Source organism: Lepus europaeus, chromosome 2 (genome assembly GCF_033115175.1).
Source record: "Lepus europaeus isolate LE1 chromosome 2, mLepTim1.pri, whole genome shotgun sequence".
Classification (NCBI taxonomy): Eukaryota; Metazoa; Chordata; class Mammalia; order Lagomorpha; family Leporidae; genus Lepus; species Lepus europaeus.
The window spans coordinates 45,178,629-45,250,717 of NC_084828.1; the positions used below are offsets into that span (position 1 = coordinate 45,178,629).

General features: G+C 38.2%; 2 protein-coding genes across 3 annotated transcripts; one reads left to right on the forward strand and one right to left on the reverse strand.

The window, feature by feature from the left end:
• Window positions 1-1,034: 1,034 nt before the first annotated feature.
• Window positions 1,035-34,519, forward strand: CHMP2B (charged multivesicular body protein 2B). The gene is made up of 6 exons (XM_062206690.1): window positions 1,035-1,282; window positions 19,043-19,134; window positions 23,381-23,575; window positions 27,781-27,883; window positions 32,566-32,672; window positions 32,862-34,519. Exons 1-6 carry the CDS (start codon window positions 1,249-1,251, stop codon window positions 32,970-32,972), a joined length of 642 nt encoding a protein of 213 aa, XP_062062674.1. The 5' UTR covers window positions 1,035-1,248; the 3' UTR covers window positions 32,973-34,519.
• Window positions 34,520-38,026: 3,507 nt separating this feature from the next.
• Window positions 38,027-59,663, reverse strand: POU1F1 (POU class 1 homeobox 1). Of its 2 annotated transcripts, none has more exons than XM_062175973.1 (6): window positions 59,522-59,663; window positions 56,262-56,333; window positions 43,384-43,608; window positions 40,846-41,010; window positions 40,081-40,141; window positions 38,027-38,237 (listed from the first exon to the last, which is right to left on the reverse strand). In XM_062175973.1, exons 1-6 carry the CDS (start codon window positions 59,661-59,663, stop codon window positions 38,027-38,029), a joined length of 876 nt encoding a protein of 291 aa, XP_062031957.1. The 2 variants fall into 2 exon arrangements, with proteins under 2 accessions (XP_062031957.1, XP_062031950.1); XM_062175966.1 differs by having other exon boundaries at window positions 56,262-56,411.
• Window positions 59,664-72,089: the final 12,426 nt, after the last annotated feature.

Genomic DNA, 72,089 nt, shown 5'->3' on the forward strand with positions numbered 1-72,089 from the left:
CAGAAAGCAGTGGTGCTTAAAGTAGCAGATTCTGAGGAAAGCAAAGTCAAGATTCTCAACAGTGAAATAATAAACATATCTGTGTGTATAAATGTACATATTTTGCAATTTACATAACTATATTTTATGTAATATACACCATATATCAACGTTATATAAATATATAATATGTACAATATATTTATATACAAATATCAATATTTTCCATATTTATACTTATACAAGCAAGGACTAACATTATGCTTTACCTTATCCTTATGTGGAGGCTTTTTTGTACATCAAAGACCATGATGCATCTGCACGGGTTCATATAGGTTCACAAGGCAGCCATGAATAGAGTTAAGGAGCACTGACACTGGTATACAAACACGTACCGATACATATTTTTTCATGTTTCCCAGCATTAAACAAAAAATGCTGCGTTAAGACACCTGCTCCCATTTCCTTCCCTCCCGCATAGACCCAGACCCTGAGCTCCACACCCCGGAGCCTCACAGCTGGTCGTCGGAGCCCGCGAGCCCAGTCCCGCAGGTGAACGCCGCGGGTCCCGCAGTCTGCGCCAAGTGGGCGCCAGAAACCTCCCTGAACCGGTCGGTGCCCCAAAGGGCATTCCCACCCAACTCTGCTCTTATTCGCGCGGGATGGACAGCAACGGGGTCGCCATCAGTCAACACAGAGAGGATCCAGGCTTGCTAGGGACGACTCACACCTGTCCCAGGGTGCTCGGATGGCCATTTAAGCTTCTCCCCTCTCTTCTGCCCGGGGGCAGGACACTAAGCGAGGCGCATCCCGGGCCACAATCACTACGGAACCCGCACCCTGTAGTCCCCCGGCCGTCTCCAGCGCAGTCCTACCCCCGTAAGCCCCGGTCGCACCAGGAAGCCTCGCGGTTAGCTGCAGGATCCCGCAGCCGCTGAAGTGAGGGCAGCGGCGCGGCTTCAGCGCCGCACTGCGCAGGCGCAGGCCGCAGGGCGCGCAGGCACCGCCTAGAAGTGACTTCTCCAAAAAGTGTCTTAGTTCCCGGTCACCTGAGCTCCGGGCGACGCGGCTGTGGGAGCTACGGGGATACACGCCCTCCGCCGGTCCTGCTTGGCGACCCTGCGCTCTTCCGCCTGTCTGTCCGCTCCGCCACCAGGACCCTCCAAGGGTCTCTCTGGTCCCTCCTGTCCTTTTCTCAGCAGCAGGCCGGACCGGGCCGAGCCGGGCCGAGCCGGGCCGAGCCGGGCCGCCGGGGCGCGGTCCCTGACCATGGCGTCCCTCTTCAAGAAGAAAACCGTGGATGGTGAGTTCTGGGCCGGGCTCTGCGTCTCCTCGGCCCCGTGTCCTTTCGGGGGCTCCCGGAGGCGATTCTGGTTGCAGTTCCCCGGGGGGGGCGGGGCTGGATCCAGTAGCCCCACAGGTGACCGCCCTCGCTGCGTCACTTCTCTGTTCCCCAGCTCTGGCGACCCTGCCCACTGCAGCCGCACCTGGGCAGCCTGGTTTCCTGCCCACACTCCTCCAGCCCTCGCGTTTTCCTTAGTAGTATCCCGAGTGCTTCCTGGAGCCGGCGGATGTCGCTGGCGCACGAGTGTGTTACACTTGGCGATTTAGTGGGTTTCTTGTGGGCACCGTCTGCTCGATTTGCTTCACCTTCAGTTTGGAGATGCACTACCTTAAGGCTTCCACGCCGGAAACCTGTGCGGCTGGTGGGGGTGGGGATGGAGGTAGGAAGATGGATTCCAGGTACCAGAGGAACTTGGGGCTGCACCCCTTGGCCCAGTTAGAAACGCCTCCCTCAGTAGAGCTGTGACTTACCGGCTGCCTGATCCACTCCTGTAGAAAAGTAAAAGGAAACCCCCAGGGAAGTGCCTGGAGTTAATTTTCATAATGGATTTCTTTTGCTTCTGATTATCTTTTGCTAACTAAAAAGTGAAAGATGTCATATCTGTTGTCGGCATAGAAGTTTAAATGTTAGTGATACCTGCATGTTTTCAGACATTCAGCTCAATGTCGTGTTAGAGGGAAAAAGCAAATGCGCAGGAATTGAGTTTTGTGGTGTTCACATGCAGTGCTTTTAGTGTTTATTTACATAACACTGACTTGATATTTTCCTTCTCTGGTACCAGAAAGATAAATTGATTCAAGTTATTTAAAAAATCGTGTTACTCTAGGTTCTAGGTTGTTGCTGGTTCTGGAAAAGAATCGCTTCTTTGTAAGAGTCTGTCTCAGCCGCAAAAGGAGCTAGTGGTAGCTAGACCGTGATTGGTACAGGCAGGGTGTTCAGTTCAGACCCCGGGGTAACTCCTTCATTCCTTTGTGTGGACTCTTCCAATGCTAGGAGAATTATTTTGGGGAGGATAACAAAGACATGGTGTTTGCCCAGCCACTTTACCTTTCACTTCGGCACATGCCTTTTCACCCTAATGTATCACACAGTCTAGTGCAGTTTTGCATAGTCTGTTTGCAAACAAAATTTTTTTTTGGTTTCCTGACTTTTTATTAATTGAGGTGCCATTTACAATACCGAGACTAGCTGCCAACTTAGTATAGGATGTGATGCAATTCCGTGAAATGGGTTTTGTGAGTGTTTTTCCTGAGAATGCTGTTTAAGCTTTGACACTTTGTTTTTTCAGTACCAATGTTGTGATCCGCAGTTAATTTATAGTACTTACAAGGTACTATAAAATTCTTTCTCCTTTAATTTTACATAGTGAGATTTTTTTCCTTGAGTTTTATCTGTGAGAATTTACTGAACAGGGGAAAAATGATTTCATCTCCTTTACTGTGTTATTATAAACTCAATTTAATCTTTTTTAACATTGAATTGAACATCCCAGTGTTCATTGCTTAGTATCTGATCACTGTTTCCAAAGACATAAATATTAGTTCTGTGCTTACTGGTGCTTTTGGTAATCTAGTGACTGTTATACATATTGAAGTATAAAGAACCAGCAAAAGAGACAAGAGGATGTGCAGTGAGGATGTTCAACTGTATACTCATTTGCAGTTGAGTTAATCCCCCCAAGAAATACTGGTTTTGCTTAATACACTAATCAGTGAGGAAAAAGTCCTGGGAATGTTTGCTAGGATCTATGCCACTGAATTGAAGATCTGAGTGTGATGTTTCTGAATGTAAATTTGGCTAGCATGTACATTACAACAACTAACCAACCTGCCTGCTTGCTGTTTTCTTAAATTACATTGTCAATTCCAATCATAACCACCTCGTAATTATATATCTGTGTTTTCATTATTTTGATGTAGAGCTTCACTGATGCTTTTACTCCTTGTTTATTAAAAGGGAGGATTTTTGTTTTGTTTAAAAAGTGACAGCATTCTTCTTAGCAGTAATGAGGCCATATATTATGAAATTTAATGTATTTTTATGCATTTCTCTCAGATCCTTGGACGTGTTGACTATTGATCATAAGATCTTTTACTGTATGCTGATTTTTTTATCTGTTCCAGCTATAATGAAATTCTGATATATGAGTACACCAGAAATATGTAACTGCTTGTAGATCTGGGGAATAATAGAATCTTTTTGTCTCTTTGGATTGGCTGGAAGAATTATATACTATATCATTAAAGACTACTGTACATGTAAATTAAAAAGGGAGACAACATTACAGCACTTATTACTATTCACAGTTATGTTTAATTCAGTTTTGACACAAAGATGAACAAGTCTCTACAGTATATACTTTATTTCAGAAATTAATGAGAGGTGTATCTCAATACCAGTGAACAGACTCTTGGATTTGAGATTACAATTGAGTACTGGTTTTCCTCTTACTGACTTTTAGACTACATACATACATACAGTGTAATGTGTTAATCTACAGTTTCTCCACTCCCACCCCTCACCCCTCACCCACAAACAATGTGGAGTAATAGTGGCACATTTATTGAAGCTAAGTATGAACCTGAAAATCAGGATGCCACGAGGACTTGTCATCGATGCATAACTAAACCGGTCTCTTAAAAAGTGAACTGCTTTGGGGCTGGCGCTGGGGTGTAGGAAGTTAAGCCTCTGTCTGCATTTTGGCCCATCCCATATGAGCGCTGGTTGGGTTTGAGTCCTGGCTGCCACCACTTCTGATCCAGTTCCCTGCTAGTGTGCGTAGGAAAGCAGCGGAGGATGGCCCAACTACTTGGGCCCCTGCAGTCACCTGCGAGACCCAGAAGATGCTCCTGGATCTTGGCTTTGGATTGGTCCAGCCCTAGCCGTTGAGGCCATTAGGGGAGTGAGTCAGCAGATGAACGATCTCTTTCTCTTTCTCTCCTTCTTTCTGTGTATCTCTGGCTTTCAAATAAATCTTAAAAAATAGTGAAGTTCTTTAAAACACTAATTTTTGTCTTTTGTAAGCGAAGACAAATTTGAGGCCCTAGCACTCTGTTAGGCATTTTGCATACAGTGTGTTATTTTATTCCCATCGCCTATGAGATAACTACTATTATTATTATCCCCATTTTATAGATGAGGAAATTAAGAGACAAAGGACTAAGTAGCTTGCTCAAGACTGTACAGCTCTTAAGTATTTGATACTACTGTTTGAGTGTTATGATTGTTAGTGACTAATCCTAGTGCACAGTTTGGTTTTCTTGTTCTTGTTAAGTGCATGGAATTCTCAACTTTTGATGTATATCTTGAAACGGTTACCTTTGATTTTTTTTTTTTTTTTGACAGGCAGAGTTAGACAATGAGAGAATCATACTCCTCTCAGAATTAGGATTCAAACCCCAATTTCTAATGCTGTAAGAACTGGAAATAAATCTCCTGTTCCTGACTGCCCCTGAGGCCCAATTTTTTTTAAAGACATTTATTTATTTATTTGAAAGGCATTGTTACAGAGAGAGAGCAAAAGAGACAGAGAGAGAGAGAAAAAGAGAGATCTTCCATCTTCTGATTCACTCCTCGAATGGCTGCAATGATCAGGCCTGGCCAGGCTGAAGCCAGGAGCCAGGAGCTTCTCTGGATCTCTCACATGGGTGCAGGGGTCCAAGGACCTGCCATTCTCTGTTGCTTTCCCAGGTGAATTAACAAGGAACTGGATGGGATGTGGAATAGCCAGGACTTAAACTGGCACCCATATGGGGTGCTAGCACTGCAGGCCATGGCTTAGCCTGCTGTGCTACAGCCCCAGCAGCAGCCCCAGCATTTTTTAGGAAGCATGGTCCGATCTCTTTTTGTTCTAATTCTGAAACCTCTTGAAAAAGTAGCGATGTGTCCTATCTCTGTTTCTTTGCTTCTTAAATGCCCTCCACTCTGTAGTAGGGTGCATTCCATCTGGTGTGAGATCTTGCTTAGATCAAAAGTGACTTTTAGGGGCAAGCATTTAGCCTAGCATTTATAATATTGGTTAAGATGCCCATGTGCCATACTGGATTGCCTAGGTTTGATGCTCAGCTTTGGCTCCTGATTCAAGCTTCCCACAGTTGCAGACCCTGGGAGGCAGCAATATTGAAACTCTGATACCAACAGAGTCAAGTGGAAACTTGTTAATAATAGATGTATGACTGTCTTTGATCTGGCCCTTGCCAGGATGTACTTTTTCTTACCTGGAATATTTTTTACTTATGATGCCCTAGTGCCTAGAATTCTGTTTTTCTTTATTCTTTTTTTTTTTTTCCTTTTCTCTTGCTAACTTGAATTATCTCAGTTTATTTTCCTGCTCCAGGGAATCTTCTCTGATGGGACTGCAAAATTTGTTAAGTATCTCAACTCCTTGTGTCCCAATTTTTAGCATGTGTACTTGTCTTACCTAGAATCAATCTGTTTTCTCACTTGTCTTACCTGGAATCAAAATAGAACTTTCCCCCACACTTCCCAAGTTGAATTATGCTTATACTAAGTCTTTTCTACATAGTATGTTTGCAAAGTTTCAGAGTCTTTGGTGGGGTATTAGAGGGATATTAATATCCCTCTTGTCACGAGCATCACTTGTCACGCCTCTTGACAAGGCTAATGCGACGTGTTGGAGCACGGGGAAGAATCACACCGAATCGTGATAGTCTTTTCAATATAATTTATTATTCAATACATATATTCAGTTCAGTACCATTCAATATATCAATATGTCCACAGGTCATAACATACATCTAGGAGTAAGACAATCTCTAAAAATATCCAGCAATAGTAATAAGTATAAAGCATAAAAAGCATAATCAATCTAAACACTCATGGCTGAGGGTGTAATATGAATGCTGTGTTCTCAAGGTTCGTATCATGGTCACAAAACAGTCAAAGTTCAAAATCTAGAGTCCAAAGTCTCCGTTACCACACTGGAGAGACGAATCTCAGAGCAGTCGCTTACGGACATTAGTCATGGGATATCTGGCGCTCTGGGCAGTAGGCTCGATGGTGAAGGGTTGGAGAAGTCACCCATGAGAAGTCTGGTCCAGCTCCAGTGTCAGCTGCAGCAGCGGCTGGGATGTGCAGGCGAGGTTGGATCCAGTGGAGTGGCGAGCAGAGTTTTGGCCAGCGAAGACTCAGGCAGAGTTTCAGCAAGACACGGTGGATCCACACGACCATCACTTGCACTGAGCCATGTCCCTGAGGGGATGAAGAGCAGCTGTGAGGCTTGCCTTCTGATTCCCCTCTGGAGTAGGTGGGTGGTATCTAAGAGTAGCCAGATCTTTTCTAGGATGCTATAGATCCGCTTAGTGCTCAGTTTTCTGAATGTTTTAAAACTCACATTTTTTGTTTCTTTTTGACTCCTACATTGTTGGCGCACCAAAGAAAACTAATGGAATGTGGGATTCAGGATAACAGTACTGTTTTTCGGAACAGATATTTCTTGAGGAACATTTTTTCCCTCTGTACTTCTACAACCCTGGCATGACACCAAGGCAGGTCTATGGTACTTTTCTTTTCTTTCTTTATTTTTTCTTAAAGATTTATTTTATTTATTTGAAAGACAGTTACTCAGAGAGGTAGAGACAGAGAGAGAGGTCTTGATCCGCTGGTTCACTCCCCAGATGGCCGCAATGGCTGGAGCTGCACCAATCTGAAGCCAGGAGCCAGGAGCTTCTTCCATGTCTCCCATGTAGGTTCAGGGACCCAAGGAGTTGGGCCATCTTCCACTGCTTTCCCAGGCCATAGCAGAGAGCTGGATCAGAAGAGGAACAGCTGGGACTAGAACCGGCGCTTCAGGCCAGGGCTTTAACCCGCTGTGCCATAGCACTGGCCCCAAGTCTATGATACTTTTCTTCTAGGGGATCTTTTCTTCTCATTTCCTCATTTCTTTAAGGTAAAAATGCCCTTTGACTGTTTTCTGAATTGAAGCTGTGATTGATCATGTTGCCAAAGCCTTTGTCTTTGAAGATCAAAGATCTGCTGCCACATTTCATCTCAGAACCTTCCTTGAACTCTTGAAAGCACGTATACTTTAATAATAATACATTTGAATGAACTCCCCTGGGTTTGAGTGACTATTGTGACTGACTGGTAGGAGAAAAAACATCAAAGTGTGTCTTTGCTATTGCTTATGCTGCCATGGGTTTGACTCTATTTTCTTGTAGTATTCTGCCTGTTCCTTCCAGAGAAGTCCTGCTGAGTTTTCTGATTTTAACTTCATTTTTATTTTATTTTATTTTACTTATTTATTTTTTAATGCAGAGTTGGAGAAAGAGAGAAAGTGTGAGAGAAGGGGTCTTCCTTTCGTTAGTTCACTCCCCAGATGGCCACAATGACCAGGGCTAGGCCAGGCCAAAGCCAGGAGCCAGGAGCTTCTTCCAGGTTTCCCATAGGAGTGCAGTGGCCCACACACTTGGGCCATCTTTTTCCGCCTTTCCAGGTGCATTATCAGGAAGCTGGATCAGAAATGGAGCATCAGGGACTTGAACTGGCTCCCATATGGGATGCCAGCATTGCAGGTGGTAGCTTTACTTAGTATGCCGCAACGCTGGCCCCAACCTCTTTCTTAAATTGAGGGACGCGCTTGGCTGTGTGTAAAGCTGTTGATATGATCTGTTGTCCTTTCTGCTTCCCATAGCTATATATATATATATATATATATATGTATATTTCTTTACCATGTATTAAAACTGGTTAATTAAGATGATAATATTTTTCTCTGTGTTTCTGATACACCATTTTCAAAACCTGAGAAATAAATTTTTTTTAAAGATTTTTATTTATTTGAGAGGTAGAGTTACAGACAGTGAGAGGGAGAGACAGAGAAAGGTGTTCCTTCTGTTGGTTCACTCCCCAAAAGGCTGCAACGGCCAGAGCTGTGCTGATCTGAAGCCAGGAACCAGGCGCTTCTTCCTGGTCTCCCATGTGGGTGCAGGGGCCCAAGGATTTGGGCCATCTTCTACCGCTTTCCCAGACCACAGCAGAGAGCTGGATTGGAAGAGGAGTAGCCAGGACTAGAACCCAGTGCCCATATGGGATGCTGGTGCTGCAGGCAGAGGATTAACCTACTGCGCCATGGTGCCAGCCCTGAGAAATAAATATTATTTGCATATCAAATTCTGATTCTTCTTACCCACTGTCATTTTCATTCCTTCCCTCAAGTAAATCTGGTTCCTAGAACTGGTGATGTCTGGGTACTGAGCTTTTAGTGTTTTTTTCTTACACTGTACCTTTGAATTTGCAGCATTTTTGAACAAATTTTTCTCTCATCAGTGTAAGATGGTACTGACCATATAGCCACACTCACTGTCTACACATAACAGAGTATGTACATGATACATTGGATGCTGTGTATTGGTCTGGCTTGAATCATACTGGGTGATATGAACTATGCCAGTAATCAGCAGTGAACCTGCACAGCTCTGCAAACTTGAGACAGGCCCTGTGCTTTCCCCACAAAAAAGACACTTAGTGCTCCTCAAAGATTAACAAATTTCCATATTTATGGTTAATAATTACTTTTTGCTTTTTTCCCTGGAAGTTGCAAGGTGTATGTTAATGAACTAAATGCAGAGAGGACAATCATAATTCAAGTTGGGGCTTGGTTTCAAACTCCAGTAGAAAAATGTAGTGAGCTATGTTTAACCATATGGGGTACTGTGTTGTCAGCTTTTCATTACTATAACAAAATAACTGAGAAAAGCTAGCTGTAAAAGAAAGAAAAGTTTATGCAACTCAAAGTTTTGGAAGCTGGAAGGGCAAAGGAAATGATGCAGGCTCTGGTGAAGGCCCTGGGATGGTGGTGGAGCATGTACAGAGGATGCCATGGTGAGATGAGAAGCAGAGAGTGGGTTGGGCTACACTCAGAATTTTTTGACAACCCTGTTGTGAAAACTCAAGAAGTCACACAAGATCTACCACAAGAACTACCCACACAAGAACTACCTTTCAAGGTCATGCTAACAATGATCTGTGGACCTCCCATTGAACCCCATCTCCTGAAGCTTCTACTACCTCCCAGTGGTGCCACCTGAGGTCCAGATATTTAACATATGGGCCTCTGGGGCACATTTAACATCCAGACTATTACAGAGACCTTTTTTTGTTTCATTTTTATTTTTTTGACTTTTTTCCTTTTTTAAAAGAATTGTATTTATTTATTTGAACGTCAGCATTACAAAGAGGAAGAGACAGAGAGAGAGAGAGGTCTTATATCTGCTGGTTCACTCACCAGATGGCCAAAATAGCTGGGGCTGGGGCAGGCCAACGCCAGGAGCCAGAAGCTTCTTCCGCATCTCCCATGGGAGTGTAGGATCCCAAATATTCGGGCCATCTTCTGCTGCTTTTCCCAGGCTATTAGCAGGGAACTGGGTTGGAAGTGGAGCAGTCAGGATACGAAAAGGTTGCCACTTTTAATGAAGTGCTTCACAGCAGACCCACAAGTTAGGTGAAGTGCCAGAATATGAAAAATTCAGGACGTGCTATTTTCTTCTACAGAAAGAAGTAGAGAATTAAGAAGGAAGCAGAGGATAGGCAGGGGCCACATGCTGTGTTTCTTCTAGATGTCAGCAGTACCCCATATGCATTTATCATTGTCTTGACTCAGATTGAAAATAAGAGAGCAAAAAATGTTAAGGAAAATAGCTAGTGCTATATGTTTCCATTTGTAGAAAATATCCGTTTTATTGATGTTCACATTTTACTATTGTTAAATTAGCAACCATCTTTATTGATAAGCAATAGATTTTATTATACATTTAAGGAATATCTAAAAGATGCCTATAAGACAAATCCTTTTGCATTTCTCTCTATGTGTATATGTAATTCGTAGGTTACTACTAGGTAGGATATGTTGGGATAGCATTTATCACTGAAATAAGGTGAGAAGACAAGCAGGCAAATAAATAAATATATGTAGTCTGTACTCTTAAGGAGTTTATGATCTTGGGACAGAATCAGTCCTACTAAAAAAAAAATCTGATGAAAAATAAACTTGGTTGAAAAAACATTAAAAGTGTTTCAGAACCATTCTCATGTTATTCTTTTTGACTTATCTGGAAGATTAACTCATGAAATTTGATTTAAAGATAGGAATTCTTAAAGACAAATTATAGAGTCTTTTTTATTTTATGGGATATTCCTATTTGTCTTATATGAAAAGATCTTTTACTATCTTTTTCTACTTACGATAATATGTTTTAAAGTGTTATGATTATGTTTTAGTGCATAAGATTAGCTGCTCCAAGTTTATAGCTTAGAACTGTTTAAATATTAATAGGTCTATTAACAACTATGAGGCTGTGGAATATGCAGCAGTTAATTTTCTTTATTTTTCCTTTTATGATATACAATGACAGGCTACACATAGTGACATAAAAATTTAAAAAGTGAAACCAAGCTAATTTTGTTAAGTTACATGTTTTTGTTTTAAGCCATATGTCATAATTTTTGTTTTGCAACAAAGATGGCTGTATGCTGTCTCAACTCAGATTCTTGGACACCAATTGGCTATCTGAGAATTCAGTTTAATTCTAACACTAATTTTCTGGGGTTAGAGCAGATGGTACAGGTGAAGAATTGAGTCCCATAGGACTGTCCCCATTTCAGATGCCACTCCCAAGTGCCAGATTGCCACTTGTACTTCTGACTCACCGGGTGTTCCTGCAACTCTTTCTTCAGAGTTAATAATTTTCTGGAACAACTCTCAGAACTCAGGAAAGTACTTTATATACTATTACTGGTTCCTTTTAAAACATGTGGTTCAGGAACAGCCAAATGGAAAAGATGCATAGAGCAGTGGGAGTGCTGTGGGAGGGGAACAGCATTCCCACACTGTTTCTGACTGTGCTACCTCCTCAGTGCATCAGTCTGTTCACCCATTAGGAAACTCTCAGTATCTCTTTGCTAAGAAGCTTGTAACCCAGTGTTCAGCACCCATATTCCTGTGAGGTCTGGAGATAGAGTATGGCATGAAGTCCCACCTTCTAACGAGGTATTTGGTTCTTTTGTTGGCTAGCTTCATCCTGAAGCTTTCAACACTCCCCCCTTCCCCAATTCACCTTATTCACATATAACTTGTTTTTTTTTTTTTTTAAAGATTTATTTATTCATTTGCAAGTCAGAGTTACACAGAGAGAGGAGAGGCAGAGCGAGAGAGACAGAGGTGTCTTTCATCCGCTGGTTCACCCCCCAGATGGCCGCAAAGGCCGGAGCTCCGCCAATCCGAAGCCATCTTCCAGGTCTCCCACACAGGTGCAGGGGCCCAAAGACTTGGGCCATCTTCTACTGCTCTCCCAGGCCATAGCGGAGAGCTGGATTGGAAGTGAAGCAGCCGGGTCTCGAACCGGTTCCTAGAGGGGATGCTGGCACTTTAGGCCAGGGCATTAACCTGTTGCGCCACAGCGCCGGCCCCATAACTTGTTGTAAATAACAAAACACATTCCTATTATTCAGGAAATTGGAAACCTTTTAGTCCCTTTGTGCCAGGAATCCAGGGCAAAGACCAAATTTATATTTTTACTTATACTACCCTAGTTATGGAAAAATATGTGTAATAATAGAATTTGGGTTATTACCAATTGCTTTGCATTTCTTTTAATTATCTGGAAAAATTTAACTTATTGCTATGTATATGTATTCACAGGGTTTTTTTTTTTCTTATAAAATGCATGTTGAAATTTGATCATTTTTGTGTTTGGAAGATGGGACCTTTAAGAGCTGATTAGATCTTTAAAAGGGATTGATGCCTTTATCTCATAAATGAATTCAAGGAGTAAGTTCTTATTTCCGAGGAAAAGAGAGCAAGTGGGTTTAAAGTAAGGCTGTCCCTTGTGTTTTCCCTCTTTTGGACACATCTGCTTACCCTTCTACTTTTCACTATGAGTTGAAGCAGCACCTAGGCCTCACCAGAAGCTAAGCAGGTGCTGGCACCATGCTGTTGTGTTTCTCAGCTTCCAGAACTATGAGCTAAATAAAAAACTTTCCTCTATTTATTGCCTTGGTGTCAGGCATTGAGTTATATTAACAGAAAGCAGGTGAAGACATTTATAAAGTGGCTTGTTTGTCTGAGCTGAAGCTATAGACAACCATTATCACTATTTGATACTGCCATTTTATACAAGTTGAATTTAGGGGGCTTCTTAGTACTCAAAGGCATTGTACTCCAGTTGTGCATTTGTAATTCATAATTTTAAATTTAGAGTCATTTTCTATGATAGCAGTGGGTAGGTATTTTCATACCAACTCATTTTTCTTTGGCAAGATGGTGAGCAAATCTAAAAGAAGAAAATAGAGGGTTTGTTTGTTTTTTTTTTTTTTTTTTTTTTTGAGTTTTGAGGATGAAGACACTGATGGTTGCTTTTTAGGATAGGAGAAATGAGAGCCTTCTTTGAGACCTGTCTATAGATGTATAGGTATTCTGTGATAAAAGATGAATTATTTGCTCCCAAATTTCTGATGCTGCACCTCTGACCTCTAATTTGACTACATATTTAAACTGGACATAATCAAGTTAAATGAATTCAAAAGAATGGAGCCCTGATCGAATTATAAGTAGAGCAGGAGACAGAAAGAAAGAGTACACATCTGAAAATGTAGTAGACAAGGTGGTTATTTGCGAGCCAAAGAGAGAAGCCTCCAAAGAAACCAAACCTGCAGGTGGCACCTTGATCTTGAACTTCTGGCCTTTAGACCTGTGAGAAAATTAATTTCTATTGTTTTAGCACCCAGTTTGTGATATCTTGTTGTGGCAGCCCTAGAAAACTAATGCATAACATTGTTTTACAATAGAATCCCAACTTGTGCCATGGAACACTAGTATCTAAGATATGTTAATAGATGCTTCTTAGAAAGGATTCTTCACTTAATAAATTTGGGAAATACTCTGTAATATATTCCACCTTTAAGTGTTGACAAAACAATGATTAATAAAACATTTTCAGAAGTCTTGAAGCAAAGACTTTTTTACCCCCAATTTAGATATTTCCCAAATATATTTGTGTATAGAATATCTACTCCCTGTCTTTTATTTTTTTATTTTATTTTTTAAAGATTTATTTATTTTATTTGAAAGGCAGAATTAGAGAGGCAGAGGCAGAGAGATGTGTTCCATCTGCTGGTTCACTCGCAGATGGCCAGAGCTACGTCTATCCAAAGCCAGGAGCCAGGAGCTTCTTCCAGGTCTCCCATGCAGGTGCAGGGGCACAAGGACTTGGGCCATCTTTCATTGCTTTCTCAGACATCAGAAGTTGAACAGCCAGGACTGGAACTGGCACCCATATGGGATGTAGGTACTGCAGGCAGTGGCTTTACCTGCTATGCCACAGTGCTGGCTACCTCTCTGTCTTTTAAATGAAATATGTCTTCTATCCAGTACTGCCACTTTAAAAGAAATGTATTAGGAAAGAAAGCCCCTACTTTCTTCATTTCCATATAGAAGTGCCATGGTATCCTGTCCTATATTTAAACAACCTGTAGGATGTGTCCCTGTAAGTCCTAAATTGAGAAACAAAGGAAGGAAAATTGATGTCGTACATGTATGCTATAGGAGCTTTGGTATTTTATTGTAACTTTTGTTTAGAAATTCCTTGTAGCTTATTAGTTTTTTTTTAACAGTGTAATTATAGCAACTGTTGATCCATTTATAACTATTCTAACTATATAGTATTAACGCTTATCCTAAAAAGGATGATGGGCACTTGCTCCAATGTTATGTGGTGAACATTATGTAATGTTATCTCAAAGGGAACAGTGCAGTGGCACTCAGTACATTCATAGTGGCAGATAACCACTGCCTATATCTAGTTCCAAAACATTTTCATTATTTCAAAATGAAACCTAAAACCAATTAAGCAGTGACTCACATTCTCCTCTCTCTATCCCCTGGCAACTACCTTACCAATCTGCTTTCCATTTATATGGATTCACCTATTCTGAATATTTCATTTAAGTAAAATCATAAATTGTGACTTTTTAGAATCTTGCTTTTTTTCACTTTTCGTGTTTTTGAGATTTATCTGTTGTAATGTCAATTGTTTTGATAGCTGAATAATATTTCATTTCAAGTATAGACCACAGTTTGTTTATATGTTCATCTGTTCATGGTGCTTTAGATCAGCTAATGTAAATAATGTTATGAACATTCATAAATAAGTATTTGTGTGTGTGTGAGTGCTTACTTCAGCTCTTGGGGGTAAATATCTAGAAGTGGAATCACGTCCAATGGTAGTTTTATGTTTAACTGGCTGAGGAATCAGCAATTTATTATCCATGGTGGCCGAACCATTTTACATTTTTTCTTTCTTTTTAAAGATTTATTTAAGGGCCGGCGCTGTGGGATAATGGGTAAAGCTGCCGCCTGCAGTGCAGGCATCCCACCTGGCTCCAGTTCAAGTCCTGGCTGCTCCAGTTCTGATCCAGCTCTCTGCCATGGCCTAGGAAAGCAGTGGATGATGGCCCAAGAGTTCGGAGCCCTGCACCCGTGTGGGAGACCCCGAGGAAGCTCCTGGCTCCTGGCTCCTGGCTCCTGACTTTGGATTGGCCAAGCTGCAGCCATTGTGACCATTTGGGGAGTGAAACAGCAGATGGAAGACCTCTCTCTTTCTCTCTTCCTTTGCCTCTCTGTCACTCTGCTTTTCAAATAAAGATTTATTTATTTATTTGAAAGGCAGAGTGATAGAGAGAGAGAGGGAGACAGAGAGAGAGAGAGATTTCCATCCACTGATTCATTCCCCAAATGGCTGCTACAGCTGAGGTTGGGACATGCTAAAGCTAGGAACCTGAAACTCCATCCAGGTGGCAGAGACCCAAGTACTTGGGCCATCATGTGTTGTTTTTCCTGGAAGCTGAGTTGAAAGTGGAGTAGCCAGGAGCTGACCTGTGCTTATATGGAATGTTGGCTTTACAGGTGAAGCGCCTTAACCCACTATGCCACAGTGGCAGCCTTGATGCCATTTTACATTCTGATAGCAATGTACAAGGGTTTCAGTCTCTGCATCTTCATCAATACTTGTTCCTTTCTAATTATTTAAAATTACAAGCATTCTAATGGATATGAAGTTGTAGATTATTTCCCTAATGACCAATGATGTTGAGCATCGTTTTCATGTTTTTATTGGGCATCTGTATGTTTCTTTGGAGACTTGTCTAATCAAGCTCTTTGACATTTTTGAAATGGGGTAGTTTGTCTTTTGTTCTTGATTTATAAGAATTCTTCATATTTGTGAATACCAGAGTCATCAGATGTATAATTTGCAGCATTTTATCCGATTCTATAGATTGTCTCACTTGATAATGTCCAATTAAAAACTAATGTTTCTAATTTCCATGAATTCCAATTTATGTTTTTTTTCTCTTTTGTTGATTATATTTTAAGTGTCATGTCTAAGAATTCATTACTAAATCCTAGGTCATGAAAATTTACTCCTGTGTATTCTACTTTAGAAGTTTATTTATTTATTTTTAAAGATTTATTTATTTATTTGAAAGCCAGAGTTACACAGAGAGAGGAGAAGAAGAGAGAGAGAGAGAGAGAGAGGGAGAGAGGGAGGAGGAGGTCTTCCATCTGCTGGTTCACTCTGCAGTTGGCCACAATGACCTGAGCTGCGCAGATCTGAAGCCAGGAGCCAGGAGCCAGGAGCTTCTTCTGGGACTCCCATGCGGGTGCAGGGGCCCAAAGACGGGCCATCTTCTACTGCTTTCCCAGGCCATAGCAGAGAGCTGGATTGGAAGTGGAGCAGTTAGGACCTGAACCGGAATCCATATGGAATGCCAAAGCAGCTTTTCCTGCTATGCTACAGTGCTGGTCCCACTTTAGAAGTTTATCAGGAGGGCCAGCACTGTGGTGTAGCAGGTGAAGCTGCCGCTTGCAGTGCTGCCATCCCATATGGGTGCTGGTTTGATTTCTGGCTGCTTCACTTCTGATCCAGTTCCCTCGTAATGTGCCTGGAAAAGCAGCAGATGGCCCAAGTGGTTGGGCCCCTGCACCCACAAGGGAAACCCAGATGTAGCTCCTGGCTTCTGACTTCTGCCTGGCCCTGCCCTGGCCTTTGTGACCATTTGGGCAGTGAACCAGTGGATGGAAGATCTCTTTCTCTCTACCTCTGCCTTTCCCTTTCTGTCTCTGCCTTTAAAATAAATAAATAAATATTTAAAAGAATAAAAAAAGTCCTTTAACAATGACAGGTTTCCCTTACTTTAAAAAAAGGGGGAGGGGGAAGCTTATTGGAGCTGGCCTTCTGATATAGCAGGTTAAGTGACTTCCTGCAATGCTGGCATCTCTTCTGAGCTCAAGTTCAAGTTCCAGCTGCTGTACTTCAGATTCAGTTTCCGATCTAGCTTTCTGCTAATGGCCTGGGAAAAGCAGCCAAAGATGGCCCAAGTGCTTGGTTCTCTGTACCCACATGGGAGACTCTGATGAAGCTACTCTCTCTAAATCTTCTTTAGCTCTGCCTTTCAAAAATAAAATAAATCATTTAAAAAATTGTGATTTTAGTTCTTATATTTGAGATATTGCTTTTTCTTTACTTTTTTCTATACTCTGGGAGGTAGGGTTCCAATTTTATTGCTTTTCATGTGGCTATCCAGTTGTCACAGGATCATTTGATGAAGATACTGTCATTGCTTTTTTTTTTTTTAACTTTTATTTAATGAATATAAATTTCCAGTGTACAGCTTATGGATTACAATGGCTTCCCCCTCCCATAACTTCCCTCCCACCTGCAACCCTCCCCTCTCCTGCTCCCTCTCCCCTTCCATTCACATCAAGATTCATTTTCAATTCTCTTTATATACAGAAGGTCAATTTAGTATAAAGATTTCAACAGTTTGCACCCATATAGAAACACAAAGTGAAACATACTGTTTGAGTACTAGTTATAGCATTAAATCAAAATGTACAGCACATTAAGGACAGAGATCCCACATGAGGAGCAAGTGCACAGTGACTGCTGTTGTTGACCCAACAAATTGACACTCTAGTGTATGACGCCAGTAACCACCCTAGGCTGTCGTCATGAGTTGCCAAGGCTATGGAAGCCTTCCAAGTTTGCCGACTCTGATCATATTTAGACAAGGTCATAAAAGAGTGAAGATAGTAACCAATGATCCTAAGAGTGGCATTTACCAGGTTTGAACAATTATACAGCATTAAGTGGGGAAGAGGACCATCAGTACACACAGGTTGGGAGTAGAGCCATTGGTGGTAGAGTAGAGGTTATGATTACAAAGGAATGAGGCCCAAGTGCGCTAGACAGGGTCTAGAAGAAAGGACAGAGTCATTATTAGAGGAGCTAAGAAAGGTGCTGTCTAAGCTACAATTAAGTTTTCTGATTGAGAGGCAAATAGAACCTGATAGAAAGGGCTTGATAATAATCTGGTGGGCTTTAGGCCTTGTAAGTTAAGAGGCCCAGACCTATCTATCTCTTCCCATGGGGTATATCCTAAGGGAGGTGTGAACCTCCTAGGGGAAGGCACTCTGTTGACTTTCATTACTTGGCTGGCCTGGGAGGAGAGCTGGCCAGGTAAAGTCAGGTGGCATCTCTAACAAGAAATTTACAGTTCTGCCTGCAATGTTGCTGACCCTACTTGGCCATCTCCTCAGCTGCAGTGGTCACTTTGGAAGTTGGGCTGATTGAAGGGCTTTTCAGCTTAGAGCCAATAAGAGCTGCCCTGGAGTCGAAGGATGCCCAGGTCAGAGCCGCAGATCTTATTGGCTCTAAGCTGAAAAGCATTTCTGTTGTTTTTAATATACTTCATTATTTAAAAAATTTAGTACAGTGTGAATGTTACTGATTCAGAAGGCAGAGTGCTTAGATCCAAATTTGGCTACTGCTTGCCACCAGTGTCACCTAGAGCAAGTTTTTTAGCCTTGCTAACACTCAATCTTCTTGTGTATAAAATCGTAGAAAAATCAACTCCATAGCATTATTCTGAGCATTAAATTATTTAATATATGTAAAGCACTGAGAAAGGTCTCTGACGTAAGAGATCAGTATTGGTACTGATTAACATTAATATCCGTGAACTTTTGATGAAGTCACTGTTTAGTAAAACTGACCTGAATTACAGACTATCAGACTTAGGGTACACTTCAGTTCTTCAAAAGATAATACTACAGAAACCTGATGAGTTGAGATAAATTAGAAAAAACATAATTGAATGGATACCTAGGGGACATTTCAGATGTTAATTACTCATTAAAAACCATCCTTTATGAATAAAATGTCTTAGGTGTTTTTATTAATTTTTCCAAGATGTGATATCATGTATAGTTGCATAATAATCAAATGGTAAAAGGGATTCAGACCCAGATCTGCCTCATTGAAAGGTTTATGCTTTTACTATGGTGTGACTTACTGTGAGTTAAAAAAAAGATTTAATAAATATATGACCCATCTGAGAGAGAGATGGAGACGTGCCATATAAAACATTATTTATTATTACTAATTAATTGATTATACTAATCAATTCTCTAAGGAATGTTTTATTATTTTTGGTTAAACCTTAGACTACAGCATGTTTATATTCATCTTCTACAAGTTTTAATGTTTAACACATTTTTAGTGAGTTAAATTGAAAGAGAAAAGTTTAACATCTGCTAAGTCAGTGTTTCTTGTTTTTCAAATTGTGAGCTTTGAGTCTAATATTTTAAAGCATATTTAAAATTTTACAACTCATAAATTTCGGTTTCTTTTGTGGTTCTCTTAGATGTAATAAAGGAACAGAATCGAGAATTACGAGGTACACAGAGAGCTATAATCAGAGATCGAGCAGCTTTAGAGAAACAAGAAAAACAGCTGGTAAGTAGAACATTAAATTTCAGTTTAACTTTTCAAACAAATTTGGAAATTAGTGTTGGAATAATTAGCTAACTAGCAAAAAGGCACATAGCAGGTGGTAAGTAATTTACTTGACTAAAACATGGCATTTAATGCCTTCCTGTGTTTTCTGCTTACCTTTGTTTATAGTGTCATTCTGCTGACTTTTATTGAGATTCTTTGTGTGTATTCTACTGATTATGGAACCAAATTATTCTTCAGCTGTGTACATCATAAATGCCTACAAAGAAATATTGTATGAAACAGAACCGTTGTCTTCTTAGTTAACAGCAAAGCTAAAATAGTCATGGGAAACAGAGAGGGTTGCAAAAAATAATTACATTAACTCTTAGGTGTCTAGCTTCATACTTAAAGATAGTGTCTATGACAGCAAATATACTTTTTTTTTTATTTTATTAGCCTGTCTTTAAATATTCTTTATGTTATGTTTTTAAATGTATGTTGTCTCAAATCTTAAAAAGCTTTTGTGAGGCATAATTGGCAAGCAACAGACTACCTATTTCAAGTGTGTGATTTGATATATTTTGGCATACATGTTAAATCATGAAACCATTACTACGGTCAAATGAGTGTTTCCATCATCCCCAAAGATACCCTTATGCCCTTTGGAATGCCTTCTACCCACCCCTCCTTGTCTACCTTCTGCCCAGTGAGGCAAATACTGATGTCTCTGTAGGTTAATTTATATTTGTAGAATATTGAGTTGTATAATATGAACTTTTAAAAACATGATTTCTTTTCCTTAGTGTAATTGTTTTTGGTTAATCAACATTTCTATATGCATCAATATTGATTTTTATTGGTGAGTGTTATTCCATTGTGTGGATGTTTCACAATTTGTCCATTTTTCTAAGCAATGGGCACTTAGGTTGTTTCAGATCTTTTTTATTTTCAATAATATTACTATAAACATTTCAGCAAAGTTCTGTGAGCATGCATTTTTATTTTTCTTGGGTATATTTCTAGGAGTAAGATTGCTGGGTCATGGGGTAAATGTGTGTTTAACTGTATGAGAAAGTGCTGAACAACTTCCAAAGTAGCTCTAATGTTTTCCCCTCGCACCAGCAGCACTGGTCCTACATATTGACAGTCTTTAATTTTAGCTGTTCCAGTGGGTTTATGGTAGATGGTTGTTTTAAACCACGTATCCCCATCACTAGTGATACTGAGCACATTTTCAATTACTTGTTTGCAGTTTGCATATCTTCTCTGCTAAAGCATCTTTTCAAATATTTTACTCATTTTTTCCATCAACTTATTCAGTTGTAATGGTTTCTTATATACTCTAAATATAAATGCTTTCTTAAGTTTATGTTTTTCACAAATATTATCTCAAATTCCTGGTCTTGTCTTTCATTTTCTTAAGTGTCTTTTGAGGAACCAAAGGTTTTTCTTTGTTTTTGTGATACAATATAGTATTCTTTTCTTCTATAGTTAGAACTTTTCCTGCCTTAAGAAATCTGTCTAATCTAAAGCGACTAGTGCTTTCTCTTATGTTTTTTTTTCCCCCTTAGAAGTATTAAAGTTTTAGTTCTTACTTGTAAAACTAAACCACATTGAATTAAGTTTCAGTATGGTGTAAGTTAAGGGTAGAAGTTCACTTTTTACATAAGGAAATTTAGTAGTGCCAACAAAATTTGTTGCTCACACCTTTCCCTTGTTGTCTTTGAGGAAAGTCAGTTTTTTAAATACATGTGAACTTTATTCTGGACAATGGCTTCTTTTTTTTTTTTTTTTTTTTTTTTGACAGGCAGAGTTAGACAGTGAGAGAGAGAAAGACAGAGAGAAAGCTCTTCCTTCCGTTGGTTCACACCCAACATGGCCGCTACAGCTGCCGCACTGCACTGAACCAAAGTCAGGAGCCAGGTGCTTCCTCCTGGTCTCCCATGCAGGTGCAGGGCCCAAGCACTTGGGCCATCCTCCTCTGCCTTCCTGAGCCACTGAAGAGAACTGGACTGGAAGAGGAGCAACCGGGACAGAATCTGGCGCCCCAACTGGGACTAGAACCCGGAGTGCTAGTGCCACAGGCAGAGGATTAGCCTAGTGAGCCGCGGCGCTGGCCGACTATGTGCTTTTCCACTAACTTGTTTGTTCTTAAGCCAACACCAAACTGTTTATTATAGTTTTAAAGTAACTCTTCAAATTAGGTAATATTAATGCTTTGACTTTGTACTACCTTTTTCTTTTTTTTTTTTTTTTTTTTTTTTTTTTTTTTTTTTTTTTTGGACAGGCAGAGTGGACAGTGAGAGAGAGAGAGAGACAGAGAGAAAGGTCTTCCTTTGCCGTTGGTTCACCCTCTAATGGCCGCCGCGGTAGCGCACTGCGGCCGGCGCACCGCGCTGTTCCGATGGCAGGAGCCAGGTGCTTCTCCTGGTCTCCCATGGGGTGCAGATCCCAAACACTTGGGCTATCCTCCACTGCACTCCCTGGCCACAGCAGAGAGCTGGCCTGGAAGAGGGGCAACCGGGACAGGATCGGTGCCCCGACCGGGACTAGAACCCAGTGTGCCGGCGCCGCAAGGCGGAGGATTAGCCTGTTGAGCCACGGCGCCGGCCTGTACTACCTTTTTCATAATTAGCTTGGCTATAGATATTTTCTGTTCCTTTTGAATAAATTGTCAGTTTCTAAAAAAAAGGTCAGGTTCTAATTGGGAGATTAATATTATGTCTTCAAATCCATAAACACTTTCTATCTCTCCATTTATTTAGATTGTCTTTAGTTTTTCTCAGCAGTTCTTTGTACTTATAACTACACAGGTCTTACACTTCTTTTATCAGATTCATTCCTACACGTTTTATATTTTTTGATGATAAATGGTATTTTAAGAGTGATTTTGATTTTTTTTTTTTGCACTTGTATACAGAGAGGTATTACATTTTTGTATTTTCATCTTTAATTTTGTAACCTTCTTGAACTCATTTATTCCTGTAGCTTTTTTTTTTGTGGATTCTGTGAGATTTCTACATAGATGATCATGTCATCATGAGTAAATAAATCTTAGTATCTTCCTTTCCAATCTTGAAAAATTTCTTTGGGGTATGCATTTTGGTGTAGTGGGCTAAACCCATTCTTGGTATGCTTGCATGCCATATGGAGTGCTGATTTGAGACCTGGCTACTCCTCTTCCAATTCAGCTTTTTGCTGATGAGCTTGGGAAGGCAGCAGATGATGGCCCCAGTACTTGGGTCCCTGCCACCCTCTTGGGAGATCTGTGTGGAGTTCTAGGATCCTGGCTTCAGCGTGGCTCAGACCTGGCTGTTGTGGACACTTGAGGAGTTAATCAACATTATGAAACATCCCTCTGTCTGTTTCTCTTCTTCTCTCTCTCACTGTGTCTTCCAAATAAATAAGTCTATCTTTAAGAAAAATTTATTTTTCTTACTTTTTTTACACTGCCTAGAAATTCCTGTACAATATTGACTAGAAGTGATGATAGCAAATATCTATCGTTTACTGACCTTAAGGAGAAAATGTTCAGTTTTTAGTTTTTTGTACTAGTTTTCCTTTCCTAACTTCCAGCTTTCTTATTTATTTAGTTCCCTTCCTTTGTTTTCTTTGTATCTCATTTGAACATTGTTACTAGGTGCATACACACACATTTAGGGTTGTCCTGATTTCATTATATAATGATTCCTTTATTGTTGTGAAATGTCCTTTTTTATTTCTGATAATATTTCTTATTCTCAAGTTCATTTGACTTTATATTGATATAGCCACTCCAGATTTGCAGCTTTTGGTTAACATTTATATAATAATACTTTCCATTCTTTTACCTAGCTTTGTTTATAATACTGAAAGTCGATTTGTTGAGGTAGTACATAACCAGGCTTTCTTTCCTATCTGATCTGAAAGTTTGCTTTTAATGGAGTTAGAAGATGAACCATTTCATTTAATGTAATTATCTATATTAGCTTTAAATCTTCTACCTTTTTTTGCCCTGTACTACCAACTCTTTGTTTCTTTTTTCGCTACTTACTTTTGAATGAATTTTTATTTTAACTTTCTTCTGGATTTTATAGGGGTACTGTCTTTTAGACTTGGTTTATATTGGGCATAAAGATAGTAGTTTTCTCCGAAATCTGTGAAATAAATTGTTTTCTCAAATTACTCTTTGCAGTCAGGGAGAAAGGCCATATTATGGATGTTAGATCTATTGAGGAGTAGTCATCAGTGATTTTACTCTCTTATTTCTATTTTCTCTTTTTAGGAATTAGAAATTAAGAAAATGGCCAAGATCGGTAATAAAGATGCTTGTAGGGTTTTAGCCAAACAGCTTGTACATCTACGGAAACAGAAAACAAGAACTTTTGCTGTAAGTTCAAAAGTCACTTCTATGTCCACACAAACAAAAGTGATGAATTCTCAGATGAAGATGGCTGGAGCAATGTCTACCACAGCAAAAGTAAGTGGCAGCCTTTGTATTCATAAATTTATGATTTTATCTAAGATCCTTAAATATCTATGTTTGAATCAGATTTAAAAATACCTCCTAAGTGTGGTTCAGAATCTGTATAATTTTTAGTATAATAGTTATAGTACTAGATAATTCAAATAATTCTGGATTTTTTTGAAGATTTAATGTAAAATTTCTTGGTTTTGGAAATTCTGTTTCCCAAAGTCACATACAGCTTTTAAGTTTTTACTAAATTGATTTGAACAGGATTTGTATTATTCCCTTAAATTGTCAGAAGATTGTTGAGCTGCTTCTTTCATTAATTTGTAAGTTCTAGTTTTGTTCCAGTAATAATTTCTTCTTGATTCATTTTTTTAAAGATTAATTTATTTGAAAGGTGGAGTTACAGAGAGGGAGAGAGATAGAGAGAGTGAGCGCGCACTTCTATCCTCTGGCTTCTATCCAAATGGCTTTAACAGCCAAAGTTGGGTTGGTCTGAAGCAAGGAGCCAAAAGTTTCTTCCAGGTCTTTCATGTGGGTGGCTCAGGTCCAAGTACTTGGGCCATTCTTTGCTGCTTTCCCAGGCACATTAGCAGGGAACTGAGTAGGAAATGGGAGCAACCAAGACTTGAACTGGTGCCCACATGGGATGCCAGCATTTCAGGCAGCAGCTTTACCCACTACGCCACAATGCCAGCCCCCCACTTTTGATCATTTTTATGAATGTGTCAGGACACAGGCATATAGTCAAAAGGATTTATCAGTTAGTGTTTTCTCAGGAATTTATGTTTAACTTACTGTATTTATGTGTAATTTTCATATAATTATAGTGTTTAAAGACTTTGAGCCTTTTTAAACATTTTTGAACATTTAATACATAATGAGTGATTTATTGTATATAAAATACTATGAATAAGGCATTGTTTTTACAGATATTACAGTTCAGTTGGGTGGAGCTTAAGATATACCAGAGTAGGAAACTACCCCATTGTACAGCAGTCTGGGCTAAACTTCATTGAGCTCACAGATCTTTGAATCCAATAATTCATAAGACTTTGTGGAAGACCAAAGTCTTAAAAATATTACTAGCTGTTAGATGTAAGGAAGGGAGATTATGGAAATGAAAAACAATAGGAAAAGCTGTAGCGGTAAATACAGGCTTTATTAGATAAATTGTGTATGTATTTGATTCTTGTTTTCATGGTAGTTATGTTCTGTGAAGTTGCAAACCCTAAAATTCTGATTATTGAACCATTGCTTCTATAGGTAATACAGAGTTATGTTCCTGTGAGCCTTTGGTCACATTTTCATCAGCCAGCCTATACCTAACCTTTTTTCTGTTTGAAAACGTTTTTAATATATATTGCTGATTCATTAACATTTTGCTCACAACCAACAGCACTATATCAACCACAGTGAAACATATCATACTTCATGTCTTTGCTCCATGAGGCACATCATGGCCGGCTTTCACTTAGAAATACCATGTGACACGTGCAAACTATACTTGAGAACCATTTTAAGCATCAGACTCAGCAATAAAAAGTACAAAGTGAGGGGAAAAATGTGACACTAAATAGATTGTGAAAAGGACACTTGGTTACAATATGAAAGTTGAGATAAGAATGTGGCTTGTTGTCTTGTTTGACCTCAGCTAGAAACAGGCATGTTGGGTGACTTGGATTTTTGCTGCTTCTTGACTGTCCACTGACAAGCCTTAAAGATACTGAATTGAGAGTGCAAATAAATTTAGCAGGTGGGCAAATTCACAAATAATGAGGATCAACTCTAATTGACTTTTGTACTGTAGACATATGAAAGTAGAATGCATCCATCTTAATGAGGTACAGAAAACACAGTGACACATTATGTCATATACATAAAATAGGGATAGGTCCTTGGCCTCATGTTTAAGGTGCTGAGTAAGACATCCATGAATCGAATTAACATACCTGGGTTTGATACCCAGCCCTAGCTCCTGACTTGAGCTTCCTGATGCTGGGGAACCTGGGAGACAATGGTGATGGCTCATAAAAATTGGTTCCTGCCACCCAGGAACCAATATTAGAGAGAAAGAGAGAGAGAGAGAGAGAGAGAGAGAGAGAGAGAGAGAGAGAGAGAGAAAGAGAGAAAGAGAGAGAGAGAGATGAGCATTTGGCCTAGCAGTTGAGATACCAAGTAAGATACCTTGCTCCACATCAGAGTATCTAGGTTTGATTTCCAGCTCCATCTCCCAAATCCAGATTCCTGCCAGTGTAGCAAATGATGGTGGAGTAGTTGGATTCCTACCAATCCTCTGGGAGACCTGGATTGAGTTCAGTCTGGGGAGAGAATTAGTGGCTGGGAATTCTATCTGCTTGCCTGTGTGTATTTTTGTCTCTCTTATCTTTCTTTTTGCATTTTATATAAATCTTAAAAAACATTAAAAAGTTTAAGTTTTCTCTGTAAATTACTCATGATGGATTTTAGTGATTTTAGAGTGAAAAATACGTAGTTGAAGCCAAAAGCTTTTGTTTTCCTTTTTTGGTTTTATAGATAGAACTGAATATGTCTGATTTGGATAAAAGATCACATATGAAGATCACATGATTTTTCAGAGAAGTAGCATGGAAGAACTTTACTCATTTGCAGTTTACTGAAAGTCAAGGGCTAGGGAAAGATGCTTCCTGTGGCCCTGCATTGGAATTCTCATTTAAATTGGTTGGGAACATATTATCTCAGCAACTATTTGTTTAGGTCCTTTACTAGGAACTATAACAAGTGATACAGATGAAATGAAGAGCAAAGCCAGGCAAGGGCTTAACCTTCATGGAGTTTATAGTTTACTTAAGAAACATCTCATTTGAGAGGTAGTTTTTGCAATGGTTAGGAATATAAACTCTTGGACAAGACTACTTTTGTTCAAATCTCACTTCATTTAGTAGCCGTGTGATTTTGAACAAGTTATTCAGTCTTTTTATTCCTTCGTTTACCCTTTGTAACATAAGGAAAATGGTAATACCTTGTACATAAAGTTTTTGTCCAGTTTCAATATCATATAATATGATTTTACATAAAGTGCTTAGAATAGTGCCTGGCACACGGTGATATTACATAGATATTAGGTACTCTTTTATCATCATGATTACTATTGTTATTAGAATTACCAATAACAAGGATATTAAAGTAACATAAGTTACATCAGTAGTCTAGTGATAAGATTTAATGAGACTGTTCTGATCTAGGGTGTCAGAAACTACTTCTCTAAGAAAGAGACGTGAAAATAGAAATCTACATTATTGATGGTGAAAACAAGTGGAGGAAACATTCTAGGTGAGGGACTAAAATATATAAAGCTCCAGTTGCAGGAGAGAGTATAGCACATTGATGGAAATAAAAGACTAGTTCACTTAGAGGGCAGTGATGCAAAATGAGACAGCCTTGTTAAGCATAGTTCAATAGATGCGAGGTTTCAAAGGCAGATTGTGTTTGTGGTATGGGTAGAGTGTGGTGTCCATGGAAAAGGTTAGTTTGGCTGCAGCAAACCAATGCATGCAGATTGAGAAACCTGAAACCAACATGTTTTAGTATTTTACTATGTATTTTAGTATACTGAATTAACTATATAATATATACATACATGCATACACATGATATGTATATATTATGTTTTGTATATAAATCAATTATGTTCATAGTAGATGGCATTATTCTTTTTTAAGTAAAATAAGTTGTAATCATATACTGTAAGAGTTCTTTTCATGTATTTTTGAAAAACTTTTTATTTTAAATAATGTTTAAAATGTGTTAATAAATCAGATAAATATGTGCCATATGCACTGATCCTTTTGTTTAAAAATTTTAATGCAAATTAAAAATTAAATATAAAATTATTTTAAATTTAGATATTATTTACTTGCCACATAACAGGTCAATTTAGTTCTCCCATTTGAATAACAATAAATTTTATGTTGATGATGTTTTCTATTGTGTGATTTTTGTGCTACTGTTCAGATGAGGTTTTTCACATTGTTCTTCATTATGTAGATGTTAAGCAGATGGTTTCCAAATGAGTATTTCATTTTTTCTGGAACACTTAGCAATTTTCATTTGATTGTAACAGGATGTGTATTTTCTAAAAGCTTGTATATATTTGATATGTTTCCTTTGAACTTGCCCCATAGTAAAATGTTCATGATTATGCAGCTAATGTGAATTTTTTCATATATTTAAAGACAATGCAGGCAGTTAACAAGAAGATGGATCCACAAAAGACATTACAAACAATGCAGAATTTCCAGAAGGAAAACATGAAAATGGAAATGACTGAAGAAATGAGTAAGTTTAATAAGTCATAATGGAATTTACAATTTTCTCATCTCCGTATTAACCAAGTTGATTTTCTAGCAAGCTCATTTTCTCATTGATGAAGACACAATTGATTAAGCAACAAATGATATGAGCAACCTTGTGGATAGATACTTATATCAAAGCCTCAGTACATTTTCAGGTTGGTAATGTGTGAGGCTTAAAATTCTATCAATGTTTAACTGAGAAAAAAAATATATTATGGCATATTTCTGTTACATATTGGTCTCACAGTTTTATAAATTCATGTACCAAAACCAACTTGTGAATAAAATAGCTCTTCCTAATATAAATTAAATAGTTTCAGCATAGCAGGGACTCCTTCTTCAGAAGATATTTTTGTTCTGAAAATAGAGATATTGGAACTCTTTTTTTTTTTTCCCTCAACAGAATACATTTAATGTTAATTCTCTTCTTTTAAATATAAAATAATTATTGGGGCCGGTGCTGTGGCTCAGTGGGTTAATGCCCTGGCATGAAGTACCGGCATCCCATATGGGCGCCGGTTCGAGACCTGGCTGCTCCACTTCCAATCCAGCTCTCTGCTGTGGCCTGAGAAAGCAGTGGAGGATGGCCCAAATCCTTGGGCCCCTGCACCCGCATGGGAGACCCAGAGGAGGCTCCTGGCTTCAGATTGGCGCGGCTCTGGCCATTGCAGTTAATTGGTAGTGAACCAACGGATGGAAGGTCTCCCCGCCCCCCCCTTTCTCTGTGTAGCTCTGACTTTCAAATAAATAAATAAATCTTTAAAAAAATATGAAGTAATTATGTTTTTGGGTGGAAATATGGAGAATACAAAAACACAGAACATATAAAAAGATATATTCTGATTTCATCACTTCTGATTATGTACATTTATTTACTTTGTTTTTCCATTATTTTTTGAGTGCTTTCATAAATGCTACCTTTACAGTTATGAATCTTATCCTATTTTTCAAAAATATAATAGTATAACAAGGATCTTCTCTGAAGTCTTTTTTTTTTAAAAAGATGGCTTTAATATCATGTAACATCAGTATACCTAAATTTATCATGCACTTTGTGTTGGTCAATAATATTAGTTTCAAATTTTCAGTGTACTTGATACTTTGGAAAAATATGCTTATGTGCTTTCTTTGTCTAAATGTTTAAAATCTCTTTAGACTTTTACTTAAGGTTAATAAGACTTTTGGTTCATAATACAAATTCTTCCCCAAAAGACTATGCCAGTTTTTTTTCACTAAGAACAAAACTGTGGTCAAAATTGAATCAGTGCTTCCATGTTAGAAGCTTGCATTATTGTTTTGACAATATATTTTTGGCCGGCGCCGCGGCTCACTAGGCTAATCCTCCGCCTGTGGCTCCGGCACCCCAGGTTCTAGTCCTGGTCTGGGCACTGGATTCTGTCCCGGTTCCTCCTTTTCCAGTCCAGCTCTCTGCTGTGGCCTGGGAGTGCAGTGGAGGATGACCCAAGTGCTTGGGCCCTGCACCTGCATGGGAGAGCAGGAGAAGCACCTGCCTCCCATGCCAGCTGCAGCGCGCCGGCCACAGCGGCCATTGGAGGGTGAACCAACGGAAAGGAAGACCTTTCTCTCTATCTCTCCCTCTCACTGTCCAGTCTGCCTGTCAAAACAAAACAAAACAAAACAAAAAATATATATATATATTCTAGTTTTGTTCAACTATGGGGGAATATGCCAATTTGCGTAAGCTTATTTGTTGGCATTTTAGTTTAATGGCATGCAATGTAAAAATATTACAAATTAGATTATCAAGATTACAGAACTCACTGTTGTTCTGGTGTTCTATTTCAAAGTATGTTTTTCTTACTATATGTTTACCTTTGAAAATTGCATAGTTCTTTAGATTTCATTTCAATCCTCTACATTGAAAGTCACAATTTTTTTCCAGGTCTTCAAAACATTGTCAATAGATTTTTAATGACTGAGAAAATTGCTATTTATATAATGATCATAGTATCTAATATGTTTGTGTGATTTCCAGTGATAGCACAAGTATCAGTGGGTCTGATAGCAGGAATTAATTTTTCCATTAAGCTCTAATGGAAAGAATCAGTAAGCCCTCACTTAATCTGTATTGATCATATCTGTCACAATTGTTCTCATTTGCTTTGCAAGTTAGTCTGAAATAAGAGTAGCTTTTTTTTATGGTTACTCATATTTTCAGTAACCTAGGAAAGTACATTAATACATTTTTATCCAAAAATAAATTCAAGGTATAAACAGGTATATCTTTTTCCAATTAGAATTTATTAAAATAATTATTTATTTGACTTAATTCAAGAAGCAGAGAGACACAGAGGGAGAGGGACAGAGAGCTCCAGTTGCCTGGCCTACTCTCCAGTTGCCCACAATGGTCAGGCTGAGCTGAGACTGAAGGCAACAGCCAGGAACACAATTCTTCCATATGTATAGAAGGAATCCAATTACATAAGCCATCCTGCCTCCTTGGGCCTGCGTTAGCAGGCAGCTGGGGTCAGGATCTGCTGCTGGGTAGTGAATACAATATGCTGCAATGGATGATATTAGCATCTTAACTCCTAGGCCAAACACTTGCCCCTACTTAGAATGTATATTTTGCTGTGTAGCTCCAGTTTATTTTTTTTTATTCATATCCAAGTTTTAGAAACAAGATTTTTGAGACATTGTTATATCTTTGATTAGTTTTATTGCATATTTTTCTGAAAGCAACCTTCTCTGTGTGGATCTGTGATTATAACTTTCTGGTCTTTCTCATCTCTCCCCTTCTTTGATTTTTTTCTTATAACACTTACTAATTCAGATACTTATAAACTCTAACATGGATTTCCCTCCTGCCTTATTATGTCACTTTACCATCCAAATAGCACACTGCTAAGTTGTTTTTCCAAAAGCTTACCTCTGAACATGTTGATAGATTGTTTCTGTGGCTTCCTACTGACTACAAAGTGAATTTACAAATCATAAATAAAAAAACAATTTTTTGGTTAAGTCCCTTTATTTTGCCATTGAAAATACTGAGCCCCAACGATTTAAAGTGACATTCCCTTAAAGTTATATGGGTATTTTGGTACTAACTAGAATTCAGATTCTATTTTGAGTTTATTTCTTCAGAAATGATGTTCATTTTTTTATCCATAAGCTGTTTAGTCTGTTCCAGATTCACTTTATACTATGGAACTAAAGTGAAAAATCTGTCAAGTCATGCTTCTACAAATCAAAGATCTTAATATCAAGCTTTATTATTAATGTGAAGAAAATAGGCAATTAAGAAGCTCAGACAAAGCAGAGAGAGAGGACTTGGATATCCTAAATAATCTTCCACATTTTTTCTTCCCATCTCAGACACAAGATCCTGACTCAGAAAAGTAATGTTTCTCATGAGGTTTGCCTATCATTTTATGTTGAAGGGAATGTTTAGGTTATGAAACATCTCCAGTGTATACCCCAGCCAGTCACTTACCTTATGTGACATTTTCCAGGGAGTTGTGGCTCATTAGCTTATAGACTGTAGGTTTGTTACTATAGTGACTGAAATCAGGGTAGCAAACATCCTGCTGACCTATTGCATAGCCAAGGACTGTTTTCCTAGCAAGTATTATCCTGTTATCGGGACCCCCATTTTCAACATGGTTACAAGGATATCAGCCTAGCTTTCTTGTCTGTCATCCTCCAGTTATCAGGGGAGATACGAATATGGGCCAGTCGCTTTAATTTTTTCCCTCTTAGACATTTTCCCTTCATGCACTTTAAATAACCTAACAGAAGAATTTGCTCTTCCTTGCTTGTGTTCCTATTGCCTCACCATGTCTTTGCTCCTGCTAGGCCCTCTATCTTTTTGAGTAAATCCCATGCATCCTTCCAGGACTACTTCACTTGCTACTTCCTGCTATTAAGGTATAATCTCTTCCCTCTGAAGCTTTGTGATCATTTAGTTTTCCATTACCACAGTCAAATTTTTTTTTTCTTTACTATTGAAGTATAAATGATTTAAGGTCTTCATTTATTTATTTGAGAGGCAGAATACAGATAGAGAGAGGGAGAGACAGAGAGAAAGGTCTTCCGTCTGCGGGTTCACTCCTCAAATGACCGCAATGGCTGGAACTGGGATGATCCAGAGCTAGGACCCAGGAGCTTCTTTGGAGTCTCCCATGTGGGTGCAGGGACCCAAGCACTTGGGCCATTTTCCGCTGCTTTCTCAGGCCATTGCAGAGAGCTGGATCAGAAGAGGAGCAGCAGGGACATGAACCAGTGCCCATATGGGGTGCTGGTGCTGTAGGCGGAGGCTTAGCTCACTATGTCACAGCGCCAGCCCCCTTGGTTAGGTTTAACAGCTCAGTGGATATAGTTGGTGAAATCACATTTAAAACCCTTAAGCCTGGATATCACCTAGTTTTAATCTTTTAAAGATAGAAGTGTAGATTTGTTTTATTATAGGATGATTTGTGTTGAAATGAACTTTCTTTCAGATTTAGTGTTTCAAAAATATGTTCATTAATTTACTTCATTGACACTTCAAAGTGACTTTTGCAGTTTGTTGACTAACCTACATTTGTCTTCTATAATATGTAAAATATATGCAAAATAGATGGGCTACCTTCTAAAATGTAAAATCCAACGTGAAATCTGTTTGAAAATAACTGCTTTTTTCTTCTCTTCCCCCCCCCCCCCAAGTCAATGACACACTTGATGACATCTTTGATGGCTCTGATGATGAAGAAGAAAGCCAGGATATTGTGAATCAAGTTCTTGATGAAATTGGAATTGAGATCTCTGGGAAGGTATGTCTTTCCTCAGCTGGAGATAGTCCCGACCACTGTTTTCACTTAGTTTGTTTAAATTGTGCTTGCAGTTACTTGTATGTTTTTATCTTTTATTCAGAAATAAATGAAAGCTTTTTGCAAAGGTTTAAATCTGGCTCATATGATTAATAAGATATTTTTTATTCTCTTTTCCTCCCTTTAATGTAGATGGCCAAAGCTCCATCAGCTGCCAGAAGCTTACCATCTGCCTCTACTTCAAAGGCTACAATCTCCGATGAAGAGATTGAACGGCAACTGAAAGCTTTAGGAGTAGATTAGTCAAAACATCATAGTATTTTTGCTTATTGAAAAATATTAGGTATCAACCAGGCACAGTCCAGATTCCTTTTCCAAAACACTTTATTTTCCAAAAATGAAGACCATGAGTGAACAGTTTGCTAACCATGGGTATATTGAATTTTTTGCCAAAGAATGACAATGATGCAAAATGGGAACATTTTGGATTTTAATTACAACCACTTAGGCGTGATGATGTATAAAAAGTTGGCTTCTTTTCTGCATGGCAAACAGAAAGTATCTTCATTATTTAGTGTCAGGTTCTGTTCTAAATCTTTTTACATTGAATAAAAAAACCTCATTAAATGCCAGTAAGCACTAACTTAAAGAGACATGTAAATTATTAAAAATTTATTGTTAATTCTGTATCTGTTGCTTGTCTTTTGTAAACAATTACATGTTTTGACCATAGGCAGTCCAGTTGCCAAATTATTTCTAAGGGATCTAAAAGAAGGATGCTATTTAAACATCTGTCTTAAGCAAAACTGTTACGAGCTTTCCTTTCCTTTTCTTTTGCTTCGGGAAAACATTGTAGTTGGTAGGTTTATTACATTTCAAGATGTGCTTGGCACCTGCCTTAAATAGCACAAGCATATTGTGCACATCTTTAAATTTTTAACTGGCGGAAAAGACTACACTTTAAAATTGAGGCCTCTTAAAAGACTTTCCCAGGCTACTGTTGTTAAGCTTACAAAAGTGAATTGAATATAATTGGCCAAAAAAAAAAAAAAAAAAAAGACACTGAATTAGTGACACTTTATAGTAATAAAATGGTATATTTTGTTCTGTCTTCCAAGAACTGAGATTTTCTCCATATGAATTGCAATTTAATGTCCATTTAATTTTGAACATACTAATGTATATATTGATCCCTCTAAATTCAAGCCATTATTCTCTATTAAGTACTTGCTACTGTGACAATAACTTGACTTAAATTTTTAAAATAAAAATTATCCTTTTTTTGTAAATAAACCACAACTTTGTCAGAAATTACTGCCTAAATGTGCATTATTGTATTAGCTGCATTTTTTAAGGTAAAGTTGCTGTAATATTTAGTGTATGTATGAGAGAAAATGGGAATACCAGGTTAGAAATAGAATTTAGAATGGGGTTAGTTTTGAAAATGATGCTGTAATATATGAATTCTGACACATTTCACTAAAAAAAAACTCTGAGATCAGATTTGTGTAATCTTGTTAATTTGGGGTGATGTACATTTTGGGCTTAATGTTAACAGAAGAAAAACTACATTTTAGGATTAGTATTCACGTGTCACATAGATTGGTGGGAGGAACAAAAGCTACGCTGTGCATTTTGAATCTAGCCCATTTTGCAATGTTCAAAGATTAGGTTTCATTATTAGCAATTTTAAGTAGTACACGGTTTCCCTGAATAGTAGATGGGTCAAAACATTTTACTGGCTTATGGAATGTTAATCCAGAACATGTTTTGATGCTTGAGTATATGTAATAATACCCATCTAACTTTACTTTCTTGTTTACATATGGGGGATTTTGATTTAAAAAATTATTTTGTTAAAAAATCCCAATAAAGATTTATTACTGTTTCCTTTTTGCCCCCTCGCCTTTATTAATCTGTTTCTGGCTACTGCTGGAATTAGAATTATGCATTTTGGTAATTTTTCAAAAGAATGATTTAGGTTATTTTCTTGGGAGGAAAATTAGATAATTCTGTTACATACAATAGGCAAACAAAAAATATATTATTGTAAATTAGCAGTTGTACCAGACTGATGTTTGTGAATAGAGTAAGTAATGGTTTTACATTAAATTCATCTGATGATTCCTTTCCTGGAATTTCCATTGACTACATATTTTTATGTTGGAACCAATAAATGTTAGGGATTGTTTTTATTTCATTCAAATATGGCTGTCACAGAACGCTTTTGGACCCTGAAGAGCATGGAGTCATTCTGATATGACTACATTTATAAAATGCTCTGGTGACAGTTTTCCACAAATACTATAAATCTGTAATATTACTCTATCCTTTGCTGAAATAAAAGTTCCTTTTAGACTCTTAAAGAATAAGAAATTAGAATTCTTAGGGATTGAGCTTAACTCATTAAATCCCAGGTTTTCAATTCTAGAAATATTTCAATGACATAACACTTATTTCAAATTTACTTTCCAGTTTCCTCTCTGTAGAAACTGAGTCTACAAGGGAATTTAAAAACATTTTTCTTAGTTCCTTGCAGTGCTGCTTGCATTGATTTTGTGCAAGAAAGACTAATTTCAGGTAATCGTCACCTTCCTTTGCCAAGAACTTGAAACAGACCACACACACCTATATTCATACCTCGCTTATCCTGAAATGTGCTTCTTTGACTAGACAAATCCTTTCCACCATGAGAGATGGAAAGGCAGTTATATGAGTTTGTAACCAGCTTTATTAAGTAAAATTTAATGAGTCAGTTGGTAAAAATGATAATTAGGTGTTCCATTTCAATGGAGAAGTCTATTGCATTCCTGAAGACTTAGCCAGTGAAGAGTTCATAAGCACACACAATGGGACAACTATAAGGCTAAATCGGCCTTTGACATTTATTCCCAAAAGTAAACAGAGCAATACTACGCAGTAAATCACATCTACTCTTTGCTTAAGTGCAGTTTAGGATTCTAAATCATATTCACCATTTTCTATTGTTTTAAAAGTAATTATTAAATAAAATATATCAATAGAAAACAGTCTTAAAACTCAATACAAATGAGTTAATAGGAAACACCAGTACATTTACAACTAATGTGAATAAATAAAGAATTGTTATTTCTGTACTAAGTATTCATTTGAAAATCCATTTAGGTTGAGAAAGTGGCTCCCAAAAAGAAAGCGAATGACCTTGTGGATGAACATCTGATTATGATCTACACTATATTTTAAATGAACTTTAAACATATATACACACTTTGTTACATAAGCCTGTCAGATTAAACTTTGCTGACGGGTTCCAAAATGCAAATCTAGATTTATTGTATTACAATCTGCTTCTGTTTATAATTTTCAAATTGAAAGAATATATTCAGTTTTACCTAAATGCTTGTATGTGTGAATGAATGTATGTATACAGTGAACCTTTTGCAAACTGAAGAATCCCTCCCTCAATTAATGTGTGCTTTAGGTAGATGAAGAATTATTAAGTTATCCAGAGGAGAAACCTAAACACCTGCATAGTTGGGTAATTTGCAATTTATTCTTGTATAATATCTTCACATCTTTTTGTTGCTGAAGGTATGCTGAGCTTAGATCACTAAGCCACTGAAAACTATCTTTTATCCAAGCTTTTAAGTTTTTTAACTTATTTATTAAAACTTTGGATTAACATGAAATACTTGTACTTTTAATGGGATATAGTGAGTATTAAAAATCTTTTTGGTTAGTAATATATAAAAACTCTAGCCATTTAGTTGATGGTGACTATGTAGGGATGTCATGTGAATACATCATCTATATAGATTATGACCTGGATAATGTGAGATCGTTATGAAAAGAGACTGAACAGTATATTTAGTAAGCATAGCATTCTAAAGCAAAATTTGGCCTAATAGTTTCCATTTTTGTTACACAAAACAAATTACATAAATATTGCCAGCAGATTTACATTCAAAATGCAAAAAGAAAAAATATCATTGAGCTAGGTTTATATCACATTGGAGTTTGCTCTTACTTGTGAGTTTCAAAGTGCAGTCTTACAAATTAAATAAATATGGTCTTTGAGATACAGTTGCCAGAACTGAAAAGCTCAACATATCAAGCATTTTTCTTTTTAATAAATATTTTTTATTTATTTGACAGGTAGAGTTATAGACAGTGAGAGAGAGAGAGAGAGAGAGAGAGGGAGAGAGAAAGATCTTCCTTCCACTGGTTCACTCCCCAAATGGCCGCTGTGGCCGGTGCTGTGCCAATCCGAAGCCAGGAGCCAGGTGCTTCTTCCTGGTCTCCCAGAGAAGGTGCACTTGGGCTTTCCCAAGTGCTTCCCCAGGCCACAGCAGAGAGCTGGACTAGAAGAGGAGCAACCGGGACTAGAACCGGTGTCCATATGGAATGCCGGCGCCGCAGGCGGAGGATTAACCAAGTGAGCCATGGCGCCGGCTCCCGCATTTTTCTTAATAAATAAGATTCTGGTGATGCCAAAAGTTAGTCTTTTTATAGGACTTAAGATGATTTTCTAGACTGAGATTTCAAAACTACATTTTTTAACTAAGTAGGTGGCAGCCTTTGTATCTGTAGTTAGCATTCTGCTCATTCACTCATTTAACAAAGACTGCAAGCCTACTGTGAGCCAACAATTTGGCAAACCTGGAGAAGTAACAGCAGAGACACCAGGGGTCTTCCCGGCCCTGGTGCGAACAGTTCAGGATGCAAGAATCCATAAAGTACATTTGCTGTGGCTCAACAGCAAAAAGCTAATGTTTGGAAAGATTTAAAAAATAATAAACAAATTGCTGTGATACACTTCTTTGGGCTCTATGCTCTGAATATTTGCTTCAAAGGTGTCAATTCTGATAGAGGTTATTAATGTCATCATAAAATTCTAAGGAACCTATATTGGCCCTGAAGTTCAAAACTTTCAGTTCAAACTATCAGAGTTGGTAAGTGGAATATTGGCTAGCTTATTTTATAATTCGGTATTCTTTAAATATGTGACATCACTTGCTGTGAGGCTAACGTGCTAATAAAGAGGCTCCAAAAAGGAACTTTCAAGTGAAAAAGAACCTTATGGGCCTCATACTTGTCTGTGAGCAGAGACTCGTTTTATTCCTTTTAGCTTCTTTGGCTTACAATGTACCACGTGGCTTCTGAGAATAATTATTTTAAAGAAGGTAACTCAACAATACAAATTGTTGGATGATGTTTTTAAAATAGAGGAAGAAAATCTGCAAAAAGTTATTTGTATGAAATGAGTTTTTTAAGTTAGCCAAGTAATTTCTATTTTTGCTGGGGAAAGAAAGGAAGGAAAGAATGGGTGGGTGGTGGTGTATGGGGGGAGGAATGGCTACTACTAACCAAAGACAAACTTATCTGCATTCAAGATGCTCCTTAGAAATAGAAAATAAGCTTTGATTCAGACTTGTTTTTACCCGCTTTTCTCTCTGCCTTCGGTTGCAAAACCAAACTCTTACTACTTCTTTCTCTAGGTTCAGTTCTTCAGCCATCCGCGTGATTTCTTGAGAGGAGGGCTTGTTCTGCTCTCCGAAGTGTCTCTCCAGAGCGTCTTTGGCTGCAATGCTGGGGTAGGATGGAGACAGAGGGTGAGATTAGGTTGTTTTTAGTGTTTTTTTTTTTCTTTTTGGCAGATTGAAACTACTTAGATTCAATTTTGTAAATACTAACAAAAAAGACTTAAAGAAATATTTTCGAAGCTCATCAAGCAAAGACAAACACGATTTGCTAAACATTTCAATGTTTCTTATGCCATAGTCAGGTTATTTTCTGTGTGTATCCCACTTTATGCCACAAGAGGGCACCAAGTTCTTGAAAAGGAACGAACATTTCCATAAGAATTTCTTAATGTGCTCCCCCAAATCATTTTGGTTACTCAACAATTAGTGAGATGTCTAGTTAACAAGTAAGCAACCCAAACAAAACCTGTCTTTTCCTGTGGTACCACACAGAAACTGCAGAAAATATCAACAATCTTTCCGTACTGAAATGCAAGACTTTAAGAGACTTTGAGAATGAAATACTGATTACTAGTTTTGTTCTTTTTAATAAGGTAAAACAGCAAAAGTGATCACACTCTCAGAAATGATTGTTTGGGGGCCGACACCATGGCGTAGTAGGTTAATCCTCCTCCTGCTGTGCTGGCCTCCCATATGGGTGGTTCTAGTTCCAGCTGCTCCTCTTCTAGTCCAGCTCTCTGCTGTGGCATGGGAAGGCAGTAGAAGATGGCCCAGCCAGCTCAATAGGCTAATCCTCCACCTGCGGCACGGGCACACCAGGTTCTAGTCCTGGTCGGGGCGCCAGATTCTGTCCTGGTTGTCCCTCTTCCAGGCCAGCTCTTTGCTGTGGCCCGGGAGTGCAGTGGAGGATGGCCCAAGTTCTTGGGCCCTGCACCCGCATGGGAGACCAGGAGAAGCACCTGGCTCCTGGCTTTGGATCAGCGCTGTGCGCTGGTTGCAGTGCGCCAGCCGCGGCAGCCATTGGAGGGGGAACCAACGGCAAAAGGAAGACCTTTGTCTCTGTCTCTCTCTCTCACTGTCCACTCTGCCCATCAAAAAAAAAAAAAAAAAAAAAATGGCCCAAATCCTTGGGTCCCTTCAGCCGAATGGGAGACCATGAAGAAGCACCTGGCTCCTGGCATCGGACTGATGCAGCTCTGGCCATTGCGGCCACTGGAGAGTGAACCAACAGAAGGAAGACCTCTCTCTGTCTCTGCCTCTCACTGTCTAATTCTACATCTCAAGTAAATAAATAAATAAATCTTAAAAAAAAAAAAAAAAGAAAAAAAAAAAAAAAAGAAAAAGAAGGCCGGCGCCATGGCTTAACAGGCTAATCCTCCGCCTTGAGGCGCTGCCACACCGGGTTCTAGTCCCGGTTGGGGCGCCGGATTCTATCCCGGTTGCCCCTCTTCCAGGCCAGCTCTCTGCTATGGCCTGGGAAGGCAGTGGAGGATGGCCCAAGTGCTTGGGCCCTGCACCCACATGGGAGACCAGGAGAAGCACCTGGCTCCTGCCTTCGGATCAGCGAGATGAGCCGGCCGCAGCGGCCATTGGAGGGTGAACCAACGGCAAAAAGGAAGACCTTTCTCTTTGTCTCTCTCTCTCACTATCCACTCTGCCTGTCAAAAAAAAAAAAAAAAGAAATGAATGTTTTGTTTCAATTTTTATCAAAAACTACTGGAGCAAAAGGGTTCTTGAAGCAAACAATATGTATTTTCCCACCAAATTGTAAAAGTTACTGGTTCTCCATTTATATTGTTTTTAAAGTTTAATAATGTTATCTTAGATCTTCAGTTGACTCCTCATCTTCCATTTGTGTGTTATGCTGCACTATAGTACATTCAGCTGCTGGCTCCATTTGTAAGCTATATTTTTCTTCCTCTAGTGATTTTAGTATCTCAAAAGAATACCTTATGGTCGTCCTCCGTTTCCTTTTCCTTTCATTTGCTCCCACTTTTTCATTGTATAAAGCTGTGCAATGGGAAAAGAAGGATAATTACAAACACCACGTAGATTTTGTTAACTTCCTATCAGACTTGGGGTTCAAATTTTCTTTATAAAACAATGCAAAATAAAACTTCCAGGCATTCTTGTCTTGAATGTTTTACAATCTATGTCATTTTATATTACAGATGCTAAAGAAGATGTTAATGTAGAGATAAGTATTATCCTTGAAAAGATAATTTCCTTCAAATGATATCCTCACCTAACTTTTGTTAAATCACTTCATGTAAATACTCGAAAACCTTGCTGTTTTTCCAGTCTTGACATTAGTATGAGCAGATAACTTGATAGCCTTAAATTGCTCATCTGTTTTCTTGAATGTCAAGTGTGTACAAGGCTCTGCATTCATTAATATTAGCTTGAAAAAGTGATTATGTACATTTACTTCAGTATAGCACAAAGACAAAAAATTTGCACGTGTTAAAAATACGTTACACCTCTTCCTGCAGATGCCTCTTTAGAGAGCTTTCCTTACCTACTCGTTCTCAGTAAAAATCTTGACACTTGCCTTCCCCACCTTTTGCACTATTATATGGCAAGAGATTTAGTTTTTATCTCCAAAGAAAAGGAGAGCGCTCTCCCACCTTTCGCTTTATCATTAATTCTACCAATTGGAGCTACTATTATTAGGCTAAAACATCGGGCAGTTTTCAGAGACAAAGCTTTCATACCTCCGACTTGCTCGGCTTCCTCCAGCCATTTGGATAATATTGCTTTTAATTTGCAGGCATTTTTAAAGCTGAGCTGCAAGTTCTCAAATCGGCAGATAGTGGTCTGACTGAATTCAGAGCCGTGCACAGCTGCCAGTGCTTCCCCAACATTCGTTTGGGTGTATCCTGTGGAAGGACATTGAGACCGTTAGCACCAGCTATTCCAGAGCATTCATTTTGGCCCATGCTTACACAAATCTGGGCAGCGTTCCTTGCCAATTTTTAAATTCTGGTTCTTATTTATTTTTGGAGACTTACATTATTTAGTAAGGATCAGGTAAGACTGTACAGTGCTTCAAAAAATATTCCCTCTAGTTAGTAAATTGTTTTTTCCCCCTGGAAGTCAAAAGAATTCAGATAGGGACATCCGCCATTCATAGTATTTAGACAAATTGGATAAATATGTCATAAACACTTTGCAAGACACTTAAAAGTCCTTGTATTTTTAAACAATTTTAAACATCTGATATATGCTTAAAATTTTTAACATACTAACCAAAATCCATAAAATCTATGGTGATATAAATATTTTTATTTCCATTGTAAGAGTGAAAAATTCAACTAGATTGCAGAAGAGTGCCAAATATAACTAATAATGATGCTTACTGCCTCTAAAAACATGTTTATTACCAGGCTGTGATCATATGTTTTATGCATACCTCTGAGCATATTTATTATATTGTTTGGTAACGTTTCTATCTCCAGGCAAAATATCCTTGTTAGTTGTTCCAAACTTTTTAAAAAATACAGCTGAAATAAACCATCACAATATAACTTGAAATGTTCACAGAACTATAAATATAAATCTGAAAATGATTGTTAAAAAAGGTGCCTCTATTGTGTTTATATTGAAAGTGGCAACCACATATTATTTCATGGCCCAAGGCTACATACCTATTTGTACAAAATGATTACATGTGATGCACATTGATAAAATATTATTTTAAAATTACCTGTGGTTCATTCCACAAATGCAGAGGTTTGAATTACTTTTTCAACCCATTTTTAAAAAATATACTACTTTATGGATGTTAACTGAACTTAATTATTATTTTATATTAAAACATTTTTCAATAGAAAATGAGCATAGATTCTCCTTAGGTAGTGCACAGAGAATGCATACAAATGACAGCAAAACATAAGAAAGAAAACACTTCATTCTACACATAATAAGAGAAATTTAGAATGAATCTACAATGAGATGCTACTTTGACCTATCTGATTTGCAAATATTAAATCAACAGCATATTTTTTCCTGCCTCCATTGTTTATTCAATATTACAGCCCCTGTTCCCAGTGCTGGAGATATACCATTAAGGAGAAAGCAAAAGAAAATACAAAAACCAAAAACCTTATGTCTTCTTGGAGCTTACATTCTGAGGATGGCAAAAGAGGCACTCCTCATAATAATAAATTTGGTACAACTGCTAGAGTCCAATTTGACAGTAGCCACCAATATTACAATACAAGTTCTATTTCATATGGCATTTTTTCTTTTTTGCCTAGCGTTGCTTCTAACATTTTTTCTAAACAATTTTTTATATAGATACAAAATGACAATTTTAAAGCTAATCACTGTGGCATTGATTTTAACAGCAAAATATTCTAAACATTCCTAGCAGTAGAGGACTGGTTAAGTAAATTGCAGTGTATTTGTAAAGCGGAACTTGACAGATCCGTAAAAGGAAAGGAGCTCTAAGCAAATTAATAATGAAAAGTCTCCAACATATACTGGTGTGAAAAAAGTATGAGTATTTGCTTATATATGTTTGAGTTATATCTGGGAAGATGTACAAGACATTAATAACATTGATAAACAGGAAAAGCAGACTGTCTTCAAGTCCCTATGCCCTTCACGGTTTGGGATCAAATGAATGCAATATCTATACAAAGAAAATGTGGACTAAAAAGGGCACTCCAAAACTAATCTTGAGATGGCTAAGTTGGAAAAGAATACTATTAATTTTGAAATCTATGTACTTAGGCCAAGAATATACAAGGAAATGGCGGGTTTTGTAGGCTTTTCATAATCAAAATCCACATTGAAGATGTAGAATGACTGCTTAAACTTCTAAGCAGTGTAGAAGAGACTGAATAGTAGGAAGAGTAAAGATTTGCAAACCCCGTCATTTGACCCATTGCTTTAAAAAACACATACTCAGGGCGGACAGCGGGGTTAAAACCCTGGCCTGCAGCACTGGCATCCCATATGGCTGCCAGTTCAAGTCCTGACTGGGCCACTTCCAATCCAGCTCCCTGCTAATGTGCCTGGGAAAGCAGCGGAGTATGGCCCAAGTGCTTGGGCCTCTGCACCCACATGGGAGACCCAGAAGAAGTTCCTGGCTCCTGGCTTTGGATCAGCTCAGCTCCAGCCATTGTGGTCATTTGGGGAGTGAACCAGCAGATGGAAAACCTCTCTCTCTCTGTCTCTCCTTCTCTCTATAACTGTTTCAAATAAATTAAATAAATCGTTTTTTTTTTTTTTAAAAAAAAACATACCCAACTTAATTCTTCTCACTTTAAATTCATTGGCAAACTTTTCAAGTTCGCGGATTTCTGGAGAATCCATGTCTATTGGCTCTTCCGCCAGTTTGCTTTTCCGCCTGAGTTCTTGCTTGAAATCAGCTGCTGCGGGGTCCTCCGCCAGGAGTGGCTGATGTAAGGGAGGGAATCCGTGACTCAAGGCGTGGTCAGGAAACTTATAAAGACAAGGGGTTAAACTACCTGGAAGTGAACAAGGAAAAGGAAAGGGCCACTTGTTAATAACTGTAATTTCTACGCAAAGCCAGGGTTTTCCTTGCTAGCGCCCATTACTCTGCTATAACCAGCCTCAGTGGTTAAAGCTTACCTTAACTCTCAGTCTTCCAAAGTAGGAGTCAGAGTAGCTTAGTAGAAATGGCGCTGATACTCCACCTTCTCCAGAGGAACAAAATCAAAGATAATGTGAAGATAGAAGCAGGCGATTGCCCTAACTGAAGTAAAACAAGCAACTTCTTTAAAAATGGCAGTTTTCGGCCGGCGCCGCGGCTCTATAGGCTAATCCTCTGCCTGCGGCGCCGGCACACCAGGTTCTAGTCCTGGTCGGGGTGCCGGATTCTATCCCGGTTGCCCCTCTTCCAGGCCAGCTCTCTGCTGTGGCCCGGGAGTGCAGTGGAGGATGGCCCAAGTCCTTGGGCCCTGCACCTGCATGGGAGACCAGGAGAAGCACCTGGCTCCTGGCTTCGGATCAGCACAGTGCTGTGCACCGGCCGCAGCAGCCATTGTGGGGTGAATCAACGGAAAAGGAAGACCTTTCTCTATGTCTCTCTCTCTGTCCACTCTGCCTGTCAAAAAAAAAAAATGGCAATTTTCCCTCATTTTTTTTTTCTTAGAAGATATCTTTCTGAGGCTCAACTTGAAGCAGAATGCCTGTGTTGAGTGCTGGTTTGTTAATTCATTGAACAAGTTATCTGTGATGTTTGTTATACTCAAGGTGCTAAGAGTAGCACTAAGGAGTTCTCCTGTGATTGAGAAATTGATTTTACAGTATTAAAAAGCCCCACTGTTTTACTGCTGAATGCTTAATTTTGTGAGAAATATCCATGTCTTCAAATGGAACAAGGCAGGTATAAAGAGTTATGAAAACATAAAATACACTAATATGGTAAATAGATTTGAGGAGTGAACAAAAAATTTCTTATTATTAAGTGTACTAGTAAAATGACAGTTACAAGATTTCTTGAAGAATATATAGTGGAGTCACATCTTCATTACTTTTTAAGGAGAAGCAAAAATAAGTGGCAAGGAACGTTGCAGTTCCAGATATGATCGGTAATTACCCGACAGTGATGATGTATGAGCCCTACTGAGCGGGTGAAATACAGATCACAAAAAAGATAAAATACTATGAAATTTAAAAAAATAATTTTAGATTTTATTTTTCATTAGGAGAGAAGAGTCTATCCTAGTTTGGGGCATAGCTGAGAGTATGGTACATGGACCAAATTTTGTTTCACTTTTTTTTCCTCATTATATTACAGGTTTTATTGGTAAAATTTCAATTCAAGGGCTGATGCTGTAGCACAGAGGGTTAAAGCCCCAGCCTGCAATGCCATCATACCATATGGGCACCAGCTCAAGTCCTGGCTGTTCCACTTCCAATCTAGCTCATTGCTGATGCACCTGGGAAAGAAGCAGAAGATAGTCCAAGTCCTTGGACCATTGAACCACGGGGCAGACCTGGAAGAAGCTCCTGGCTTTGGATGGGCTCAGCTCTGATCGTTGTGGCCATTTAGGGAGTAAACCAGCGAATGGAAGACCTCTCTCTCTGTCTCTACCTCTCTCTCTGTCTTTCAAACAAATAAATAAATCTTAAAAAAAGATTTCAATTAAATTTATATTAAATAACATGCATAATCAAGACATTTGGATATAAAAATATAGAGTAATTAATCACTGTTCTTATGAGTTTAAATAAATATTCAAAAATCAATTGCTACAGAATATATGCAATACTTATTCTTGGAAACTTACTGAAAAATTACATCAGGAGTTTATGCTGCCTATAATTTTTGCATAAATACATTCATAATTCAGAGACATGAGTAATAATGTATTTCACCAGAATATATAAATCTTGCATTAATATATCAATATGTAATGAGCAAAGAACCATGTTAAGTCAGCAAATTGTTGGTTTATATTATTTACATGAGAATATGTGATTATAAAGTGCACCCCAATCCAACAGAACATCATTTTTCTGAAGAAAAGTAAACATACAAGTGAAGGATCAAAGAAAAGTGCATGGCTGCTTAAAAGTGGGAAAAAAATTTGGAACACACTATTTTTGCCTCGAAAAGTCTGTGCTATTTTACAAACCCAAATCATGCAGTTTTACTTCTGCAAATGACAACATTCCATTTTCTGCTTTAGTGTAAAGTATGCTGATTAGATCACAGAAAAGCCATAAAGAGCCTGATTCTATCAGGGTGTGCACCTTGTCAATGTGAGTGAAGCTGTTGCGTGTAATGCTGGCATCCCATATGAGCACCCATTTGAGTTTGGGCTGCTACGCATCCAAGCCAACTCCCAATAACGCACCTGGGAAAGCACCATAAGATGTTCCAAGTGCTTTGGCCACTATTATCCATGTGGGAGATCCATATGGAGTTGTAGTTTTACATAATTTCTGAATATTTTAGTACTATTAATCATAACTTTCCATTCCTCTTGTTAATCATAATCATGAATACTATAGATCCTCTATGAAATATTTTATACTCACTTAACACTTGCTGCATTCTTTATCCTTATAGATAGATATGTAAAAACAAGTTAAGAAGGATATATATATATATATATTTCCCCAAACTTGTAACTTAAGAAATTTAAGTAAAAAGAAATTATTTGATTCTATCAGTTAGTATTAGCACACACTAGTCTTGTTTGTGTGATCCCTTTGACTCTTAGACCTATCAGAGTCATCAATTGTGAACTGAAATTGATCACTTGGACTAGTGAGATGGCATTGGTCCATGCCACTTTGATGGGATTGTATTGGAATCCCCTGGCACATTTCTAACTCCACCATTTGGGCAAGTCCGATTGAGCATGTCCCAAATTGTACATCTCCTCCCTCTCTTCTTCCCACTCTTATATTTAACAGGGATCACTTTTCAGTTAAAATTCAAACACCCAAGAATAATTATGTGTTAATTACAGAGTTCAACCACTAGTACTAGAACAACAACAACAACCACAAAAATACTAAAAAGGATAAAGTATTACATTGTACATCAAGAGTCAGGACAAGAGCTGATAAGTTCATTGTTTCTTATAGTGTCCATTTCACTTCAACAGGTTTCCCCTTTGGTGCTCAGCTATTGTCACTGATCAGGGAAAACAAATGGTATTTCTCTCTTTGGGACTGGGTTAATTACTCAGCATGATGTTTTCCAGATTTCTCCATCTTGCTGCAAATGACCAGGTTTCATTGTTTCTTACTGCTGTATAGTATTCTATGGAGTACATGTCCCATAATTTCTTTATCCAGTTTACTGTTGATGGACATTTGGGTTGGTTCCAAGTCTTAGCTATTGTGAATTGAGCTGCAATAAACATTAATGTGCAGATGGCTTTTTTATTTGCCAAGTTAATTTCCTTTGGGTAGATTCCAAGGAGTGGGATGGCTGGGTTGTATGGTAGGGTTATATTCAGGTTTCTGAGGAATCTCCAGCAGGATACAGAGCAGACTCATAGAATGGCAGATGTCCTAAACAGCACTCTGGCCTCAGAATCAGCCCTTAAGGCATTCGGATCTGGCTCAAGAGCCCATGAGAGTATTGTAGGCATGGAAAGCCAAGACACCATGAAAAAAAAAAAAAAAAAAAAAAAGAAGACCTAAATGAAAGATCTCTGTGAGTGAGATCCCAGTGGAAAGAACGGGGCCATCAAAAATGGAGGTACCTTTCTCTGAAGGGAGGAGAGAACTTCCACTTTGACTATGACCCTGTCGGAATAAGATCAAAGTTGGCTTCCATAGCCTTGGCAACTCATGACTAAAGCCTAGGGAGATTACTGACGCCATAAACAAGAGTGTCAAATTGTTAAGTCAGCACAGGAGTCACTGTGTACTTACATCCCATGTGGGATCTGTCCTTAATGTGTTGTCTAATGTGAAGTGATGCTATAACTAGTACTGAAACAGTATTTTTACACTTTGTGTTTCTGTGTGGATGTAAACTGATGAAATCTTTACTAAGTATATGCAGAATCGATCTTCTGTATATAAAGATAATTGGAAATGAAAAAAAAAAAACCTGGTGTTAAATTGGAAATGGCATAGAAAATTAATTTTTAAAAAGTATCATGTAGGATCTCTGTCTTTAATGTGCTGTACACTGTTATTTAATGCTATAACTAGTACTCCAACAGTATTTTTTCACTTTGTGTTGCTATATGGGGCAAACTGTTGAAATCTTTACTTAATATATACTAAACTGATCTTCTGTATATAAAGAGAATTGAAAATGAATCTTGATGTGAATGGAAGGGGAGAGGGAGCGGGAAAGGGGAGGGTTGTGGGTGGGAGGGAAGTTATGGGAGGGGGGAAGCCATTGTAATCCATAAGCTGTACTTTGGAAATTTATATTCATTAAATAAAAGTTTAAAAAAAAGAAATTATTTAACTTTCCTCTGATTCCAAGACAGATTAGTTATACAGTTCAAACAAGAATTGTAGTCCAATAAATGTTGCAATTAACCACATAAAAATAATTACCCAATTCATTTGGCAGGCAAGATGTACTCAGGTAAATTAAATGACTTTCCTTTAAAGATTTTTTCCCTGCAGTTGAACACATTGGGCTGCATTAATCAAATGCCTTAAGACAAAACATTCATAATTAGTTCAGAGAATATTAGACACGTGCCATCCCTAGATCAAGAAAGCTTAGAGGTATTTTATACATTATAACTCCTCTGGAAAAGTGGATACATAAAAAATAAATTAGAAGGGAGTTCATTAAAGGTGGACAAGAAATAGAATGCTCTAACATTTTACCTCCAGCCAAGAAGGAAAATCTGAGCCTCGCATACTTCTATTTTCTCTTGTATGACAGCATCCACAATTATCTGCAGGTGTCAGTTTTCTTGGAACTGATTTTGCACGAAATTCACTAGGTAGTTACAAGCACAGCCAAACAAATTTCTGTTTCAATCTTGTATTTGAGAGAGTGTGGAGAAAAATTGCTATGGTATAAATGGCAAGATATTTCTCCCATTGTTTTAAAGCCTGTGTTTCTACAAACAAAAAAGAGTCAGAAAAAGACTTTTTTGAAAAGGGGCAAGTCAAGTGCAGCAGAAGTCTTCCAAAGGTTTTCCAAAACATTGCTCGAGTAAAGTTGTCATTAGCTCTAGATAAGTGCATGCTTAATAGTGTGGAAGTGTCTGCACACTCTGTACAGTCACAAGTCCATTTTCACATGCAGACGCGTGCGCCATGGCCTGTCTGAACTGCTCTCTGTGCATTTTTGTGTGGTGGAGGTAGAAAGAGAACAAATGGTAAATCATTTAGAGCAAAGGAGGACAGAGACAGGGCTTGCCTTGCAAGGCGCTGCTAAGTCAATGTACCATGGAATGGGGCAAATTGCTCTCTGTGGCATCTGGCTAGCTGACATCTCAGGATACAGGGCTGAGGCTTTACAACAACAGAGGAGGCAAAGGGACAGCATAAAATGTACCCCCTGCTGTTGACATGCACAGGAACATGGGTGTTTCCATTTCTCTCTCCTTTTTATATGCACAACACACTTGAAACACAACAACTTGAAGCAAATCATAAATTTCCATAGTGCTCTTTCCCTTTTGTGTGTTGTTAAGTCCTGCCCAAGAACAAAAAGGATCCACTCCTTGCTTTTTTTTTTTTTTTTTTTTTTTTAAAAGATTTGTTTATTTAGTTGAGAGGCAGAGTTACAGACAGAGGAGAGGTCTTCCATCTGCTAATTCACTCCCCAAATGGCCACAACAGCCAGAGCTGGGCCGACCTACCGGAAGCAAGGAGTCCGGAGCCAGAACCCTCTCGGGGTCTCCTTTGTGTGTGCAGGGGCCCAAGCACTTGGGCCAATCCTCCACTAGTTTCTCAGGTCATTAGCAGAGAGCTGGATCGAAAGTGGAGCAGCTAGTACTCGCACCGGTGCCCATATGGGATGCCGGTGCTGCAGATGGAGGCTTAACCTACTGCACCACAGCGCCAGCCCCCGCCCCGCTGCCTGCTTTTGTAAATAATTAACTGGAACACAGCCATGCCTATTTGTTCATTTATTACTTATGACTATTTTTCTGCTGTAGTAACAGAGACTAGAAAGCTTGAGGCATTTCCTGTCTTGTTCTTTACAGAAAAAGGTAGACAAGTTGAAAATAACTGCTATTGAATGATGGCTTCTGTTTCAGAGACCCAAGATCTGCAGAATTACTCCTTCCCTTAGAACTGCTACAACAGAACAATTTAGGGTAAAAGAAAATTAAACAAAACAAAGTAAGCAAACAAGGAAGGGAGAACAGAAAGGAGGGAGGAGGGAAGTAGGGAGAGAAGGAGAGAGAACTGGAGGAAGGAAGGCTGAAAGGGAGGGAGGGAGGAAGGAGGAAGAGATGGAATGCTGAGAGGACACTTTCTCCAGGACAAAGGTCACGCTGACGTCTGTTGCCATTTGTGTGAGCCCACGTGAAGAGAGCAGATTCAATCTTTGCTCGTATTATCTACTTTTTATTAAATAAAGCAGCTGTTTGCCATCTTGATTAATTCCCAAATAGTAGTGTTTCCTTCCTTCTTCTTTCCTCTTAGAATTATTATTTTTTTTAACTTTTATTTAATGAATATAAATCTCCAGTGTACAGCTTATGGATTACAATGGCTTCCCCCCCCCCATAACTTCCCTCCCACCCGCAACCCTCCCCTCTCCCGCTCCCTCTCCCCTTCCATTTGCATCAAGATTCATTGTCAATTCTCTTTATATACAGAAGATCAATTTAGTATAAAGATTTCAACAGTTTGCACCCACATAGAAATACAAAGTGAAACATACTGTTTGAGTACTAGTTATAGCATTAAATCACAATGTACAGCATATTAAGGACAGAGATCCCACATGAGGAGCAACTGCACAGTGGCTCCTGTTGTTGACCCAACAAATTGACACTCTAGTTTATGGCGCCAGTAACCATCCTAGGCTGTCGTCATGAGTTGCCAAGGCTATGGAAGCCTTCCAAGTTTGCCGACTCTGATCATATTTAGACAAGGTCATAAAAGACAGAGTGAGGATAGTAACCAATGATCCTAAGAGTGGCATTTACCAGGTTTGAACAATTATACAGCATTAAGTGGGGAAGAGGACCATCAGTACACACAGGTTGGGAGTAGAGCCATTGGTGGTAGAGTAGAGGTTATGATTACAAAGGAATGAGGCCCAAGTGCACTAGACAGTGCCTAGAACAAAGGACAGAGTCATTATTAGAGGAGCTAAGAAAGGTGCTGTCTAAGCTACAAGTAAGTTTTCTGATTGAGAGGCAAATAGAACCTGATAGAAGGGGCTTGATAATAATCTGGTGGGCTTTAGGCCTTGTAAATTCAGAGGCCCAGACCTATCTATCTCTTCACATGGGGTATATCCTAAGGGAGGTGTGAACCTCCTAGGGGAAGGCACTCTGTTGACTTTCATTACTTGGCTGGCCTGGGAGGAGAGCTGGCCAGGTAAAGGCAGGGGGCATCTCTAACAAGAAATTTACAGTTCTGCCTGCAATGTTGCTGACCCTACTTGACCATCCCCTCAGCTGCAGTGGTCACTTTGGAAGTTGGGCTGAGTGAAGGGCTTTTCAGCTTAGAGCCAATAAGATCTGTGGCTCTGACCTGGGCATCCTTCGACTCATGGCAGGTCCATTTCCAGTGATCCAACTCTTGGCAGAGCTGCCAGGGCTCTTCACAAGCTGACTTCTGCTGAAGCCCAGGCTTACCACATTGAAAGCCACTGCAGTGGACTGGCCTGTTGGGTCTCCTTGAGGGCAGATCACTGTACAGATCAGCCATTAATAGGCCTGCCACCCATTGCTTCTGATGCCGAGCTTTCTTTTCCTCCTGGTTTGTGTTAAAGCAGACCAGAGGATGCAAGTCAAGGGAGTGCCCGTTTCCCATCTCTAATCTTCGGTGGCCTGAACTACAAGTCTATAGTCACAGGCTATAGAGCTATGGGTTATTTAAATATGTGTTTTTTTCAAAAATTTGAATAATCACCTTGTAACAATGATCAAATTTGGTCTATGTTATGTCATGATTTTAAGAAATCTTATTTCAACCAGATATTTTGGAGACATGATAGTTATCTTAATGAGAAAGCCCCAGAGGCTTAAAGGGTTAAATACTTGTAAAATCCTACAGGTGCTTTCAAAAATACTGTGAAGTAAGCAAGTGCCTCTTGTTGGTTGATGAGTTTATAATTTTAAATTGTCAGCAAGCGATCTAGGACTTGCTCCCTCATTTCTCTATTCTAAGCCCAACTTGTTCTTTCATTTCTCTATTCTCTTCAAGGTAGGAAACTAACTCTATTATGAAGGAATCTGTAGGATGCACAATTTAATCTTTAGACCTTATAAAAGAGATGGCTAACATTTTTCTGCAATAGTATAGCCAAAATAAGAACTCAAATAATAATCTCATAGCTAGATTCACTTCGCCATCAGCGAAGTATACAGTAAGTAGAAAAAACCTCCCTTTCAGACCAAAGGGAAAGAAAGTTTTAAAGTGAGAATAGAATTTTCCTCATGGGCATTGTCTACCTTAGAAAAACTACTACAGAATTATTATTTTTTAAACCAGGACACTACCACCACCTCCTGGTTTGGCAGTTACATTGTATAACTATGGCTGGCTTGAGACTGCCACATTTGCTGCTCAGTTTCCACCAGACAGTGGGAAAGTGAAGAACTCTTTGGGCATTTTTCCTAAATTTCACTCTGTTTTAGAAACTGGAGAAAAAGAAAGTTTTCAAATATCCACTTTTCAGAATTTAGTGAATTTTGAAACTTTTTTCTTTTGTGTTGGCCTAGAAGAGGTTTTGAATAGCAGTTGAAAGTCTCTGTTCTCTATTATTTTTCCTATAACTGTTGAATTATCTAACTTCTTAGGAATGAAGAAACAGAAGCAAGAATTTAGCTGCCACTGTATCTGTCAAGATCAAAAGAGAAAGCAGATTGAGTTGATACAAATTTACTGCAACTCAATTCTCATAGAGTTCTTGCACCCATCACAATTTAGACAAGAAAAGATTGAAATTCAGAGGTGTTAAAGTGACTTGAGCAAGGTTAGAAATGCGTTCATGGGGTGGCTAATTTATTGCTCCCAATTAGTCATTTTCTTTTGTTTAACTGCACCTGTTCCATGAGGTGCTTTCATTCAGTGTTTCTAAATGTTCTACCAACCGGACAGAATTCTAGCTATAGTTCTTCCATTTCTGTGGGCTACTAACTTAATAAAATGCTCAGACTAATGCAACAAAATATGGGTAATAAAATAACCATATTAAAATAAAATAATTTCACACCTTTGAAGTACAGTGCTCGGTGGATTCCTTTTCATGTAAATCTGTGACACTGAACCTGTCTTTGTTGTTGGTAAGACACTTCTGTGGATTTGGATTTTGTGGAAGCAATTGAGTTGATTAATGCTTTGATTTCTCAGAACATTAAAATGACATCACTAGGTTTCTATTGTGTATTTCCTACCAGATCTCCCTTATTTCTGAATTCCTGTATTTATAACTCAATTTGTGCAGCTTCTCTGGGGATGAAGGCGGGAGAGTTCAGATTCTCTAAGATTTAATCTTGCATTAAGTAAATGCTAATACTGAATATATGTCAACTATAGCCATGTTGGCAAATTATAAAGCATATCACCTTTTCATGATATCCTTCTTAAAAATAGTCAAATGCAATCTCGTACTGGCATGGCTTTTCTTTTAATGAAAAAATATATTTAATTCTACAGTGGAACCTCTAAATCTTGTCACTAAGCCAGGTTTTGAATACTTTTAAGAGCCTTTTCTAGGAACCTTTCCTTTAACTGTGATGAGGAAGAGGAAAATGCAAAGCGAATTCACTGAGGGTAGTTTTGTCAGCAAAACCTGAGCTGCCTGTTGACACTTAATGTGCCCAACAGGCCCCTTGGCTGTAGTCTCCAGAGTGGGAAGTTTGCTTGATGTCTGAGGCTGATGCCAAACTCATAGGCCAGCCGCAGCCCACTTTGATTTAGCGGGAAGCAAGCTGCTAGCACAAAACCCTCTTAAGTTGTCTGAGGGAGAAGTTAGTGGTGAGTATTGGGTGACTGATTTCATCTCTGTGCTAAGGGCAGTCGTTAGAGGGTCAGACCCCGCTTGGTTAGAGAAAGCGCTGAAGCATCCTTGTTCCTGGGACTCCTGTGAGTGAACTGTGAGGCCTTTCCTCCAGGAGACAAGAGCACTTGGCCATGAGTTTGTCATGTCTTGTCTGCATAATCAAAATGTTACAAGGCTGCAGAAAGCATCCACTGTACCTCCAGTAGCTAATGCATATATTTTACTATTCTGTGTTAGTAGTGCTTAGTCAGGGAGTAGGGCTGTTCTCCTTAACTAGAAAGACAGATGAACCAAGTATATGGATCCTAAGTGGTCAATTTTCAAAGAAGAAGAAAAAAGGTAGCATTTATTGTTTCTTAATTGATAAATAAAGACATCAGGACTCACAGCAATCTTTAGGAACATTAGCCTTCGTTTTATCATAAATGTGTGGACACTAGCTTACTCAAAATGCTGCTTGATAGAATGTTAGAGAAGCTAACATTTTCATGGGATATTATTTTTATTTTAAAATTTTAATATCTTATTAGTGTCCAACTAAGAAACTTTGAGGCATCACAGGTTGGTGAACTAGGGCCCAGCATTGTGATATAGTGGGTTATATACTGCTGCCTGCGATGCCAGCATCTCATACGGGTGCTGGCTCCTGTCCTGGCTGCTCCATTTCCAATCCAGCTCCCTGATAATGTGCCTGCGAAGGCAGCAGAAGATGGCCCAAGGGCTTGGGCCCCTGCCACCCACTTGGGAGACTTGGAAAGAAGTTCCTGGCTCCTGGCTTCCTTCTGTCTGAGACCAACTCAGGCCCGGACCAGCCCCAACTATTGCAACCATATGGAGAGTGAATGAGCAGATGAAAGATCTCCCTGTCTCCGTCTCGGCCTCTAACTCTACCTTTCAAACAAATGAATAAATCTTAAAAAAAAAAAAAAGATTGGCGAACTAAATTATTTGTTGTATTTTATTTCAAAATTATAAACATAAATCCTTGTGTATGTTTGTGTGTATGTGTGTTTGTATTATGTGTGTTTGTGTTTTATCGTTAACCTGGATAACAAAATAAAAATAAGTTAGAAAAAATTTTCCCAACATCTGATTCGTTTATCCAATATTTCTTTCTCAGTATCACATAGATACATACACATACAACACACAACACACACAGAGACATATGTACATTTTATCATATCATCTTAATTTATTGTTACTGATGAGTTCTTCTGCTGAAGAAATAAATATAGATCAAAAATCTCCTTCATAAACAGAGCAACAAGTACAAAGTCTATGTACAGCACAACTATATAGCTCATTAAATCATTAAAATCACTTCTCTGGCCATTCCGGGAAATTAAGCAATGAATTTTGAGATGAGTGGACTCCATTGGCCAGATGTTCCCATTCTTTAAAAACCATGCTTTCAATGCAATCTTATAAGCATCAGTAAATGAGTGCCTATAGATGATGTAGTGATGCTTTCCTTAGCCAGAAGAGAAAAGTGTATAATTTCAATTATTGCAGTCTCAGGTAAGACTCAGACGCAATTCAGAAGGGACTGCCACAGCCTGGAACAGCTATCGCTAAAGCCCCTGAACATACTCTTAGCCTTCATTCAGTGTCTTGTTTATCTTTATGGACCGAATATCCTGTAGAAATAGTGATGAAGCGAGTGTTCTGCAGTGTTGTTTTCATGTGTTAGCAACTAGCCAGCCACATGAGGGTACTGAGCACTTGCAATAGTGCTAGTGCAATTGAGGAGCTGAATTTCACATTTACATTATTTTAATCTACATTAAATTTAAATAGTCCCATAATGGCCGGCACCGCGGCTCACTAGGCTAATCCTCCGCCTTGCGGCGCCAGCACACCAGGTTCTAGTCCCGGTCGGGGCGCCGGTTCTGTCCCGGCTGCCCCTCTTCCAGGCCAGCTCTCTGCTGTGGCCAGGGAGTGCAGTAGAGGATGGCCCAAGTACTTGGGTCCTGCACCCCATGGGAGACCAGGATAAGCACCTGGCTCCTGCCATTGGATAGCGCAGTGCGCTGGCCACAGCGCGCCAGCCGCGGCGGCCATTGGAGGGTGAACCAACGGCCAAGGAAGACCTTTCTGTCTCTCTCTCTCACTGTCCACTCTGCCTGTCAAAAATAAAAAAAAAAAGTAAAAAAATAAATAGTCCCATAAAGCTAGTAACTACTGTATTATTACTGAAGGCAATCCTGTAATATCATTAACACAGGACAGCCCAGAATTTGACTACAGTGAATTCAAACAAAACTCACACAAAGCGGACGCAGACCATAAGAAACAAGAGTTCAGGATGTAAAATAGGACAATTAGATATAACTTTGATCTCAGCGGACATCACAAATTAGGGAACATCTCAATAAGTGGTTGTTTTTCCCAGTAATTTCCATGGCTAAGTGTTCAGATCTCACATCACATTCTAGTTACTATTCGCTCGGGCCCAGGAAATCCAGCAAAGAGTCTCTGCAAATCAATGTCATGTATAAGGACAATCTGGCTTACCTGCCATCACTCCATAGGTTGACGGCTGGTTTCCATAATGACAGGAAGGTACAGAATAATGAAGTCCCGTTGCTGTGTTTTCCAACATCGTCACCAACAAATGTGTGTGCAAACATTTAGGAGTTTGGATCAAAGACAAAATAGATGGGACTGGTAAGAAAATGTATGAGGGTTCAAGACACAGTCACTTAATTTCAAAAATAGACATTTATGTGATTCTTAAAATTATGGAAAATACTTTTTTTCTCATTTGCTGGAGGTTCTCTGATGAATAGGTTAGAATTAGGCATCAAAGTTTGTTTCAGGTAATGAGGTCATCAAAGAGAATAATAACCTCCATTAATTATCCCACGTTCTGTGCTACAGCTAAGGGCCCCACAAAAAAGGGGTGACTGGCCAGTTTCTACTTTGGTTTTTTGGAATTTACATAACCCATGTAAGTCCCACCCAACACAGACATTGCAACAACTGACTAGAGGAATAGTCTTTTAAAACTCCTGTGCACCATGGTATTATAAAGTGGTATTTCTCTGGAAGAAAACACAGAAATTGATGTGATTCATTTTTACTTTTACTCATTCTCCTAACAAACTTCTTCTGTCAATGAGGAAATGGTGGAGTAACTAGCTTCATGTTGGATATAATCATAAAACTCCTACTTCATTCAGGGCATTATGAAAAACCTGTAACAGATGCATAATATGCTGATATTGATGATGTTGATATTGATGTTTCATGCCCATAATTCATTCAACCATTCTAATGATAAAGCCGGCCAAAAAAGAAGTTAATTGACTGTTCAGGTTTCATAATGACTGAACCTAGTAGATATATATATATCACCTTATTCATAAGTACTTATAGACTTCATGGAATCAATGTGTATTGTGAAAGTAAACTTGAATTGCTAAACTTCCACCAAGATGATAAAAAAATGTACTACTGCCGATAAAACCACTAGTCAATGTTCCTTATGTATTTTATTTTCTCAGCTTTCCTTTACATCTTGAATATGGTGTATATGGAAATATAACTATACTTTAGTCAGTAAATAAGAGATAATACATGGAATGAAGTTACTTTGAGAATATTGAAAAATAACCTTGTGATAAAAATGTGTGATATCTTCATAAAGAAAGCACAATATTTGGCCAGCGCCGCGGCTCACTAGGCTAATCCTCCACCTGCGCCACCGGCACACCGGGTTCTAGTCCCAGTAGGGGCGCTGGTTCTGTCCCAGTTGCTCCTCTTCCAGTCCAGCTCTCTGCTACGGCCCCAGAAAGCAGTGGAGGATGGCCCAAATGCTTGGGCCCTGCACCCACATGGGAAACCAGGAGGAAGCACCTGGCTCCTGGCTTCAGATCAGCGCAGTGCCCGGCCATAGCGGCCATTTGTGGGGTGAACCAATGGAAGGAAGACCTTTCTCTCTGTCTCTCTCTAAAATAATAACAATAAAAAAAGAAAGTACGATATTTGTTCTAAACAAAGGAACATCTTCACTTTTTAAAATATCTGCATGTTTTCATTTTACAACTGGTATGTAGAAACAACCAATTTTGTTTGACAACATGATCACATGTAAACATCTTACTATATATTCTAAAGTTAAACAAATAAACATGGACAAAACAAATATGAAAGTGTTCTTGTTAGAATTTATACTTCTTTGATAATTTGATGTATATAATTTTAATTTGAATATTATTATGTCAAAATTTTTGGGACTTTTTACTCTTTTTTTTTTTACTTCTTAGTTTTAAATAATTTTGTTTCTCTGATTTTAAGAAGTTGGGTAAAGGACGGCAAAGTTACCAAATATATATACATTTACTTTTTAAAAATAAATAGAATTCTAAGCCTAAAATTAGATCACTTTTAACATCATTACTTAAATTCTAAATTTTATTTTTGTGTTGGTCAAATGCTCTTCACCACAGTAGGTTAAAGAAATAATACATGATTCTCCTTATTCCCAATCTAGAGAGAGAGAGAGATCTATTGTGTGAATACATAATTAGCTCTGTGGTCACGGTTTAGATTTATTTATAGCATATATTTTTGGTGAATGAAGCACTGTATTATATTTTCCAAACAGTGTGCTTTGAAGTTACTTACAGTATTGTCTTTTTAATTAAATTATGAGAATTTTTGGTAGGGGGGAAAAAATCTCATTAATGATTTTACCAAAGCCCAACTATCTCATCTCTAGATTTTTAACTTGATGCTAAATTTACATATATATTTGGAAACTGCCTAGTTATAATAAAAGACAAAGCATAAATTCTTTAAAATAGAATGTAAATGTATCAATTCAAGTTTTGATTTCTAAATATAAAACAGTTAATTTCATTTCTAAATGCAAAGTACATGTAAAACAAATGGAAAATGAATATCATGTCGCTACTTAATGGAAGAAATTTACTCAGTTCAATATTTAATAATAAATAAATTTTAAATCACTGTTTGCTACATCTCAGATAAGGAGTTGATTTACTAGCAAAATATATATATCTGGTTGATGTGTTGAAACAATGTGCTTGAATTTTCAAGTTTATTTTTTATTCAATAAAGTTACTAAGGACAAATATTAAAACTTGATTGGAGGTGGAAATCTCTTTAGAAGTCAATTTTTCTTAGTTTTTAACATATTCAATATAGTTCATAGATACAATTCAAAGAATATAATAATGTGAAAAAATCAACTCTATGGACTCCCTATGTTATATTACTTCTAGATTTGAACTGTAAGTTTTATGATATATTAAAGCCTAAGACCATTAAAAGTTAATTATTTTATTCTTTGAACTCTGTTATTGGTATTGGAAATTATTATGCAGTTTTTTGTTAGAATATTTATAGCTCCTTTTATGCATCGGAAATGTCTGAAAAATCAAATCAATCTTTAATATAAAAACATAATGACTTTTAAACATTAAACTGCTTTAGAACATTTGTTTTGTTCCTTATTTCATAACCATTTCCATTACAGTGCTTTCATATTAAAATATTCAAGTTCATTGTTTTCTTAGGTAGAAAACATTTTTATTATAATAAAGCCAAGAATAATTTAAATGATTGCACTTATTAATATTTCTTTAAACAATCTTAGACATTTTGGCTTTTTAAAATATTCTTCATATTTAACATATTAAATTGAAAGGGGAAAGTAAAACAAAGAGATTATTAATTAGCAGGATTCAAAGCATCTGTTCTGAAACACTTAGGCCTAGCCATTTGCAAACTGTCATTGTAGTCAGTACCTGTGGACATCACATTGGTGGTGTGGTTGGAGACTGGTAGACACTCAGCGGCGCTGTGATGCATTATCAGAGGCAGAGTTGCAGGAGCGTCAGAATTCAGAGGTATAAAGGTATCAGCTGAAGCAAAAGATTGGCAACTCATTCCCAAAAGAAAGTAGAAAAAGAAGAAGAACCGCTGCTCCCCAGTCCGTGTTATTGTATTACTGTCTCAAAGGGCAGCTTCAATTCTCACTCCTTGCATATATACATCAGGAAGGCTCTGGGGCACCAGGAGGGTTCGTGCTAGAATTTATACTGCAAGGAAATCCCTTTATACATGTTAATAGTCTTTTCCCAGGAGTATTGCTTTATCAATCTGGACCGTCCTCCTTTCTTACCCAAACATAATCCGTGCCCAAGAAGGAAGCCAGTTCTGGGGTACAGGTTGAGAAGGAAGAAATCTGAAACTTGACTTGACAACTTCATTAATTCAGACTTTTAAGAGAGAAAAGAAGAGTTTCCAAAAAACTCCCTTAAAGAAACAATGGTGTAATGAATTGAAAAATGATAGATGTCTTTTTGCTACTAGCATAATCACAAGTTTATATATATGAGATTTGTTTTTTAATTTTTGGTAAATTCCCATTGAATCTACAGAGTAACATGAAGTGAGGGATTCATACCTCATAATTAAAAAAAGAACTGAGCATCTAACTTTACATTGAGAGAAGCATTATTCCAAAGTAATTAAGACTCATACACTTATCTCTGTCTCTCTCTCTTTTTCTGTAACTTTGACTTTCAAAAACAAAAAAACAAACAAACAAAAAAAAGCAGCAGAAAGGACTGGCCTTGTGGTGTAGGAAGTAAAGCAGCCACCTGCGATGCTAGCATCCCATATGGGCACTGGCTCCTGTGGGGGCTACTCCACTTCTGGTCCAGCTCCCTGCTAATGGGAAAAGCAGCAGAAGATGGCCCACATCCTTGGGCTCCTGCACCAATGTGGGAGACCTGGAAGAAGTTCCTGGCTTCCAGCTTTGGCCTGGCCCAGCCAAATCCATTGCAGCCAACTGGGGAGTGAATTGGTGGATAGAAGATCTCTCTGTCTGTCTCTCCCTCTCTCTCTGTAATTCTGACTTATAAATAAATAAATGAAACTTTAAAAAAAGATAGAAAATGAAGGAGTACTATAAACAATACTAAACTTTTCTAGTAATTGTAAAATTGCAGACATTGATTTATTTAATAAAATACTTTAAAATGTAAATACCTATGCTTTGAAGTGCAATCCAGAATATTATTATTATATTTTTAAAGATTTATTTTATTTTATTTGAAAGTCAGTTACAGAGAGGCAGAGAGGCAGAGAGGCAGAGAGAGAGAGAGAGAGAAAGAGAGAGAAAGTCTTCCATCTGCTGGTTCACTCCCCAAATGGCCTCAAGGGCCAGAGCTGAGCCAATCTGAAGCCAAGAGTCAGGAGTTTTTTCCTGGTCTCCAGCACTTGGGCATCTTCTGCTGCTTTCCCAGGCCAAAGCAGAGAAGATGGGAAGAAGAGCAACCGGGACTTGAACTGGCACACATATGGGATGATGGCACTGCAGGTTGCGGCTTTACCCGCTAAGCCAGAGCACTGGCCCCCAGAATATTATTATTAAAATGATGTAAATCCAGGAAATATATGCTTTTATGACAGTCTTCTCGCTTACTAATATCAACTGTCCATTTATCAATTTGATAATAGCTTTCTGTAAACAATTTTAATGGTTTACTATACCAAATTATATGAACAACCAAAATGTAACCATTTCTTGATTGTTTGGTATTTGCTTTACTTTCTCCTTTTCACTTTTATGAATAATGCAATTGACATTTTTTGTCTCAAGTATTTCTTCATAATGCCTTTTTATCATATATCTGAAAGATTTAAAAAATGTTGCTGTATATTTATTTGAGAAGCAGAGAGACAGAAGACTGACAAATAGGGGGAGAGAACACGTGTGCTGATTCATTGTCTAAGCCCATAACAGGAACTCAGTCTAGATGTCCCTCATGGATAGAAGGGACCCCATCTCTTGGGCCATCACCTGATGCCTCTCAGCTCTGTGTTAGCAGGAAGCCACAATCGGGAGCCAGAATCGGGTATCAAATCCATGCATTCAATTTCTGGGAAGTGGCATCTGAACTGATAGACCAAATACTTGCCCCCGTAGGATTATTTAGGTTAGATTCTCAGCAGTGGAATTACTCAGTTTAACTATGAGATATTTTTAAGAGACTTTATTTATTTATTTAAAAGTAGAATGACAGTAGGAAAGAAAGAGAGAGAGGGAGATATTTTCTGTCTGCTGATGTACCTCTACAAATGGTAGCGACAGCTTTGGCTGGGCCAAGCTAGAGCCAGGGGTCAGGAACTCCATGTAGTTCTCCCATGCTGGTGGTAAATGCCCAAGTATTTGATCCATCTCCCATGGCCTTCACAAACACAGTAGCAGGAACCTTAACAGGAAACAGAGAAGCTGAGGTCTAGCTGGCACTCTAATGTGAGAGGAAGGCATTTTTTTTTTTTTTTTTTTTTTTTTTTTTTTTTTTTATTTTTGACAGGCAGAGTGGACAGTGAGAGAGAGAGACAGACAGAGAGAAAGGTCTTCCTTTGCCGTTGGTTCACCCTCTAATGGCCGCCGCGGTAGCGCGCTGCGGCCGGCGCACCGCGCTGTTCCGATGGCAGGAGCCAGGTGCTTATCCTGGTCTCCCATGGGGTGCAGAGCCCAAACACTTGGGCCATCCTCCACTGCACTCCCTGGCCACAGCAGAGAGCTGGCCTGGAAGAGGGGCAACCGGGACAGGATCGGTGCCCCGACCGGGACTAGAACCCGGTGTGCCGGCGCCGCAAGGCGGAGGATTAGCCTGTTGAGCCACGGCGCCGGCCGAGGAAGGCATTTTAAGAAGCAGCTTTACCCTCCGTACCCCAGGGCTCACCCCTGACAAGCTTTTGAACTGCTTGGAAACATGATGAATTTGTTTTTCCAAATAGTCAGTTCTATTATGACTTCAGTCTCAAATATTAGGAACAAGTTGAGCAAAATGAATTGTTTACTGTTGGGATTCACAGGAGTTTCTTGAGGTCACAGAAAATGAAGTCAGGCCACAGAGAGATGAACAGGAAATGGCAAGCCATTTGGCACCCCCACCTGGCTCTGCTGCCTGCTTTCTCTGTTTCCCAATTTTCTCCCCTTCTACAGATTACCCCAGGGCTGACTCTGTGTGGTCACCTCCTGAATCTCCACATTGTACCTTAAACCTGAGAACAGGCGAAGAAATGACCTTATAGCTTTTCTGGCTACATATATGAGAGAAGCATTCTTATCTGGTCAGGCTATTAGTATGTTCCAGAGACACGAACGTGGCTTCTGGTGATCCAAGCTTGTGAATGGATGGATTTGTCCTAGATACAGTCAGACATTTGTAGACAATGAAGGATAAATTGTCAGCTTTAGACTACTTAAAGATGTTTATCACCTTAGACCAGCACCCTTACTGTAAAATTGACAATTTTCTTGTGTTCTCAATGTCACTGAGTCACTGATAAAGTCTAAATACTTGGACTTTATTGATTGGTAGGACAATTCATTTTATTGTTTTAATATGCATTTTCATTGATAATATGCTATCTTTTCATATTTGTATTACCTATTTATGTTAATCATTTTGTCACCTGATTCTATATTTTGTCCCTTTTTAAATGCCATCCAGGCAGACATTTCTCTCTATCTCTCCCTCTATCTGTCTGCAACTCTACCTCTCAAATAAATAAGTGAATCTCTTTTTTTTTAAAGATTTATTTATTTACTTGCAGGTCAGAGTTACACAGAGAGAAAGAGAGAGGCAGAGAGAGAGAGAGAGGTCTTCCATCAGATGGTTCACTCCCTAGATGGCTGCAACGGCCGGAGCTGCGCCAATCCGAAGCCAGGAGCCAGGCGCTTCTTCCAGGTCTCCCATTTGGGTTCAGGGGCCCAAGGACTTGGGCCATCTTCTGCTTTCACAGGCCATACCAGAGAGCTGGATAGGAAGTGGAGGAGCCGGGTTTTGAACTGGCGGCTCACATGGGATGGTTCAGGCGGCAGCTATACTTGCTACACCACAGCACTGACCCCTAAATTAATTAATCTTATAAAAATTTATGTTGGACCTAGATACACATACCATTTTATGGAAGAGCTAAGCATGTTGATCTTTTGTGTACTTCTTAATTCTAAATTTTAAAATTCTTTTATCCAATGTTTGTTTATTTTACTTTTGTAATTTGGGAGCCTTAAAAATACTCTTGACATTTTATGCAGTCATAATCATTTTGTTTCTCAAGCTCATTTGTAATTGCTTAGATAATAATGAAAACTGTAGCTCAGTTTGAAAACTATTAAACAAATAAGAAGAACAATCTACTCAAGGTGACAAAACAGAATACACAAAAGAAGGGTCTTGGTCAGGAATATTTGTTAACCTGATTAATTCACTGCACAAACTCTTCACTTAAGCAAACAATTATTTTTAACACACTGAACTTGGAAAAATGACCATATTTTAGCTGTTTATTATTTTAAAGGTGGGGGGGGCAGAGAAAGAAAGAGATGGACAGAGACAGAGAGAGGCAGAGACCAGAGAGTTCCCATTTTTGTGGTTCACTCTCCAAATGCCCCTGAAACAGCTGGGCTGTGCCAGGCTGAAGCCAGGAGTCCATAACTCAATTCAGGTCTCCCACGTGGGTAGAAGAACCAAAGTACTTGGGCCATTACCTGTATCAGGATGCTCAGTAGCAGGAAGCTGAAATTGGATACGGAGCCAGGACCCAAACTAGGCATTAGAAATAAAATGTAGACATCCAAAGTGTTGCCTTAACTATCGCACAAATGCCTACCCCAGAATGATCACATTTTGAGAAACATATAAAATTCCAGAAAAAAAAACTTACTAAGAAATATTATTATTAATAATAGCATTAAAAGGTTTTTTTTTCCTTTCTTATATTTGTGCTTTCTAATTTTTCTACACTTCTGTATGAGTTCAAAACCAATTTAGAATGTTTAGCATATACTGTCTAGGTTTAAAACTAAGTCTCATACTTTAATACGTAATGACAGGCAAGTAATTTCATCTTTCACTGTTTCAGACTATCGTATCTTTAAAATGGAGATAATGCTAATACTCACTTCATTTATAACTGTGCTTAGCAGTTAGTCAGCTTTCAGCAAGTGTTAGCAACTATTAATATACAAAGCTATAGAATAATACAATTATTTATGCTTAGATGACATGCTTTATATGTATTAATTGATCCTCCTTTTTTTGAAATAAGTAAGAAATTTACTTGTTTTTTAAAAATGCAAATACTGGCATTGTCCAGAAAAATAAAAAATTTATTTATAATGATTATAAAGTTGAAATGCTGAAACTTGTTCTCTGAAACATTTTGACTTGCGTTAATGCTTTATGTCTCCACATTTATATTACAAATCCACACACAAATAAAAATGGAAAAACTGCCAATGCCTTTTTCTGCTCCCTATTTTTTTTACTTAGGGCCTTTTGATCCCATGAAGGATAAAAATCTTATGTTCAGAACTAGCAGACTGGCGCCGCGGGTCACTAGGCTAATCCTCTGCCTGTGGCGCCGGCACACCGGGTTCTAGTCCCGGTCGGGGCGCCAGATTCTGTCCTGGTTGCCCCTCTTGCAGGCCAGCTCTCTGCTATGGCCCGGGAAGGCAGTGGAGGATGGCCCAAGTCCTTGGGCCCTGCACCCCATGGGAGACCAGGAGAAGCACCTGGCTCCTGCCATCGGATCAGCGCGATGCGCCGGCCGTAGCGGCCATTGGAGGGTGAACCAACGGCAAAGGAAGACCTTTCTCTCTGTCTCTCTCTCTCTCTCTCACTGTCCACTCTGCCTGTCAAAAAAACCAAAAAACCAAAAAACAAAAAAAAACTAGCAGTAACAGGAAGGAAAGAAAAAAATTTCAGAATGAAATGTTTCCCATCATAGTGGATTCTTAAGCACTTTTCCCACATATGTGGTGTGTGCCAGTCGAATGTCTGTAGACATGACTGTTACGTGTTTGGCGTGGAGAGCATACAGGTTGGTGTCTTCAGAAAAGCCAACTAGATAGACCTCACTTGCCTCCTGCAAAAGAACATATAGGTGCCCTGTGACAGCATCTGGCTTGAAGTCCTGAGCAATCTCGCACTAGACGCTGTAAGAGAAGTTTGTGAACCAAAAGTTCAGTGGACTTCTGAAAATGCCTGATTTTAAGGAGTGCTCCAGTACCAGGCCTGTTGCAGTGAGCTTTTTTCACCTCTCCAGTAGAGGGCGCACTTTTATAAAGGGCTTTTGTAGCCAGTAGCTTCATTGGGGCTTTCCTACCAGTGGATTTGCCGGTGGTCTATTTCGTAAGAACCATGGTATGGAGACCTCCTTATTTACCCTCCTTCTCCTGTGGCTGGAGCTCAGAGAGCCAGAGACACAGTAGCTGGTTGTGGTAGAGAGCGGCGGCTGGAAGCATAATTGCCGATCCTACATTGATTTGATGAGGTCGGCATTATTTTATAGCCTGAGAAACTGAGGCATAGGTTAAATTCATACCAAAAGTAATTCAGTAAATAGTGGAGTTCGTGCAGAAATCCAGGTCAGCTGAAAGTCTGAGCAAGTTACATACTCTTGATTTTTATTATGTACAGAAAATTACATTAATTCTATTATCTAACTGACTTCAAAATGTTCATGGAAAATAGAATGAAAAGATGTTTATTTTGGTGCAAAAATTTTTGAAATTCGTGTGTATTTTTCATAACACACATTTCCACGAACTTTTTGAAGACCTTGTACATTTTTTTTTTTTTTTTTTTTTTTTTTTAACAAGCAGAGATAGACAGCAAGAGAGAGACAGGTCTTCCTTTTTTCCTTTGGTTCACTCTCTCAAATGGCCACCACGGCCGGCACATCGTGCTGATCTGAAGCCAGGAGCCAGGTGCTCCTCCTGGTCTCCCATGGGGTGCAGGGCCCAAGCACTTGGGCCATCCTCCACTGCCTTCCCGGGCCACAGCAGAGAGCTGGACTGGAAGAGGAGCAACCGGGACAGAATCCGGCGCCCTGACCGGGACTAGAACCCCGGGTGCCGGCGCCACAGGTGGAGGATTAGCCTAGTGAGCTGCGGCGCTGGCCAAATATGTATCTTTATATGTAGACTTTCTGTTTGTTGCATAGATTCAGATAAAAAATATGAAAAAAAAAAGCTTACTTTTAGAAGATGTAGCATTCCATCTTTTTGGAATCCACTTCTCTATACAATCCTGTATTAATAATACCCTCCTATACTACACAAATTATACAGGCATTATTTCTTGCAGGGCACTGGACTGGCACTGCTGAATAATTTAATCACATTCAATAATGTATGCAATTGATGTTAATAATTATTTTTTCCACCAACCTGCAGTTCAAATCACTTTGAACTAATTACAAGTTGTGCACATTTTATAGATAATTTTTCATATATATATGAACAAAATGAAGAAGAAGAATTAATGTAAGGAATTCCCATTGGGATGAGAAAGTGAACATGAATCTAAATTAATTTATTCAGTTAGTCTAAGTGGCAATAAAATGTAGTATTCCCACAACTCACAACTTTGAAAAGATGATATATTTTACTCAAAGCAGTTTTTAAAGGAAACGATTATACAGCCATATGGTTTGAAAAGGGACTCTGTCACATTGGAGGCAGACACTATTTAAAGCACATATCTGTCATGCCTGCCATGTTTGACTCTGTATTGATCGTGAAAGCAGCAATGAATGTGCGTATTATGCAGTTCATTCTTGCTTAAATTCTTTCATATTCAGAAATCAAGTTTCTTTATTGCCCAAGGAAGAGATAATGTCAATGGCTTGCAACCTTGTGGAAGATGAATGTGCTCTTAATGCTGTTTAAAGGGTAAGCTTATAACTTATGGAAAATAAACGTCAAGGTGAGACATTGACTTAGAAATGATGCTTGCCCATAAGGGCCGTATACCGGTTGCAGTGTAGCTTATAGATTTGTCATTTGTCTCATATACCTAAATAGATCCAGTCTTGTCCAAACAATACACTGCTGTGCCTGAGTTAATTTAGTTGGAAAACCTATTTACTCTGTTTCATTAATAGGTGACGCACAGAGGTACATTCTAGAGTTTATAAATTGTTCTCAAGAGATGTGTTTGCTGTTGAGCTTCAAAGAAAAGATGTTCATTCCTTAAACTCATGATGCTAAAATAAAAAAGAGGAACACGATTATCTCCGTAGTAGTCTTCTTGAGTGACACAAGGATATCATATGGTGTAAAAGAATAAATTCAGAACACAGCAAATTAATTGATATTGTGCTGAGATCTGCCTCTTTTACTTTTTTCATTTAGGTATTTCTAAAGATGAAAGAAGTAGAATGTTTTCTTGGTTACTGCAATGAGATTATTCAATTATAATCATCTGGCGATGGCTTAGTTCATGACACCAGGTAATCTTATGCAGGGGTTGCAGAAGGGAGACAAGGTAGAGGGTGCAAAGTGGAAGGAAAAAGGCTGTTTCATTTCCTCCGACGGAGATTAAAGGATACCTTTCATTATTCGGCATTGCCCAGTGTTTTGTTTCATTTTTGAAAAGACACAGACCATGTTAACTAAAAAAAAAAGTCAGCCACCTGTAAGAATTGTTGAAGTTGAGGGGACACTAAGACATTTCTGTATAGTTCACAATGTCCGATAAAAACATTTCATCAAAGTGAAGGCAAGCTAGACTTATCCAGGATGGTGATGAAGAATTAGAAGGCTTTCAGAAGACAGGTTTATATCACATTCTGCTTAAGACTATCCAAAATAAATTATCTATGCCACTTTGGTTTATTATTGTTTTTATTTGTTTTAGTATCTTGTTAAAGTAAAATTTATGCGATTTTCTTTTTGCTACTTAACACAAAGGTATGTTATGGCAGATGAAGTTCTTATAAATTTCTATTCCTTCTGTTGAGGAACTGAATATTTAATGATGTCAATCTTCATAAATTCATATTGTTCTGATCACTAAGGAGAAGAAATGTGGCTACATTTTAACATATGATTCATGGATGTGGGAGAAATAAATGGAAACATAGAAAATGTATTAAAAATTCCAGTGACAGAGGGACAACATTTAAGAATTATGTTAAAGGCCATACCTGGCTTGCAGATGTACAAAACAGTTCAGTGTCCAATTACTGGAAAAAATTATTTTTTCTTAATAAGAAATTTCTACACTCAAAACGAAATTCAGTCTGTGCTTGTTGAACAACTACTTTGTGATCCATTCTGCAAGGTGCTTTGAAACACATGTTATTCTATCAAATGTTATCTAAACTAATGTGATTTTGCTGTTCTCCAAGTAATATGCTCCTATATTTTTGCAACAGCATTTGGCATATGAATTAGTAACAAATAAATTTGTCATTTATAATTTTTAGTTGAAAAATAATATGTTCCTTTTATATGTCTTATCACATAAATACCCAAATATACTGATTCATATTTAATTTAAAAATCCTAATTTCTGCATATTTTGTTTAGTATTAGAATTTTTCCGTGTAAAAGAAGCCTGGTGGAGGTAAAACTCAAGTTAAATTCTTTGCGTAAAAACACTGAGCGAGTGGAATGTGTTCATCTATGGCAAAGGAGAATGGAGAGAACAAATTAAGATAATTTATGGAGGACTAGTTCCTAATGCTCCAGATAGTAGTAATTAATATATATATATTTATATGTGCATATGTATATGTGTGTTATATATGTATTATATATGAAATTTATTGCTGACTAGACCTTAGGGCTCTAAATAAAATAAATATAATTGCATTAATCTTGACAGAAACCTGGACATTGAATTACTGAAGGCTTCAGTGAAGGCTAAATAAAATTAGAATTTCTTTCACTGAGACACCTGCTTTATACGAGATTGATTCTGCAAGTTAAAACACTGTTGTGCATCGCAGAGAGGAGCTATCTCTGCGACTAGGGCTGTTCTTCCCACGGTTCTCAGAGAATTCATTGAGTGTAAATAAAGTGCTTTGATGGAGTTTTTGAAAACTAGGTTAGCTGAATACTGAATTTTAAAGGACAAATAATCATTCAAAGACAATTAACTGACCTGCAGAAGTTTGCTGACAATATAGTTGAATGCATAAAAAATAAAATCACCGGCAATGTAATGCACAGAATACTATAGATAATGAACACTATAAATGAGTTTTTGTAGTCATATAGTGAAATACAAAATTGAATGACTAGAGCTATCTAATTTGTTTACTGTATAAGATCATTTAAATATATATCATATGTTTTACCAAATATTAATATATCTTTTAATGAAAACTTGAGTTAATGAATCAGAATTTGCAAATGTTATATGATTAGATATTATTTACAAAATATAAAAAACACATGACAATTGTTTTGTAAAATACTTTCTCTCTTAATAAGCTCATGTATTGAGCAGTTAATACACAGTGAAGTAGGCCTGTCCCTTAAGTGTCTTACTTTAACTGTAAATATTTTCCAGATTTAAATACATTGGAGAAATTGAAAGGAATAGCACATCTGAGGGAAGTAGAGAAGACAAAGGGATCTGAGGGAATGGAAATAGAGAGACTAGAAAGTGTTGTTCATATAACATGGATCTCAAAGACCCGTGGAAATCTAGTGCCACTATATGTGGGAATAGGCACACAGTTCTCCCACAGGTGGGAGTGCTGTTCATGTTTCACATGTGACATATGTGACAGGAAATTATACTCGCTGTATGTTTCTGTTCGTTGTGATTGAGAGAGGGACTCACAAAGTAAAATATTATTGAAATAGGAGCTTGTTCTTATCTTTCAAAATTATTTTGCTTAGTGTCTGCTCTGTTTGTACTTGGTATGCATAAACTCGGGAAAACAATTAGGAAGAGAATGGTGAAAATACAAGAGGTAGAACAAGTTCCTAGAATTAGCTAATTACGCAAGTTTGTAAAACTAACCGCTAAATTCCACTTTAAAAATGACTAGTAATGAGAACAAAAGTTCTTCAGAGTTCATGGGGGTTCTGTAATATTTTAATTGCTTCTTTTATATTGAAGAACAAAGAACAAATCATAACGGTATTGAGAAATGATGACCAAATGGAGATTAACATGTAAGCACTCAGAAAATCCATTTCATTTTTATTCATATCTGAACTTTCAGCACATATTTCTGTTTAATGACTATAATGCACTAGGCAGAAAAACATCATCTGTTCAAACACAGTTCGTAGCTTAAGGTTTCATTTTTCTATCAAATATCTTGCAGGCCAAATGATTTCATCAACATATTCAAATCAAAGCCCAGCACCCATTAAAGGTCACTTGTCATACTTTGAAACATAAGATGGAGAAGGCATGATTTTTAACCTAAAAATATTCTAATGGATTTTTTTTACAAGTAAAGTGGTGTTTAATATTTTGTATTTATAATAATTAAATTCTACTAATAATTTAAAATCATTGATACAAGTCTTATTGTAATACTTCAATATTTGAATTATTTAAAATTAGTAGAAAAAGAATATTATTTAATAAATGATATTGTGACACTTAGCTTACTTTTGGAAATCATTTTACAATAAAAGATTCACTTCTGACCATTGATTAAATAAAGGCACATAAAGTTCCCATTATAAAATGTGTGACAAAAATACAATTTATACTTGGCTATCTGGCCTCATGATGAAAATTGATTTTCAAAAAAAATATAAGTATTCGCCTAGGAAAAATACAGATTTGGTTATTTATATAAATAAAAAATACCTATACTAAAATACCCTAAACCCACTAATACCTTTAGCTTTGGAAAAATTGCAAGCATATAACCTAGAAAGCTTTCTGCCACAAATAGAAATGTTGCATGAATTTTTTAATTTACAACTGAGATCAGAAAATAAAGAAACAGCAAAACAAAAATAAGAAAAAGAGAGACAAGAAATTCTCCAAATACTGAAAATAAAGGAAAGTAAATATGAAAGGACTTCAAAAAGTTCACAGAAAATGAAGTTAAGAGATAAATTTAGGGAGCCGGCTTTGTGGTACAGTGGATTGAGCCGCCTGTGATGCTGGAACCCCATATGGGTGCTTGTTCAAGTCCTATCTACCATACCTCTGTCCAGCTTCCTGCTAATGCACCTGGGAAGGCAGCAGAAGATGGGCCCTGCACCCATGTGGGAGACCCAGACAAAGCTCCTTGCTTCTGGTTTTGGCGTGGACCAATCCTGGCTGTTGTGGCCATTTGGGTAGTGAACGAGCAGGTAGAAGATCTCTCTGTCTCCCCCTCCCTTTGTAATTCTGCCTTTCAAACATATAAATAAATAAACCTTTTTTTAAAAAAAAGAGATAAACTTATTTTGATGCAACATGTTGATTCCATGCACATGAGGGAATACAAATTAATACAAATGAAAAAGTATACATGGATCTCAAAATTTTTTCACCAAAAGAAAGTTGACTTTTCAGTTCTATTTTCTATGAA

What these genes read in the sequence shown, in the direction of transcription:
- CHMP2B (XM_062206690.1), top strand. Translation starts at nt 1,249, where the DNA reads ATGGCGTCCCTCTTCAAGAAGAAAACCGTGGATG. An exon ending in AGAAACAAGAAAAACAGCTG is followed by an intron (nt 19,135 to 23,380) that starts GTAAGTAGAACA and finishes TTCTCTTTTTAG; the next exon opens with GAATTAGAAATTAAGAAAAT. An exon ending in GAATTGAGATCTCTGGGAAG is followed by an intron (nt 32,673 to 32,861) that starts GTATGTCTTTCC and finishes CCTTTAATGTAG; the next exon opens with ATGGCCAAAGCTCCATCAGC.
- POU1F1 (XM_062175966.1), bottom strand. Translation starts at nt 59,663, where the DNA reads ATGAGTTGCCAATCTTTTGCTTCAGCTGATACCTTTATACCTCTGAAT. An exon ending in CACCAATGTGATGTCCACAG is followed by an intron (nt 56,412 to 59,521) that starts GTACTGACTACA and finishes TTTTCTTACCAG; the next exon opens with TCCCATCTATTTTGTCTTTG. An exon ending in AAACGGAGGACGACCATAAG is followed by an intron (nt 38,238 to 40,080) that starts GTATTCTTTTGA and finishes ATCCTACCCCAG; the next exon opens with CATTGCAGCCAAAGACGCTC.